The sequence below is a fragment of the Phalangium opilio genome, unplaced genomic scaffold (genome assembly GCF_054372755.1).
Source record: "Phalangium opilio isolate 3A_F unplaced genomic scaffold, DU_Popi_V2 ptg000009l_1, whole genome shotgun sequence".
NCBI classification, from domain to species: domain Eukaryota; kingdom Metazoa; phylum Arthropoda; class Arachnida; order Opiliones; family Phalangiidae; genus Phalangium; species Phalangium opilio.
The window spans coordinates 9473087-9545175 of NW_028324146.1; the positions used below are offsets into that span (position 1 = coordinate 9473087).

The window sequence follows — 72089 nt, forward strand, 5'->3', positions numbered from 1 at the left end:
GACATTTTGACATCTGTGCCGATTCCTGACTACCTAAATGACTTGATTATATTAAGCCTTGGAATTAAACTATAGCAGACGACATGAAGATAAGGAAATAAGTGAACTATGTTTTCGAGCCAACTTACGCATGTACCTTGTGTAAAACTACGCGAAAGTAACTCTCCGCCGCGGCATAAGACCAACTCTTCCCGTCGCTTTGTAAGGGGGACGGAAATCTTGAATCGACTATGGGGGAACTCATTTTTCACGTTGCGGTTCAGGCTTCTCGTTCTTCTTTTTCTGGTTATCTATGCGCTTTTGTTCTTAGTTCTCCGGTTTAGGTGCGACTCGTACCCCAAAATTTGCCCTATTGGTAGAGGAATAGATATTGGCTGAAAACAGAGTTGTTTGATTTAAATCACTGATTTAAATCATGACTTAAATCAAGCGATTTTTTTAAAAAAAATCATTTGATAAAAATGTTATCGGATGATCCGTTAAAGGACAAAAAAAAATTTAAAAAACAATTCATAACAAGTGGGTACCCAGAACACATTGTTAATCAAATTTTTCAAAACCATGATGTAAAGTACAATAACCCAAATGAAAAACCAGAACATATAATTTCATTACCATATATCAAAGGAATATCAGAGAAAACGAACAGACAATTCAAAAAATATAATTTAACTTTAGTTTGTAAGATAACGAATACAATAAAATCAGAACTAATTAGAAACAAACCAAAAATAGATAAAATGAAAAAAACTGGAGTGGTATACGAAATTGAATGTAATTGCAAAAAGAAATACGTAGGACAAACAAAACGTCAATTGAGGAAACGACAGACAGAACACAAATATTGTGTTAAAACGTTTAATGAAAATAATGGGTTAGCGGTACATGTAAAACAAAATAACGACCATCAAATTGATTGGGATTCAGCAGAAATTTTATGTCAGGAGACGAATTGGTATAAACGTTGTTTCAAGGAAGCTGTTTATATTAAGGATAGAGCCAATTTAAATTTAGACCAAGGATCAATAAATATAAATGGGTGGGGAGGTTTTCACTTTAAAAAGAATATATAAAAAAAATTAAGAGTAAGACGATATGGGGTAGTATTGCTAAAAAACATATGTGAAAAAACTGTTAGTTCTCCTTCGTATAATTTTATCACATTCATTGTCAAAGTTGCAGCTGAAGAGGGACCGCGGTCCGAAAGCTCCTGCTTATATTTTAAATTAATAAATAAATATTTAAAATCTCCATGAAGTATCAGACTCATTTTATTTAAATTCAAATAAAATCAAGTATTTATTTTTATTTTTAAAAAACGTTTTCTGAGATTCCAAGTAGTAGTTTAAGAAACTCGAGAAGAAACTTAACTAGGAAAGACCTAAAATTAAAAATAATCATGTTTTTGGTATATTTCAGTTTAAGGTTTTCCCAGAACTCCAGTTTGTCTTGCTGGAAAGGCTAGGAAATGAAATAGCGGTCAAGCTAGTCTTTCTATATAAGCATTTGAATAGTAACAATTTCCCATAGCTGCTTAAATGTCATGATTATTTTGCTTTTGATTAATTTTGACTCAAAAGTTTTCATGTTGGTAATTTACTATCTAGTAGTTCAATAAAAATCAAAAAAATCAAAAAAATCAATTAAAAGAAAAAAAATCAACAACCCTGGCTGAAAATGAACGCTGTATCTCTAAAGGGAGCGGAAAACGCCCTATTCAAGTGCAAAACCAAAACCGAACGCTCTCTAGCATAGCATCAGGGGAAGGGATGGGGGCTGTGAATTTGAGAACAGTCAAGACAATTCAGCTTTTTTATGATTCTTCATAAAGCTATTAAAAAACATTTAACCGTGGCCGTTCCTTTTTTATTATTTAAAAAGCAAACGTGCTATATTGAGGGGTCTTCCCCGTTTTCTGGTCCATTTAGAGATCCAGCGTTCATGGGCTGAAGAAGTCGCGCCCCGCTCTCGTGAATATAGACTTCCAAGAGAGGAGCTCGAGATTTCTAACAGGGCTGGGAAAAGGGGGAAAAACTAACCCCCCATCCATGGAGTTTAAAGAAGTTCTTACCCCAGCAGAGACGTACGCTATACCAGCTATTGTAATTGTTATTTCCTACGATAATTTAATGGACTTCCGCGATTAATTAATTTTAAGTCATGCCAACGCAAACTCGTAGATATTTTAGCAACTGTTTAAAGCTTTATATTGCCATCATTATATTTAGCAATGGGGTAAATACTTCTATTATATCCCTTTGGATATGAAGGGAAAGTATATAAATTCGAATTCCATTTAGTTCAGCTCACGCATCAGGAGTTACTTTGGAATGCTTTAAACGAAAAAAATCCCTAGGTCTGAGTTTGTATTTCTGTTTGTATGTTTCTTCCGGGCCTGTAGTTGGATTCATCTTCTTTACGTCACGTTCGACCAAGAGAGCAATCACACTCAACATGTACAGAACAATTAGACTGGCGAAAGCCGGAGCCAAAGTTTTCAGGTTAGAGGTCAAATTCTTCATGATGTGATCTTTGTTGCTTTCATTCTCAAGACAAAAATTGGTCAACCATACGAAATCGCTACGAATATCATGACCAGTTTCCAGAAAAGTTTGCAATCTGTCAGTAATTATTTAACTATTTTAAGAGCTAATGAGTTAATTAGATTTTCATCAATTAGGGTATGTCTTAGTTATATTTTATGTAACCATAAGGGTCTTGTTTTGGTACCTTTGAACGAATATTTCTCTTCCTTCAAAGGATGCGTTTTGCGAAAATAGATAGGAGAAGGGTTGTTCCATGAAAATCTCCCCGTAGTTGACTCCCTCTAGGTGTTTGTACCAGAAACAGTGACGTCGCATTACCGTAGAATAGGCTATAAACGCTATATTTTCGTTCGCTTTGAATACTTCCTTTTCATTAAACCCAGACTCTTTCAGTTTCATAACCCTTTCCAGATAATTGTCGTAAAAATCATGGAAATATTTCTGGAAATGCATAATATTTATGATTCGACCTTTTCAAAAGGAAAGTGTCAAAAGTGATCGGTGATCTGCATCGTAATTATTATTGTTATTTGCCTGTCTTAAGAATTTTTAGTGGGATTAAAACGTCTGAAAAGAAGAGATTATGTAGAAAGGGAAAACATAATAGTAGAGAGATGCTATAATATTGTGATTTAACAGCGGAATTAATATTTCTTCAAAGACATAGTGACATACTTTCATGTAGCGTTTAATGTGAAAATCATCTTGGACGAAGACCTTCATGTTGGGCTCCTTCATTAAGTCGTCGAGAGTATAGATTTTTGGGGATGATTGGTAAACGTGGTAAGAATACACATTGGCTTTTGTTATTGACACAAATAACACGATTGCGATCCCCAGAGAACCTACGTGTTTCAATGTGAAATCACTTTCGTATTAATAAGAATATACTCAAGCCTAACATTATTCAAAAACGTTTAGGTAAAATAAAAACTCTTGCCTATTTGCTTTTTTCCAAGGGTTGTTCCCAATTGTGCTAGTTTCCGATACAAAATTTTGACAAGCAGAGCCCACAAGAGTAAAATGAGCAAAGCCTGATAATTATTTTCGGATTTAATTTTAAGGGTCAGGTTCATTATCAAAATTTTATACCCCATAAGCGGTACTGTTAAACATTCTGGTGACTTTAACATCTTCCGGTCAAAGTATTTGACCAAAAACGTGAAATATGTGAATTGGATGGGTGGTCCCAGTTGATAACCAGTAATGTATGCTTTATTATTATGGATATCCCACCAATAGTTAGTTAAATCATATCTCAAGTCGGTATTCTGAAAAAAAGTAAACGCCTAGAGTTTAATCGGTCGGAAATGTGCCGAAGATTATTCAATATTGAAAAATAATATTTTTTGTCCATACTTCCTGAAAAACTCGTAAACTCTTTAAACTCTTTTCTTACAAAGATATGAAATTAAAATTCGAATTTTACTTACGAGATTTCCAGCGTCAGGAACTAATTGAAGCTTATTACTGTAATTAATCGAAATTAAAATCAGGAAGCTAATTTAATTACTGCATGCATTTACGTTTTGAAATTGGTTAAAAATTCCGCTACAACAGAATAATATTTAGAAACAGCTTTGAAATTGAATTCGCCCTTATTTTGCCTGACGTATGCCTGAAAACAGAAATTTTATCCTTGGAATATAAATGTCGTTATATAAATCACTTTCTCTAGTGTCTTGGAAGCGATCAATTTTTGCAAGTGATAATTTTGAAACCTTACGAAAATGTGCGAGTTGTCATTTTCCAGGGAGACGCGATCTGAAAATTTAATGTCATGGGAGTCTGTTTGTTTCGCGAAATGACGATGTCGATCGTTACTTGATTTTAAGGTGTGTCTACATTTGCCAACTTTTGGCCAAGTGTATACTCTACAGTATGCTGTAGCGTATTGAGGCACAACGTCAAAAAGCGTTAGAATTATAATGACCATTATCAAGCGCGCACGAATACGTGAGAATGTAGACTGCTATCTTAGAGGATATAAAGAAGAGGAATGGACAGTTTTTGTATTCAGTTATCGTAAACGTTTTTGGAGCAACTTAAGGTACTTGGTTTCTTGGTGGTTACCTTGCTTTGTCCAAATCTCACTCTCCGCCTCCACACATATGCAGTTAAGTAGGTGACATTTTCAACCACTAATGATATGTATTGTACAGAGAAGGTATTGTACCCAAATAGAAAAATCGGAATTGAATAGTAAATATTTGGCGAGATATTCCTATTTATATTGGTAAAGGCTAAAGTGACTACTCCTCTTCTTTATATCCTCTATGCGCTATAAAGGCTCTGATTTAGCAATCTAAGTAAAAGGATACTGGCACGCTATCTGACTCCATTTCCCGTCGAATGACACGCATAGTTCAACAAAATACAAGACAATTAGCGTTGATACATATTCGATCGACGCGACTAGAACAAGTTGGGAAACCAAAATAAACCTCTCCAAGTCGAGACGCAATTAAGGGGTTTTTCTTAAATAATTAAATGCATATAATTGATATTCGTTATTTTATATCTAGTTAAATCGTTTTGACAAATTTTATTCCCTAAATCATTTTAAACATAGCTAATGTTGACGTTTGAATTCAAGCGTATACCTCTATTACAATTTTTAAAAATTTAGAGTATATAAGGCGATTGATTCTCAATAAATTAGTAGAAAACCCGCAATTACGTGAAGCTTTATATTGCCATCATTATATTTAGCGATGGGGTAAATACTTCTATTATATCCCTTTGGATATCATGGGAAAGTATATAAATTCGAATTCAACGCATCAGGAGTTACTTTGGAATGCTTTAAACGAAAAAAATCCCTAGGTGTGTTTGCAGTGGAAGCACTGCCATTGGGAGGCTAGGCGTTTCTTGTAACCCTAGCCGATCGCCTCGTATTTCTTAATCCTAACGATGGTAATGGGAAGCGAAAAATTGCTTTCTGTGAACTTTTCTGGGAACTGCGAAAGCGGTGACAGACACACACACCCTGACACGTCCAGTGTAATACCTCTCCGTCACGATATCGTCATTTAAAGATGTAAAAACATTTGATCGGCCCAGGACAATTTATCCAAGTGTCGTGAGTTTACTGGGGTCACCACCCGCCTATTTAAAAAAGCGCCCCTCAGGTCTAAGAACTATGGGATTTTCACCGTTCTCTGCATGGATTGTTTGTCATCAATCTTGCGGATGGTTTGATATTCCATTTGGGTTGGGAGAATATGCGAAACTTTGTTAAATTCTATGTAAATTGAGGTGCTCTGTCTCTATTCCGCGAGGTACATGTTTCAAACATCCCACCGGGGAATATAAACCAGTCTGGTCACATTTACTAAAACTAGGGATCCGCTTAACAGCATCGTGAAAGGATTTTCAGCTTCAGTCACTTAAGAACCACTTCAATCACATTTAAGTTATTTACCATCGCTTTCAAGTACATTTTAGAGATATGATGTAACTGTTATTCGTTATGTTAGTCATTTCACAGTAATTTTTATTGATATTTATTCATTTGACAACGTTTTCAAAAAGCTTTGATTAGACTAACGACACTTTCACTTTTATCCGCATTCTTAGTCATATTAGTTTGCTTTCAATTGAATGTTTTCGTTTCACAGCGTTTTTCAAACGCATTTTAGTAAATTAACAACACTTTCGGCCACTTTTTGAACATTCAACTTCATTATCAGTTTTATTTCAGTAATATAATAACAATATCAAACACATTTAAGTCGAATAGTGGGACTTTTGTTAGACTTTAAACAGAACTTAAACCTATTTTTTTGTTTTGCCAATACTTACAATTGTACTTTAGTCATTTCATGAACGTACTGCTTTTAGTTCCTTTGAATGCGATTTAATACACATTTTAGTAATTTAACAACACTTTGATCTACTGTCTTAGTCATATTAGTTCGCTTTCAATCGAATGATTTCATTTCACGTCAGCTTGATCCGTATTTTAGTAGATTAACAACACTTCCGACCACTTTTTCATCATTTATTTTCATTATCTGTTTTATAATAGTTATATATTAACAATGTCAGATATATTTAAGTCGAATAACGTAAGTAATAATGTTAAGCTTAACATAGTGTATTCCAATAATATATTTTAAGCCTAACAGTGTATTCCAACACCTCTGTTTCGACTTACGTTAATGATACGGAATTTGAAGCAGGTGTTGCGGAACTATTTAAGAAAACGGTGCCGCCGTCATATTCAAGAAATTCAAGCCAATATACTTCAACTTAATGCTTCTAATTATATTTTAAACTTTAGATATTATTTCAACTAAATATTCACCAATTTCTCTTTATTGAAAATATAGACATATTTCGTAATTTCAAGGATAGTGAAATGCAAATAACGTGTCCGGTGAAGGGGGATAGAGACACTCTCATGGTTAATAAACGGCCTATGCCAATTTCAAAATATTTCCAATTTTAGGAGTTATTTATATTCAAATTTAATACCATTTAACTGAATATATAGGCATATTCCAAATTTTTGGAGTTATTTCAACTTAATATCCGAATTACATACTCCTAAATATAAACTTTAGAAATTTTTTCAACTTAATATTCGTCAATTTCTCTTTATTGATAGGCCTATTTCGCGTTTTCAAGGATAGGAAATGTAAATAACGAGGTCGGTGAACGGGAATAGAGAAATTCGAATGGTAAATAAACGGCCCATAAGAAACCTAACTTTTAATTACATGTTTTGCCCTTTCACATCACTTTAAATTCAAAATTAGTCTTTTAACAGCACTTTAAACGACTTTTTAGTCTTTTGACGGAACGTTTGATTGGGGTTTAGTTAATTAATTAAACTTTAAGCTACATTTAGCTGCTTAACATCAATATGGCTCACATTTTTATTCATTTTACATCGTTTTCAACTGCATTTAAGTAGAATAGCACGACTTTCATTCTAATTTTTCTCATTCAAATGTATTTTATGCGAAATGCGTAACTTGTATTTGCATTGTTAATCATTTCACGTCACTGTTTATTGAAACTTATTCATTTGTAAGAAGCATTTTAAAATTTTCCATATTGTTTTGAGTTCATGTGACCCGACGATAGTGGTGTATCAATTCTTGTTTAAGTTTCAGTATTGGTTGAATTATAGGCTCGTATTTGCATTCTAAACCAAAGTATGTAACATCAGCAAATTTGACCCGCCTGTGTTCCAATATTTTTAAATACACCATCATTTGACAGTCAAATTGTATTTCTCAACTAAGAAAAATCGTTTCATCCATTGTTCGCGATTGACATTTTCAAATTTCACTCCGTTACACTTTACACTTATCAAATTATTAAGTGACTCTGCAAGGATTCGAACTGATAAGGGCGTCTTGATTTGAACTGATAAGATAATCTACCGCGTTGTCTATTTCCTCACCGGCCTAGTTGCCAAAAGTCAACATGTCGATTAAAACCCCGAGCCGTGTGTATGACAAGGCTTGGCGATGCGTTCAATTTTCAACTTCAACATCGGAGTTATTAAGTGTTCGTATTTACACACAAAATAATTATTAAATCGTCCCATGTGTTATCAAAAAACCAAAATGCGATCTTAGAACTATGGTTAATTTCCCTACAGCTCGTAAAACATTAAATAAAGAAGACCTCATTACGGAAATTGAAACCGGACTTAATAAACTTAATACTACAGATAAACCCTGCTTAGCACAAAGTGCATTAAAATAATAAAAACTAATAACAAACCTAAACTCAACCTTCCAAGAGAACAATTCTCAGCCCTTAAAGAACTGAAGAACAACCGTGACCTAATTATAACACGCGCAGATAAAGGCGGATGCATTGTCCTATTAGACAAAGAAGAATACACACCAGGCTTAAACGAACTACTCAGTGACATCAAAACATATAAAGAAATGAAAAGGGACCCAACCAATTCTTTCCACACCAAAGTAAAAAATACGATAAAAGATTGCATTACATTAACACCGATAGACAAGAAACAACTTATCGCCACCCATTATGCAGCCCCTAGAATGTACATTTTGCCAAAAATGCACAAACTAACATGAAAGTTTAGACCGATTGTCGAAAATATTAACTCTTCAGCCCAACCCATCGCAAAATTAATTGTTAAAAAACTCGGTTTCCTAGCACATAAGCACGAACATTCGCTCAACAACTCTAGAGAGTTAATTCAAGAACTCAAAAAACTAGAAATAAATAAAGACGATTTTTTCGTGTCCTTCGACGTAGTTTCGCTCTTCACAAGCGTCCCGGTTAAAAACGCCATAGAAACATTACGACAGCGGCTGGTTAACATAAAGCTTAACCATTTAGAAAAAAATGAAATTATCATATTAGTAGAATTATGTGTTAAAAACCCATTTTTTAAAGCAAATGGCAAGGTATACATTAAAATAGAGGGCTTAGCTATGGGATCATCCTTTAGCCCATTAGTGTGTGATATATATATATATATGGACCAATTAGAAAGAATTGCTCTGTTAAATTCCCCATTTAAAGTTGATTGTTGGTGTAGATATGTAGATTATGTACTAGCATGGCCAGAATAACTTACAAAAATTTTAAGAATTTATCAACTCAATAGACCAAGCCATACAATTCACATTAGAAATAGAAAAAAAATAGATCAATGCCATTTTTCGACATTCTAATAAAAAAGAACTGAATAACAAGTTGAGCACCCAAGTATACCGAAAGCTGATGTGGTGGGAGGTGGTGGGAGGGGCCTTATTGGCTAAAGAAACCCAAAACCGAATGGCCAGAAGACAAATCTAGGGAGCTAAAAATGAACCCAGAGGAAATTGAAAAGGAGTTGAGAAAAACGTGTGTCTGACTCCAGTGGTGTCTGCGCCTTTGGCAGGACCCAACCCCCCAGGATTACTAAACGCACCGAGCGACGCCGTCTTAAACGACAGATTGCTAGGCGAAAAGCAAAATCGGGCTCTGAAGCGGTCACCACCCCAGTGACAACCCGACGAAGAGGCCGAGAGTGGAGGACTTGACTCCTTCGCCTGGCACTTTGTAGGCGGCGGCCAAAAGGACTTAAGTCCTACAGGGACGCCGTCAGCTCAGAAATGATGGCCATTGTCAAAAATGGATATCCGACTGCGGTAATCACGGAGGAAGATGTGTCCTATGAGCCGTCTCTGCCGGTTCATAGGAATATTGGCTTTACTGTCGCGACTACTTCTGTCCCGTTGGGGACGGAGATACGCAACCCAAAACCAGTGAGCACAAAAATAGAGGAGAGCCGGAGAGATTAAATTCTCCGTCAACCCCCTTTCAAAAACGTTACCAGTGCCAGTGACTCACTAAGAGCGTGGTGCAAATGCGCACTCGGCGCAAGCGAGAGAGAATAAATCAGAGAAGTTTCTTTACGTTATTACGGCCGAGGCTTAAGTTTTTCGCCGATACTCCGATACTCGTGCCGCTTCGTGAATTGCGCGTGCCGCGTCCGTGCTTACAGAGCCTAGGCGATGGTTATTATCAAATTTTTTTAATGTTTTTAATCTACTGACCCTTTCCAGTGTTTTTACCTCTCCGAGTGACGTATGTCACGGAGAGGTTCTAATTTCGACGTGTCTGTGTGTGTGTGTGTGTCTGTCTGTTGTTATTGACTTACACCCCAGGGGACCGCGTTCGCAGTTTGAAAATCGGAGCAAACGTGTTCTCAATTTCCGGAAATTTCGAAAATTGTATTACACTTACAGGCTATTACTCCATTGCCTGTCTAACACCAACAGCCTCTGGTCTATGCCCATCCCACCTGGACACCAGTCTGTACAAACTGGCTGCTAATCACCACCCTCTTATGGTCTATGCCCATCCCACCTGGACACCAGTCTGTACACACTGGCTGCTAATCACCACCCTCTTATGGTCTTTGTCCATCCTACATGGACACCAGTCTGTACACACTGGCTTCTAATCACCACCGTCATCTGCTCTATGTCCATCCCATATGGACACCTGTCTGTACTTACTGGCTTCTAACACCACCATCTTCTGGTCTTTGTTTTTGTCCATCCCACATGGACACCAGTCTGTACACCTGGCTTCTAATCACCACCATCTTCTGGTCTTTGTTTTTGTCCATCCCACATGGACACCAGTCTGTACACCTGGCTTCTACTCCATCATCATTCTTATGGTTAAGACATACGCGGCGATCGGCCAGGGTTACGAGAAACGTCTGGCCTCCCAATGGTGGGGCTTCCACCAAAGGTTCACGCAATTGCGCTGTTCTTATCTTAGCTGCGATTCGAAACCCTTATATACTACCTATTTGAATAAGGCGAAGCAACCGGCGTATGCTTCATTTCAAACGCCAATATTAGTCAAGTCTCTCAAGAATGTTTAATTGTTCTTTATCAAAACGATGTAACGCTCAATAAGGCGAACAACTAACGAAGAAAATAATTAATATTAATTATATTTATTTTAATATTTAAGATAATCTTGTTTCTCAACTCAAAATTAATACGGAAAGAGTTAAAAAGCAGTCCATGCTTTTGTCTGTGTGTGTCCGTCCATTGTTACACTAGTGCGTCGCGTTAGCAGTTAGCCTTGTGTTGATGTGTTAAGAAATCATCCAGAACCTTAATATTCCCTTTTTCCATAATATAAAGTGAATATGTGGAAGTATTTTTCGTAATTATGATGCATTTAGTACTTTTGTAGCTTTAAAGCTCTGTTTCATTTTGATTTTCCAAAGATTTCTTTTAATATTGTTATTTGAAATGGCTGTTTATATATTACTTAAGCTTTACTACATCTGTATATAGAATAATCCTTGGTTTAGTGATTTCATGAAAAAAATTAAGACTGAGACTCCGGCGGGTATATCAAGTATTATCCGCAATAGGCTTAGTGAAACAAAGAGTAAATAATTGAGGACTGAGGTGAAGTAAACTTTGGGCTTTGATTTTCGTGTCTGAAATGAAGAGACATCAACGGTTCAGAGTGAGCCGAAAGTTAAATACACACTTAAATAATCAGGTTAAGATTTTATAATAAAAGAAAAGATCATGGTGGCAATTAGAATAGTAAAAGGGCTAACGGTAAACGGGTAGTAGCTACAGACTTTATATTCTCTTTATGGTGCGCATTGACTTTTAGTGCGTCTAGCTACAATATAGCTTTGGTGTTATTTAACGTTGGCAAACTAAGAATATTGTTGAGGTGAGACGAGACGATAGTGTTTACACTGCAAACCAGTTGTGAATGTAGCTATCAGAATATACGGTAAAGAGCTGAAGCGTAGACTTCATTTCCTGTTCTTTCCCCATTGACTGCTTTCCATATGTCCAAGATTTATCCTTATTGGATGTAAAATTTCGTCTGCTTTACTGTATATTCGCTATGCTTGGAATACTGCTTCAATATTTCTTAAATATTTACTTCAAAAAAGAGAAATAATTCCATATCTAGGTAAATAAGATTATGTAGTAGACCTCTAGACTCGGAGAGGTAATATTTTGGTTTTCCCAACTTGTATTTTTAACCTCTTAATATTCACAGAAAAATAATAAATATGGTTATAATACAGGGTTGCCACGGAATTTTCAGAACCAAATTCCCTGACTTTTCCAGGTTTTCCCTGACCTTTTTCTAAGATTTTCCTTGACCTTTTTGGGCCGAAAGTGTAAATGTTTTCCGGTTTACCCTTTTTGAATTTCCCTCTCAAAGGATCACGTGACGTCTTACTCCTCGGCTGTGCGCGAGGTAGGTGCGCGTGAGAGTCATGGTGCCCGGCCGTTATAAAGTACCTTCCCCCTTCCATCTTTGACTCTCCTTTGGATTTGTGCTCCCTGCCAAAACGGACCAATTGGGCCGGCTATAGGCTATACGCTACAGGGGGTGGTCATACCCCTAAGGTAACTTCACCTAAGGATCTTGAGAGGGCGGTTGGTGTCCTTCAGTTCTCTATCATTAAGTCCTATCGCCGAAACTCTCCACTTTAGACCGTAAACCGCTCGAGGCTTGTTCCTTGGTGGAATGCGGATCTTAGTCGGTTTCGGAAATGTACTCGAAGGCTTTTTAATAAAGTCAAGCGTACGGGAGACTGGGCTAGCTATAGACATTATATTATATAATTAGAACACACGGTGTTGAAAACTTACCGAGGTCGTTTTTTATTATCATCTTGTTGCATAGTCGTCAAATAGTGGCGCTTTCATGGCAGTAAGAATGTATTGAAATCGCTAGCCCTTTTGAGGTCGCCTAATTCGACAAATAGCGTCGTTTGAATTGTAAATACAAAACCCGCGGTTGGGCTAAGTTCATAAGAAACTTGGCGCAATGGGAATATACCTATTTGAACAAATCTAGCCGACCAGTTGGAAATGTTGTTCTATTATTAATGCCAAGAAAGCTTATTTATTCTTCATGTCGAACAATCACTTTAAACATATATTTTGCTCAAAATTTGAGTAAAGGAAGTCCTTTTCTCAATATGAAATGAAAGTCATTGTAGCTTACATTATTTTAATCTAATTAGATTATTCACCTTGTGGTAAAATATACCTCCACTTTTTCATTGTTTTTCTAAAATATTATAATTCCTCATAAAATGAAGATTTAAAAAATTTAAACCATATACCAACGAATTTAAAACATGTTACATTAAATAACACCTGGCAAGCGTTGGTGTTTAGCTTAGTGTTAAGATTATTCTGTGTTTATCTCTAAAACGTGATAAAATAAGAAGCGTTTCTATTTGGAACACATATTAAGGATCCTTAGAGAAACAGAGATGTAATTAGACATCAACATCAAAGCAATAAACATTACCTCACACCAATGTTTAACTTCAAAACATGTTTAGATGTTGAAAACATAAACACCCTTTTTCTGTGAAGATCTTGCATAACGGAGAGACGATGTGATCTAAGCCGTCCTTCAAAAGCCGAGGGAAGACACCATCGGGTGCCGGGAACTTGTAGGACTCAAAATAGTTGACAGCCCACCAAAGCTTAGGAATTGTAACAACCTGCCTGGCTACAAGCCAGTCCTCTCTCATCGCCCTGTGCAGATTAGGGTAGAGATAGTCAGGTATTGTTGGATTGATTACAGTTTTATCAGGAAAGTGGACCTCCAGCATATGCTTGGGAGTCTCAGCCCCTGACTTTAGTGTGCACACCCTCTTGTAACTTAATGGTATTAAGTCGATGTGTATTATCATGCGCTAGGATCTTCATAACCCTAGCCGTAGCAGGGACACTGGAGACTTGCTCACAAAAGGTCCTCCAGGAGTCCTTAGCAGCTCTAATGGCCCTGTTGTAGGTATTAAGGGACTGCCTATAGCCAGTCCAGTCACCCGTACGCTTGGCCTTGTTAAAGAGCCTGGGCGTGCATTTCCGAAGCCGGCTGAGATCCGCCTTCCACCAAGGGACTTGCCTCGAGCGGATTACGGTCTTAAGTGGACAGTTTCGGTGAAACGACACAATGATAGAGCACTGCAAGCCACCAGCAGCCCTATTAAGATCGTTAGGTGAAGTGAGTTTAGGAGTGTGACCCCCTCCGTAGCGTACGATTAGGTCTTCCCTATAGCCGGCCCAATTGGTCCGTTTTGGATTGCGTATCTCCGTCCCCGCCGGGGCAGAGGTAGTCGCGACAGTAAAGCAAATGTGCCTATGATCCGACAGAGACGGCTCATTAGACACATGCCAATGAGACACGGAAGACACGAGGTTTTCTGTGGCTAGCGTAAGGTCAATTACCTCCCTTCTATTAGAAGTAACAAAAGTAGGTTCATTGTTTTGATTTAGAATATAGAGGTTACAACCAACTAAATATTCTAGTAAATCATCACCTGTCCTGTTGCAGTCAGAACGGCCCCACGTGATGATATGAGCATTGGCGTCGCAGCCAATGATTAATTTTTCCCCTCTCTTTTCACATTGATTGACGAAATTGATCACCTCAATTGTCGGGAGAGAGTCCGCGTCGTGGGCAAAATATGCAGAGGCAGTCGTGAGAGTCAACTTGGCACGCCCAGTGGCCAGGACTAGCCTCACGGCCGCCGTGTCCTGGGACGTGTACAGCGGTAGAGAGATACAGCAAAGATCCCTCCGAACCAGAATACACGCCCTAGGTCTAGCAGCAGTTTGGTAATAAAATAGTGACCCCGACGCGTCAAGACCGAGGATTTTGCCATGGCAAATCCACGGTTCTTGTATAAGGGCCAGATCAAGACCATCTATAGCAAACCACCTGCAGAGTACCGAAGAGGCCGCCTTACTATGGTGCAGATTGATTTGAATCGCACGTAGCGTCCCCATGGTCCTAAAGGGACCTAGCTACACCTCATCAGTCCCGAGAGGGCTAGTGGCACCTCCTCCCCCCGACAGGCAAGCTCCCAGTCCCAAGATCCTCCCACTCATCAGGACCACTAGAACGCACATCGGCTGGATCCCGAAGGGTCCCATCCGATTCTTCCAGTAGGGTGGACTCATCCATGGAAGAACAAGCTTCCGAATGAGTCACCGCCTCCCCCTGTGCCTAGAGCGACACCAGCGAGCTCCACAGCGAGATCCCCCATCTCGCTAGTCCCACCCCCTGCCGTAGATTCGGCTGCAGTGGTTTTGATGGTTTCCGTGTGCTGTGGGAGTTTGAAGGAACCCTTGTCCACTCCAGTTAAACCCACGAAACCAGCATTCTTAATGGCGTCCAGCGAGGAGCCATCGATGGACAGTACCCAGTACTGCACGGCCTTTTCCCGAGCAATCTGTAGTTTACGGCGACGTCGCACGGTACCTTTCGAAGCCTTACCAGTCACACGCACCGATAAATCGGCACGAGTATCGCTGGATACAGGCCCTAGCGTAATGGTATCAGTGTGGGTTCTGCCCTGAGCAGACCCCTGCACCGTAGGTGTTGTAGTTTTAGCGCTGTTTTTTGATGTGTTATCCATAAGAATCCCACGAGTAAGAGGGTAAGTAAACGGTGTCATAAAACGTTCAAGGTCTGTCTGACAATCGGGTGGAGTGAATCTAGCACTTAGGATCGCATCCCCTAAGGCTAACATCTCCTCCGCATTGGAGGCAAAATCATTCTCGTCAGGGGCGGGAACCTCCAGCGAGTGAAAAGGATCCCTTTTGGATGGCATGGATTCATCCTTGGCCGGTGTAGGATCGTTTTTGGACGGTGTTGATTGGCTTTCGGGAGACGTAGGTTCGCGTACGGAACAAGTAATGGGTAAATTTCCATGTATCCGAGAATGTCGTGTTAAACGTGGTTTACGGGCGACACTTTTCCCGCACGTATCACAAGTGTATTTGACACCCTCATGTTGTTCTCGAACATGTCTCGTTAACGTATCTTTTCTCCTAAATTCGAAGCCGCATACCTCACACGGAGACATATTTTATGAAGTACTAACTATTTAACTAGTTTATACTTCATAATTTAATTGTTGGTTTATTGCAAATTATTTTTTTTCGTAATCGTTTTTTTATTTTATTATTTTTTTAATCCACCTTGGGGTCGTCCATGTTCGCCTGACAGATCTGCTCTAGGGTGATTAAATGTTTTAAAGATCCGTCTCGATGACCGGTTTAGTGTTCCTACCCCTCTTTTTGGGTCCGACCTTGCCCGTCGCTTTAGACCTTTTTTAGGAGGTTAGATTGGGATGTTTCTGGTAGGGCGACCCTGGAAAACGTTTGAGGGTTGTTGTTACTCGTCTGTAGTTGTGCGTGGTCCAGAGTCGGTGACGTTGTCGGAATAGGTTTCTGGTGGGTGATTGGTATCGCCGTTGGGATAGACAACTGAGTGGAGCGAGGAATTGGAAAACCCTGCATGGAGGTATTGACTTCAATCCCCAGAGAGCTACGATGTCTACCACTTCTACTTCATCCTCGACTGTGATGTCGATTTTTTTGACCTGAAGGTATATTAACATATAAACTCAATTGTAATTTTAAAGTACCTTACGAGTCTAGTAATAACAGAAGCTGATGACTTGTATTGGACACTAAGGCATTATATAGTATTCATCCCTGCAAGTCAAAATTGCCTATGGCAATCATAAAAGAGGGTCGAAAGTTTCCTCCGCACTAGGAAAACGATCTAATCCACTGAAAAAAATCCCACGCCGAGAGGTTGTGGCACTCAAACTGTGGGACGTGTTCAAAACTTCTTCACCGCCAATCATTGAAAAGCCGTCTGGCTAGAACTCTATGAAAATCCATTACAATTGGTGGGCCTAGGACCCCACACTAGTTTGACAGGAATTTCTAGAAGTCTATTAAAACAGCTGTTTTTGTCACCGTTTCTAATTCCTTACCTCAAACCACAGGACACACCTTAAAGTTTCGTTTCTTGCCCGCTGCTGGCGCGGTGATCAGACCTAATAAGAAGTTGGCTAACAGAGATGGTTCCGGATATGGTTAGAGTCCAATACTTCCCACGATAAGAAGTCATATCCTTCTGGTAATAATAAAGAAAATCTTACCGAAATAAATTTTTGACTTCCTTTTAGTCCGTTAGTCCGAACGTTCACCAGGTTCGCATGATAGGGGAGATTCACTCTGATTTGACTGGTCCCCTCGTCAGGGAAGATACCGTTATGCCATCGCTGATGGTATTTGCGAATTACTATAGTAAAGACTCTGAATGTTAGTTCTAGTTCCGGGGTTATCAATCCTAAGGTGGCTGTATACAGCAGACTGCATATGGTTGGGATAGACATCGTAGAATCCATAGTTGCGATGAGAATGTGTTGATGAGAGAATGATATTTTCTATCTATTCCAACTCTTTTCTACAAAATAAAAATCCTCTTAAAACCATAAATAACTGAAGTACTATATGGAGAGCTTTCTAGAAATATGGAAAAACACTTGTATTAAATTTTTAAGCTTTTTATCCTAAAATTGAAAGATCGGTTATCAGCTTGGATTGAATTTTTATTATTTATATACAAACACTTTGATTTTTAAGCGAGTGGTTCTCGCGTGCATTTCGGGCAGCCTAGAGATTCAGCATTTCCCACTTCACAACCTGAATATCTCGATAGAAAGATTGACTTCTCGAGTCCCTTCGTCCAAAACGCATTTGCCTTTTGTACAAGACCACTTATAATATTTTCGAATTCTTTGTAATTATATTCGGCATCACACCAAACCAACCCTCCTATATTACGGGCGATAAATTCATTCAATCGCCGGTCTTTGAAGTTGAGCTCGCTGTACTGAAATGGTAGTTTGAATGTGAAGACCCCATTCTCACCCGTTTCCACAATGTAGTACGCCAATTCCATTATTATGTCCCTGCCATTAGTTCGCAGGAAGCTAGCTTCGAGAGCGCATGTCTTTCTCGTCGAAATCTCCATACTTTGCCTATTAATAACATCGTAATTAGGTGCTTTTCACGGTCTCTATGGTTTCTTCTCTCTGAAAAGTGGTTACTCACGCGGAGAATATGATCGCCTGAATACTTAAGCCTATATACTAGAATTACCGAAGCCCCAGCGTCTTATCATATGAAATACATGATGTCGCTGACGACGACCTGCGGTTAAACCACTCTTCAATTACCAGGGGACATATTCGGGGGATGTCCTTTGAATTAAAATTAGCATGGATGTCGCATAACACCCCTGACTAGAACTGCCTTATTATGGTTACAGATAATAAAATTCCCTTTCCCCCATTACCTCTATTTCAAAAGATAAACACCGAAATTGAACACCGATAAGCTCTGCCGGGCATTTGGAATGGACAATATTCTTGATTTCTAATCCGCCGTTGAAGCACTCCTAGGGTGCGATTCAGCAGGCATGCGTTATGGCTTTAACGCAAGAAAACTTGCGTTATGATAGCACTTTGCGTTAAATTTTAAAAAATGCGATTCACGTGTCGGCGTTACGATATCACGCGTTATCATAACGCCAAATGTCGGTGATATCGTATCGCCATCCGTTTGCTAGTGTTATAGCTTTATCACGAACGTTATAAACGGTTTTTCCGCTTTTTTCCCCGCCAAAATTCAAAATGGCTTCCTCGGTAATGATAGTACATTCGTTACGCGCGGCTGAAATTGAGGAAAAAGAAGTTTAATAGAGAAAGAGTTCTTAGGAATGACAGTCAAGCCTTTGAGCTTCCAGAAAACTCTTTCCGAATGTTATTTAGATTAACAAAACCCCTGGCTATTGACTTAATAGAAGCTCTGCGAGAGAATTTAACAGGACCAAGGCCTACCCCTATTTCAATAGATAGCAAAGTAAGGAATTTTTTTCCTACTTTTGTTGAACTTTGAGGTCAATAATAGTCAATTTAAAAATGTTGTTAACCTTGTAGGTGCTATTGCATTAAGATTTTTTGCGGTTGGCTCTTACCAGCGGGCGGTTGGTCAGGAGTTATTGCTCCGAGTGAGCCAGTCAACTGTTTCAAGGTGCGTGAAATCTGTAAGCAAATCCTTAACAAATACGCTCCTCAAAAAGACCATCAAATTCCACACAAGCGAGATGGAGCAAACTATGATTCAAGTTTGGTGCGTTATTATGATCTTTTAAGGCTAAGGACCCTTTTAATTTCTGATCTACTTCGATACGTTTTATTTTGTGTAGGTTCATGGATAAAAAAGTTTCCAGGGTGTTTAGGTGCAATTGACTGCACGCATGTGCCAATTATAGCTCCACCCAAGACCGATGAACGCTTCAGGGAGAATTTGTACCTGAACCGAAAGGGTTTTCGATCTATCAATGTGCAACTTGTAATGCGCTAATAATACACAATGATACTGTTATGCAACTCCGTAACAATAACTTGATTTGTAGATCTGTGACCACGACACCGTTATATTACATTGCAATGCTCAATATTCTGGGTCAACCCACGACTCTTTTATCTGGAATAACAGCCCAGTTTGCGATTACCTGCGTAGAGAAGAGAATAGTGGACGGGGTCGTGGCTGGTTAATCGGTACTTCTAATACGATGGTGACAGGATTAAGTAACTAATTTTCGTGGTTTGCTCAGGCGACATTGGCTATCCGCTACAACCGTGGTACCAATTTCTAACGCCCAACCAAATTCACCAGAAAGGAATTTTAACGAAAGATTTTCAAGTGCACGACAATGCGTAGAAAGATGCAACGGATTATTGATGATGCGATTTCGATGCTTATTTAGAAAACTACAATACCATCCAACACGGGTTGGATACATAATTTACGCTTGTGTAATTTTACACAACATTTGCGTAAGGGAAAAAGTCCCCGAGGAATTTGAGCCATTGGAATTAGAGGAAGAAGCATTAATTGTAGCACAAGGGGTTGGCGACGATGTTAATGGATTGAATCAGGGATTGGTGGAAGAATCAGTTCATGGACGAGGGTCACGCATCCGAAGAGATCTCGTGAGAAGATTGAACTAAAAATATCCTTCCAAAGAAAGGATTTTCTTTATTATCTTTGAATATTGTAATTTTAAACTGTACTATGGATATAAATATATATATATATATATATTTAAGGGTTAAATAAATGAAACTGGCTTCTATGCCCGAGGTTTTATAAAACGGTACTCTGGTCTGAATTATTGAATCGTCGGCAAAGCGCAACAGAGATATCGTTAATTGATGATGCGATGCTTGTCATGGCATCGGCAGATCTTTCATCAACTGTAGCTCGTCTTTCTTAGCATTCCCTGATGTCGCGCAACTCTAGCAAAATATCGGCGTGGTACTGGTTCTTGCTCTCTTGCACTTCGCCTAACAAATCGGTAACTCTATCATACGGATTGGCTCGTCTCCTAGTTTGAGGCTGATTTCTCACGCGTGCTAAATAGAAATTCACGTAAATTCGCCATGACCGGTTACCTCATTAGCATAAATGACAATCAGCTTTAAATAAGCTACAGATACTTCTGGGACTCACAAAGATTAGACTGGGTTTCTCGCAGAGTCGCAGAGGTATTTGAAAAGTATTTACAGATTTCCACTATGGAAATGAGTAACTTTGCTAGACTCATAGTTATATGCTTACCGCGGGCCTCAGCTTCTAAAGCTGCTTGCCTATTTGCAGCAGGGGCATCGTCAAGACCGGTCTCGGGTAGGTTATTATCGTGTGTTATTTCAGAGGGTTGAGGTTCCGCGTTGCTTCGAAACCGGGAACTGAAATATGAGGGAGGGTGCACCGAATTTAAGACCGATGAAGCCGTTACCGAGCTTTCCGAAGCGATTGAACGTGGAGGGCGAGGTCTAACAAAACGCGAATCGTCTAAAGTGGGTACGACCATTTCCTCGAATGTGCCGTCACGTTCATCGTATGATAAAAATTGTTGCTCGCAAGAAGTTGAGGCACGCGCCGTTGGTAATGGTCGTAACTATTTCAATGAACATAAAATATCAGCTAAATATTTTAATACTTTATTAAAATTCAGGATATATGGTTACATTTGTCTTTAGAATAGAATAAAACTATAAAAAATTAAGACAAAAAGTAATTGCAAAGCTACCTATTATTCCAACCACCACATCAACTACTACTATTCTGACACAATTTAAACATGCACCACGGCTAGCCCCTATTACTATGGCACAATTATACCATGCGCCACGACAAGGCCCCACTTTTATGACACATTAAAACCATGCACCACGACAAGGCCCCACTAATATGACACATTAAAACCATGCACCACGACAAGGCTTCACTATTATGACACAATTATACCACGCGCCACGACAAGGCCCCACTTTTATGACACATTAAAACCATGCACCACGACAAGGCCCCACTATTCTGACACAATTATACCATGCGCCACGGCTAGCCCCTATTATTATGACACAATTATACCATGCGCCACGACAAGGCCCCACTTTTATGACACATTAAAACCATGCATCACTTCAAGCACTCACTAATCTCTGTTTTAAACTTAAACCACCATGTATTTGTACAGTCAGCAATAAATATAGAAACACACTCATCATTACCATATTGCATGCAATGCGGTGTGCATGAAAAGACCCATGCCATACTTACATCATCTGCAGAATCAGCAATGTCTGTATTTCCTTCTGCTGCTATGTGGCCAATTACTGATAACAGTCGCTCCTCAATCTCTGCCAATTCTTCAATGAATTTTCCGCCGCCTCCAGTTCCTCGTGTGTAGTTCTTAATTCTAGCCCCTTTGGCTTTCACATTTCCTCTCCAACCTGACCATGTCTAAAATTTATGAGAAAAAAAATAGAAGCATAGATTTCTAACAAGGTAATGGGGACAATACTTAAATAATGCTATCATTATACCAATGATCAGTTGCTCTTTCGAGACTTTTTTGCCACGCTTTCTAGGTGTTGTTGACATATTTTTACCTCTAAATATATTCGCTTAAAAATCACGAGCGGAGGATAAAGTTCTTATTTATGGCGGCAAAAACTATTTTTTTATCAACGCTTTAAATTATCCCCGCTAGATAGCGCAAATGTCGTTAAATCGCATTTCAGAGTGATATTTAAAATTTGCGTTATGAGGTTTGCGTTACGAGCGTAACGCTGAAAAATCATAACGCGTGATATGAAAAATTTATCACTGTGCAGGTGAATCGCACCCCTAAACTCCGGCGTCTTATCACACCCCCTCGTGGGGTGTCACTGATATCGGTTGGCGGTTAAACCACTCTTCGATAGCTGAGGAGATATTCAGAGAAATCACCGTCGAAGGAAAATTAACATGCACTCCCTATAGCATATACGACCAAAAACCACCTCCCCATTATGGTAAACTCTCCTTTTCCCTTTACTGACTTTTGATGAAATTTGAAAGAGGAATCAAAATTAGCATATAAAATATCAGTTGTAGTTCCAGATCCAAATAGCAAACCAGCGATATGTTTAAAAAGAAAGCGAAGTACTAGCAAAAGGCTTGGGGGCAGTTAAGCTTACAGTACTCTAGGAAATAGATCAGATGATCTTTTAACAGTAAAAGAAAATTAAAATTAGTATTCTATGAAGTTTTGGATAAATTTAACCATGAATTAATGAGAAGGTTAACAATTAATGCTAGTCTATACAAGTTTCTATCGGCCTCTGAGCCAAAGAATGCCAATTTTCTAAGAGATGAAGACGTGAATAATTTTTGCAAGGTTTTTGAAAGATTTGAATTTGATTTGATTTCTTTAAAATCTGAACTACTTTTAGTTAAAAACATTGTAAAGAATCATCAACTATCTTTTCTTGACGAATGCTACAATTACTTAATTAAAACGAAGGACCAGTTTTTAAACTTATTGAGATACTTCGATCTAGTGTTGTGTATTCCGGTGTCGAGTGCCTCTTGTGAAAGAAGTTTCAGCGCACTAAACCGAATAAAAGTCTACTCGCGAACTGCAATGAAGGAAAGTAGGCTATCAAATCTAGCTCTGTTATCAGTCAACAGAGAAATCTGTAACGTTCTAAGGGACAATCCCACAACTGTTGTTGATGAATTTGAAAAATCTCAAAATAGAAGATTATCATTTATGTATTAAACCTATTTATCCACAAATAATACTTTAAATAAATAATAACGATTAAATATATGTGGTAGCAACGCCTTTTTATTATAGGATACGGGGCCCGTTCACAAAATACCGCTTACCCCGCAAAAGTTTCTAGCGGCGCCACTGCTTAGAAAGTCTGTTGAAAGCTAGAAATCCATATTGTGATATTAAGAAATGTTAAAACTAAAATAGTAATATTAATTATTTAACACTACTTATTACATTTTAAAAAAAATGTGTAAAGAATTTCCAATAGCAACATAATTATTCAGGAAACTTGAAATGTTCTTTTCCGTTTGAAGTCACTCTTATCCTGGGTTTTCCGTATCAAGAGACAAAAGAGAAAAAAAGCGGATAGCAGAAGAATACCTGCCTGTTTCAATTAAACTTGATGTAATTTAATACGACTCAATCAAAAAATACAAAATCTGCTAGAAAAACGCTGTGAAGAAAAACATCTCATGACGAATTCGAGTGTCCTCATGGAGTCAGTCCCCAAATATCAAAATTTTGTTACGAAAATTATACTTTTGGAAGACACTCAAAATAGCAAATCTAAACATAAGCTAACAAAAGAAGGGGATAAGTGAAGGATGACACCAAAAATGGACGAGTGGAAAAGTATGAAAATGGCCGAAAGTAGCGAGTCATCAGAGTTTCGCCGTAGTTGACCGTTTTATTGGCGTAGCTATACTGGGCCTGTTCACTCCCTTAAAATAGGTCTTGTGTTAATTCGCGGTTAAGCGGTTACCGTCGTCTGCTATTGTGTATGCTAGAACTTCCTCGATTTGTCTTTGTAGTCAGGACAGAGTAACTGGTATGTTTTAAAAGGTATTTGAAGGTATAATATGGATAAGTAAGGTTATCGAATCAATAGAAGAGGACTAAAACTAGATTCGTTTAAAACAATTCTCGGTAATTTAGCTATAGCGCGAGCAGCTTGCACGTGATGTGCGTGATCTAGTGGGCTATGGTTAAACCAAGGAGCATAAATATCTGAACTACTTTCAGTCGCGAGTTTGCAAGTCCATCAGTCACTAGTAAACTAAATAGTTATTGGCGAAACTTGTCCGCGTTTTTTAACGCAGGCTCTATGGCCATTGTCATACTTTTCCTCTTATCCACATTTGATGACACTGTATTTTTTCTAGTTATGTAAGTTCATTCTTCCCAGGCTGACCCTTTATGTTTGCTTTTCTGCTCATCAAACTTCAGGTGGGCATCACACCGTAAGATGAATTCTATAACTGTTTTTCACTAAATCCCCAGCAATCAAACCACAAACCTCGTCTTTGGGTGGGACAAAAATCCACAATCATGCCTTTGCCAAAAAATTAAACGCTAATAGGTTTATAATGAGGGTACTATTTAGCGCGTAAGTGATTTGGTTTAGTAACCTTGCTCCAAATGTATAACGATGTTGGAAAGAATGACTTTACACTTGCCCCGCTTTGTGGTATACTTCTCTCGAAGAGAAGTATTATATACTTCTGCTAACGAATAAATAGTTTTAATGATATTTCGTCCTTTTGATTTAATATTCCAATTGAAAGCTCTCAGTTGGGGATCTAAAAATTTATAATTTTTCTATAATAATCTATAATTTTATAGCCATACTCGACCACACGCATTACGACGCTAGCTGCTCGCGCTACTATAGCGCGAGTAGCGCAGCGTCCGTGAGCGTGGATCGAGTGGGCTATGCCTGGAGTGAATGTCATTTTCCTTTACCCCATCCAATTCCCACTTTTCTGCTGGTTCTTGGTTGGTGAGCGTGGATGTGCGACAACTGTGAATGACAGTTTTTAAAATATTTTCGTAAAAATTAAAAGTTTGAAGATTTATAAACGATATTCAAGTGTTAATTTCTTCCTTGAATGTAGAATAAGTTAGATTAAAATAGATGTTTGAACGTCCGATCCTTAAGATTGGATGGGGTAAAGGAAAATGACATTCACTCCAGGCATAGCCCACTCGATCCACGCTCACGGACGCTGCGCTACTCGCGCTATAGTAGCGCGAGCAGCTAGCGTCGTAATGCGTGTGGTCGAGTATGGCTATAAAATTATAGATTATTATAGAAAAATTATAAATTTTTAGATCCCCAACTGAGAGCTTTCAATTGGAATATTAAATCAAAAGGACGAAATATCATTAAAACTATTTATTCGTTAGCAGAAGTATATAATACTTCTCTTCGAGAGAAGTATACCACAAAGCGGGGCAAGTGTAAAGTCATTCTTTCCAACATCGTTATACATTTGGAGCAAGGTTACTAAACCAAATCACTTACGCGCTAAATAGTACCCTCATTATAAACCTATTAGCGTTTAATTTTTTGGCAAAGGCATGATTGTGGATTTTTGTCCCACCCAAAGACGAGGTTTGTGGTTTGATTGCTGGGGATTTAGTGAAAAACAGTTATAGAATTCATCTTACGGTGTGATGCCCACCTGAAGTTTGATGAGCAGAAAAGCAAACATAAAGGGTCAGCCTGGGAAGAATGAACTTACATAACTAGAAAAAATACAGTGTCATCAAATGTGGATAAGAGGAAAAGTATGACAATGGCCATAGAGCCTGCGTTAAAAAACGCGGACAAGTTTCGCCAATAACTATTTAGTTTACTAGTGACTGATGGACTTGCAAACTCGCGACTGAAAGTAGTTCAGATATTTATGCTCCTTGGTTTAACCATAGCCCACTAGATCACGCACATCACGTGCAAGCTGCTCGCGCTATAGCTAAATTACCGAGAATTGTTTTAAACGAATCTAGTTTTAGTCCTCTTCTATTGATTCGATAACCTTACTTATCCATATTATACCTTCAAATACCTTTTAAAACATACCAGTTACTCTGTCCTGACTACAAAGACAAATCGAGGAAGTTCTAGCATACACAATAGCAGACGACGGTAACCGCTTAACCGCGAATTAACACAAGACCTATTTTAAGGGAGTGAACAGGCCCAGTATAGCTACGCCAATAAAACGGTCAACTACGGCGAAACTCTGATGACTCGCTACTTTCGGCCATTTTCATACTTTTCCACTCGTCCATTTTTGGTGTCATCCTTCAATTATCCCCTTCTTTTGTTAGCTTATGTTTAGATTTGCTATTTTGAGTGTCTTCCAAAAGTATAATTTTCGTAACAAAATTTTGATATTTGGGGACTGACTCCATGAGGACACTCGAATTCGTCATGAGATGTTTTTCTTCACAGCGTTTTTCTAGCAGATTTTGTATTTTTTGATTGAGTCGTATTAAATTACATCAAGTTTAATTGAAACAGGCAGGTATTCTTCTGCTATCCGCTTTTTTTCTCTCTTGTCTCTTGATACGGAAAACCCAGGATAAGAGTGACTTCAAACGGAAAAGAACATTTCAAGTTTCCTGAATAATTATGTTGCTATTGGAAATTCTTTACACATTTTTTTTTAAAATGTAATAAGTAGTGTTAAATAATTAATATTACTATTTTAGTTTTAACATTTCTTAATATCACAATATGGATTTCTAGCTTTCAACAGACTTTCTAAGCAGTGGCGCCGCTAGAAACTTTTGCGGGGTAAGCGGTATTTTGTGAACGGGCCCCGTATCCTATAATAAAAAGGCGTTGCTACCACATATATTTAATCGTTATTATTTATTTAAAGTATTATTTGTGGATAAATAGGTTTAATACATAAATGATAATCTTCTATTTTGAGATTTTTCAAATTCATCAACAACAGTTGTGGGATTGTCCCTTAGAACGTTACAGATTTCTCTGTTGATTGATAACAGAGCTAGATTTGATAGCCTACTTTCCTTCATTGCAGTTCGCGAGTAGACTTTTATTCGGTTTAGTGCGCTGAAACTTCTTTCACAAGAGGCACTCGACACCGGAATACACAACACTAGATCGAAGTATCTCAATAAGTTTAAAAACTGGCCCTTCGTTTTAATTAAGTAATTGTAGCATTCGTCAAGAAAAGATAGTTGATGATTCTTTACAATGTTTTTAACTAAAAGTAGTTCAGATTTTAAAGAAATCAAATCAAATTCAAATCTTTCAAAAACCTTGCAAAAATTATTCACGTCTTCATCTCTTAGAAAATTGGCATTCTTTGGCTCAGAGGCCGATAGAAACTTGTATAGACTAGCATTAATTGTTAACCTTCTCATTAATTCATGGTTAAATTTATCCAAAACTTCATAGAATACTAATTTTAATTTTCTTTTACTGTTAAAAGATCATCTGATCTATTTCCTAGAGTACTGTAAGCTTAACTGCCCCCAAGCCTTTTGCTAGTACTTCGCTTTCTTTTTAAACATATCGCTGGTTTGCTATTTGGATCTGGAACTACAACTGATATTTTATATGCTAATTTTGATTCCTCTTTCAAATTTCATCAAAAGTCAGTAAAGGGAAAGGGAGAGTTTACCATAATGGGGAGGTGGTTTTTGGTCGTATATGCTATAGGGAGTGCATGTTAATTTTCCTTCGACGGTGATTTCTCTGAATATCTCCTCAGCTATCGAAGAGTGGTTTAACCGCCAACCGATATCAGTGACACCCCACGAGGGGGTGTGATAAGACGCCGGAGTTTAGGGGTGCGTTTCACCTGCACAGTGATAAATTTTTCATATCACGCGTTATGATTTTTCAGCGTTACGCTCGTAACGCAAACCTCATAACGCAAATTTTAAATATCACTCTGAAATGCGAATTAACGACATTTGCGCTATCTAGCGGGGATAATTTAAAGCGTTGATAAAAAAATAGTTTTTGCCGCCATAAATAAGAACTTTTTCCGGGAAATTGAGAACACATTTACTCTGGTTAGAAAACTGCGAACGCGGTCCCCTGTGGTGTAACAACAGAAAAACAGATGCGCAGATAAACACATTTAAATTAGAACCTCTCCGTGACATACGTCACTCGGAGAGGTAAAAACAAGTTGGGAAAACCAAAATATCACCTCTCCGTGTCGAGATGATTATATTAACTTAAGTATCCAATGAAAACGTCGACCTTTTTGCCCTCATCCTTTCTCGCGCTTTGCGCTTCCGCATTTCATCCTTACTCTCAACATTATCTTCCTCCATTTTACATATAGAAATCGAATACTCACTAAAGAAGCGGCAAAAACCTGCTGGCTCTTTACAACCACTTAATTTGACTTAATATCCAACTTCCAAACACAAATATTTTCTAAAGCAAAGAAAAATTCTCAAGAATGGCTCCCGCAAATTTAATAGGTCTATTTTCGACTAGGTGGGCGTATCTGATTAGATTTAAAATATATATTTTTGAAATTTTTGGTCTGGCTGTTATCTATACCTACATAGTTTTCAGTGAAACAAACAAGGAGAATAAACACAATAGTGGAAGATTCAGTCTTATTTAAAACATGTAAAACAATTATCATCTCTGCAAATAGCTTACACATGTCATTTTTACCAATGCCTAACCGTTTGGATTTTTCTAAAGCAATCTCAGCACCAAAAAATATTTTTTGATACAAAATAAATGTTTTATATTCTTATTGAGAATAAAACAAGAGGATAAAAAAGTCTGTCCTCTCGTAATTTTTTAAGCTTTAATCATGATTACTCTATACAACTGTAACAAGGAGTATAAACCCATTAGTGGAAGCAGTATGTTTTTTTCGAAACAATCTCGCTTATGTTTATCCTCTCTAGACTTCGCTAAAAACGTATTACTCCTACGTAAAATATTAATAGACAGGCAAGGATTCATACCATTAATAAGGAGCGCAATATTATTCATATTTTCATTTCATATACAGAGAAAAGAAATTATTATGTTTCTGAGAGGAGCTTCGTATTTTGGTTATTGTTTTGAAAAGTATATCGCAATGCACGGGCCTTGATAGATATAGGAGGCAATGAATGAAATATATCACAATGCACAGGCCTTGATAGATATAGGAGGCAATGAAGGAAATATATCGCATGCACTGGCCTTGGTAGATATAGGAGGCGATGATAATCTCTCTCTTTGCACGAGAGGTTTATCTTTAATATTTTAATAAATATAATTATTTTTAATTATTTTAATCTTCAATAATTAACATTAATAATAGTTAAATCGTTTAAAATAAAGTTATACCTATTACCAGGAGTTCATAATAACCCCCCTTCGGGGGGAAGTACGAAACTTGCCATAGAGCTAATGGTAAAAATCGCGAACAACAAGATTTTGTCGTTGCGCATATAAAGGACTAGCCTGTTGATGGACATACAACTTTACAGTAGATTGTAGTAGTATCTATACTCCTTGGTTTTCGTTCCAAAACTTGGCTGGGAGCCTGGGATCTCCGTCGCTAAGAAAAATGGCGAGTATGTGGACGTAGAAACACGATGGAATTCTTATATTAAAGATACAGGGAAACAATTTGTCCATACCGTTTTAATTTAACCACGGAATTCTCACACATATCACAAGAAAACATTAATGACTATCGTTTAAATGTTTTGTAGAAAACTAGAAACCATCGCAAAGCCAACTTCTTAGCCAAGGCTTAATGTACACCGCGGCTGACCGCGCCGACAGACGCGACTCGCCGCACTCGCGAGCCATTTTCGCTCCCAAAATCACAAGATAAAAATAGTGCTAACCCGGAATATGGGAAATTAATGCGCGTGGGCGCTAAACATTGGGGTAACTATTTCTTTGGGAGTTAAGCGGTGTATAAATCCGCTGAGCTTTACGGCGAAACTTTGTTGTTACGGGCTTTTTAACCAGTTTCGTACTTCCCCCCCCCCGAAGGGGGGTTATTATGAACTCCTGCTATTACCATCTCAAACCTTGCTAATATTGACGTTTAAAGTGAAGAGTACCCCTCTTGCCCGCTTTCTTCAAATTTTGGGGTATATATACGATTCGTTTCCATTATATTAGTAAGGAAAAAGCGCAATTGCGAAAACCTTTGGTGGCGATCCCACCTTAGTGATGCTAGACGTTTCTCGTAACCCTAGCTGATCGCCGCGTATATCCTAAAACCAAACGATGATAATGGAATAGACGGAAGACCAGAGGATGGTGGAATAATAACAGCGCAGGGGTGCTATTCTAAGGCGTTCGTTAAGCAGCGTAACGACAAAATTTTTCGTAAACCTTAGAAAGTTCGTTATGAGCACATCAATAGTGATTCTAAGGCGTTCGGAAGGGATTTTTTTCGGAAATATCCGACCAAAATTGTCGTTAACATAACGAAAGGGGGTTTGCTGTCCTTACGGCTCTTTACGAAGTGTATTTCCTTTATAATCATTTTTAAGATGGCGGGAGATGTTATTAGGCGCGAGATTTTGCGATTAGCAATAATTGCTGATGAATATCCTCGTGATTTAAGAAGACAAAGAGTTATAAGGGATAGAACTCAAGCTTTTGAACTCGATAATTTTAGATTTAAAAGACTATTTAGAATAAGTAAAACCTTAGCATTGACTATTTGTGATAGACTCCAAGATCAACTAATGGGTCAAAATGCTTTGGGAATTCCACCAAACGTTAAGGTAAAATTAATATTTGAATATAATTATTTGTATAATTATCGTACTTTTTATTTTAGATCTTAATAGCTTTGCGGTTTTATGCTGTAGGATCTTATCAATTAGCTATTGGTCAAGATTTATTCCTTGCCGTTAGCCAACCGACAGTGAGTCGATGCGTTGCAAGCGTTAGTAAAGCCATTGTTGACATTTACTCGCCCGAGGTAATTAAATTCCCTGTCACTGACGAGGAAATTTTTGCTAATAAGATCGGGTGAGAATGAAATGCTGTAACAATAGTTAAAAAAACGTAAACTAATTTAAAATTGTTTTTCAAAGCTTCAGCAAAGTAGCTGGATTCCCGGGAATAATTGGTGCAATTGATGGTACCCAAATTGCAATCGTGGCTCCATCAATTAATGACGAAGAGTACAGAGAGAACCTCTATGTTAACCGAAAAGGGTTCCATTCCTTAAATACTCAAATTGTAAGTAGTCATCTATTTGTAAACATATAGCATAGGTTTCAACCTTAGAACAAAAACTATTTTAAAGATTTGTGACCACAAGATACGCATTATTAATTGCAATGCAAGGTTCCCGGGGTCTGCCCATGATTCCCATGTATTTAGAATGTCACACGTATCCACACATTTAGAAAATTTATATAGAGATGGAAGGAAGGATTGCTGGCTTATTGGTAAATTTTCTATTTTGTTGTTTCTGGAAAACAAGCCACATTCTAAAATTTAGTTTATACATAGGTGACAGTGGATATCCTCTTAGGCCATGGCTATTAACGCCAATAACGCACACCGCGGAAGGATCACCGGAGTACAAATTTGACAAGGCCTTAACTCAAACGCGACAACTTGTTGAGTGTACAATTGGATTATTGAAGCAAGTTTTTCGCTGTTTACTCATGCATCGCACACTGCACTACCATCCAACCGCGGCTTCTCGAATTGTGTACGCATGTTGCACACTCCACAACATGCGGCGAGATTCAGAGCACCGACCCGAAGATGATGTTTTTACTGAAACTGAGCCATCAAGCGATAGTGACAGTGACAGTGAAGATGAGCAAGGAGGTGCGAGGAGAAGGATGCGAAGGCGATTAAGAGCAAGGCGAAGGCAAATACGGCGTGAACGAAGAGCATTGGTATTTGATGCTCCTGAATATGTCCCTGGTCCAAATGAAAATTGGCTAAGAGGAGGGCAAGCACTTAGAGAACACCTTGTTAGACGCTTCCTCTGAATATAATTTGAATAAATTTTCTTTTTTCAAAAAAGAATTTAAGAGAAAGAAATTTATTTCCACAAACAAAGTCAATTGTTTATAGATTAAAAAATTTAATGTTTCTTTAATATTTTTGGCTCATATTTCGCAAACTCCTGGCAATTTCTGTAAAAGCATTAGCCATTTTTTCTATAGAATTCGCCTTTTCTCTCTCTATTATGTTTCGTTCCTCAAGTGCAGTTTGAATGCCCTTGTAAATCATGTTTTAACTTTCTTCCATTTCCTTTAAAGTTTCAGTTGCTTTCTCGTAATTCAAGTTGTTTTCAGTTCGAGCGTGTCTTCCTACAATATTTAGAAGTAAATTAAAATATTTAACGTTACACTTAATAATAGACAGTTAACACATACTTTTTTTGCGAGGCCTATCTTCATCATCAACTTTCGGGTGCACCTGCTCTGCGTGGTTTCCTGTGAAAATTCTCCCCCATATTTATAACTTAACTACATTACTTTCCTTGACCATTGCTTTATTTACCACTTGTCGCATCTTTGCTGTTATAATCTACATTATTATCACCTACTACTGCGTGGTTTCCTGTGAAAATCCTCCCCCATATTTATAACTTAACGTACATTACTTTCCTTGACCTTTGCTTTATTTACCACTTGTCCCAGCTTTGCTGTTATTATCTACATTATTATCACCTACTAAGACTGGTCGGTCAGGGTCTTTGGAGCCTCCAACAACTGTGGTTGGAGGAATTAAATCAAAGCTAATATTCCCACAAGTCTCTTCTTCATATATAATTTCAATAACATTATTTTCTTTGGGAGACTTAGGCATATCTTTGTCATTAGAATTTGAGGCTCCTGCCACTTCCCCTACCTGCGACTTCAAACATTACATTAGTACTAATTTATTGAAAAATACTGGTGTGAAATATGCTTTAAAAAGTATGATATAATAATTTATGTTGTATTTTTCATTGAGAGCTTACATTTTGAGCTTGAAAACCAATTTCAGGAACTTCCGGGTCTCCATCAACACACAAAGGACCAATTATACCCAACAACCGTGTCTCTAAGTCGTTCAACTCCAAGGGACATTTTCTACAACCCCCGGTACCACCCTGAGATTTTTTAATCGCAGAAGCTTTCCCTTTCGTTTCCGACTTCCAGTCTGCCCACGTCTAAAATATTTAAAACACATTCTTATAAATGACCCATCCATCCTCCAGCAAGAATGTTAAACAACTATTAATGTGATAAATTTGCATACCTTTTTCCATTTTTTAAGATCTCGTGTAGGGCCCATTCCATTAGCATTCAACCTATCCACTAATACCATCCATAATCTTTCTTGTGCTCCTCTAGTAAAATCACCATCCAATCTTCCAGAAACTACTTCCGGGTGAGCTTCCATGAACTCAAGCATAATTAGACGTTGATTGCGAGTTACTTTTGGTCCATAATATTGCATTAGCAACTCTTACTCTTTCTTGTTTAGTAAACAAACCGCCAAGGTTTAGTAAAAATAACAAGATTTAATACTCCAATGTAACTATATAAAACGAAAATATTAAGAAAAGCACTTTCTATGGTAAAGAGATGGATTATTTTAAATTACCTCAATATGATGGTTTAAAAAAAACGATTTCCTTGCAAATAATTTAGCAAAACTGTGTCTACCACCCGCTCTACGGCACGCAAGAAAAAAACCGTCTGCTAATATGCTTCTATTCAACTATTGGCGGGCGTGACATTCACGTGACTCAAAAATATAGTGTGTGTAGAATGAGAAAAAAACTACTATCGCCCTATAACGAAGAGAGGGATTTTAACGAAAGCATAACGATGAGATGGAAAAGGCGCCTCAGAATTACACCTTAAACCGCTGGCGGAGATTTTCCCTTATCTACCTTTCGGTACGCCTTTCGTTATGTTTTGATCGGTAAGCATAACGATCGTCTCAGAATAGGACCCCAGTTAAGTGAACCTTTTGGTGGAAGCCCCACAATTGGGAGGCCAGACGTTTCTCGTAAGCCTGGCCGATCGCCGCGTATGTCTTAACCTTAACGATGATGATGGAGATAGAAACCAGTATGTACAGACTGGTGTTTATGTGGAATGGACAAAAAGACCAGATGATGGTGGTGTATAGAAGCCAGTAAAGGGAACATAACGTTATTAGCCTTTTGAGCCTTAGAAAAATTAGATTACCTCCCCTTATATGCCCCGATATGCTGAGTGTTGTCTACCCCCCTCCTTTTTACACCGCAAAAGTTGCAAAATAATGGGTTACAAAAACGTGTTCAGAATTAATTCGGTTTCATCTATATATATAAAAAAAAGAAATAAAGCAAAATAATTATTTCTGATAAAGGTATTTTAAAAACTTAACTATTCACCATTAACCTATTCAAATAGCCCGAAAACATAGTTCATAACCAATTACCAGTAATTATTTTGCCTTATGAAAACCTGGCAGTGAGAGCCCGGGCTGGGTGGGCGATGGCTGGGTGGCTGCTGGCTGGGTGGGCGCAGGTTGAGTGGTCGCTGACTGGGTGGACGCTGGCTGAGTGGGCGCTTGCTGTTGTATAGCTATTGAACATATATTAGTGATTAAAAATATTATTAGTTTTCCCATATTACACTAACCTATCGCTAATAAAATCTATAAAAACAATAGTCGTTACCTCTTAACAGCGGACAGTTGGCAGCCATATGGCCAAACTGCCTACAAGCATAGCACAGTCGTGTGCCATGCCTACCACCACGCCTTCCTCCTCGCCTTCCACCTCGCTTTCCCCCTCGACGGCCACGCGTAATTCCTTCAATGAAGTTGATGGAAACTTTAACCATTTTTAAATGTTCACTGCTGATAAGATATTTCCAGAATGATACCAAATATCCTTCGCATTCAGCTTTATACCCTTTATGGGTATGGCGTTAAAAAACAAAGCCCTTTCAAGAGCATTTTTTAGTAATACATTCATTGTTGTATAGATTAGAGTATATGTAGACCGAGTAGCGTCAATAGGCCAAAAATGCTTTCAAAGTTATTATTTTTTTGGGAAAGGAAATAAGGAACGCATTATTTTCTATGGTGCCTCCAGCTCAGATCCAGGACTCAATTATCTACTGGATATCGTTTATTGCACTTGCACACTAATATGTACAGCTTTTGTCAGATCTTCTGTCCCATTGATTCTTTTGACCTGATATTTTAAAGAGAGGTGTGTTACAATCTATTATTTCTAAAAATTGTTAAATATGTTCAAAATTAATTAGCTTTGTCAAAATGATAATTTTAGTACTTTCACCCCCTTTCCGATAACAAACATATTGCTTACACATGACACTAAATATCTTATAATTAAACAAAACTCTAGTCCCAAAAGCCTAAAACACACCTGTTCTGGGGATTAAGAAACTAACTGAAGAACGTTGGGGAAAAGTATCACAATAATAGTTGCTGTTGGTAAAAGCACAAAGATTTAGTCGGGATATTTTACTTAGTTGTCAAGGACAGCCAAGAATAAAAATGCTTCCTCGAAGCCGTCCTCGGCTTGTTCGATGACATTTAGAAGCTTCTTGACTGGTAGACTTTACATTAGCATTACTGTTTTATCAGTATCATTAGCAATTACTGATACCTATTTCGCTAGTGCTAAACGTTCTCAATGAAGGACTTCATTTTATGAGTAATTCAACTGCTCTGGTGTTGATGAAATAGTTTGATTATGGACAGAATGGCTTGCAATGTAGTCAGGGCATCACCAAAAAGACTTTCGAGACATCTGGCCCTCTGGACGTTTACAAGTCTTAGAAAATTGGTTCAAGAGGTCTAGGCTTTTTAATCTATTTCTCTCTAAAAGCCATGTTTTTGGACGAGGAAGATGGGGTTCGGTTTCTTTTACCTTGGAAAACGGTTGTAAGTACTGAATTTAAAATTTTGACAATGGAAATTAATGTTTATTAAAAAAAACCGTATCCACTTTAGGAAATTGATTCTTATTTATTTAATAGCCCAGATTGTTACACCCCTCATTCAAATTTCAAGACAATGGGATCAGTAGATCCGAAGATATTATTCAATTAGCACTGAAACCATCATTTGACTTTTGAAAATAATTTTCTTAAAAAAAAACTATCAACCCTACAAGCTTGAATCCTTTTTAAAATAATATAACCTTCTTATTATAATAATATTATTGTAACCCTCCGTAGAATAATTTAACTAAGGGAGAAAGCTCCCGAGGGCCATAAAAAAGAATGAAGACAACTTACTTTATCAATCCAAAATAAGAAGACAATTCTTCTTTAGTTTATTAACGAAAAACAACAAAGGGATAACGATCCCGTAACCCAACTTGGATTATACAAATTAACTCCGTCTTAAAAGACTTTAGTTCAGAAAAAGGAGAGAATTAGTCTCTTCAACCGTCAACAGTAAACTGATAACAAACTCTAAATTAGTCTATATTACAACTAATGAAGGGGGAGTGGCTTGTAACATGGAGGCTAGATATGCCCTGCCAGAACCAAGGAGTGGAAACTCCATAGATTCTGGCAGCCATGTTACATCCCCCCCTCTTTAGGAACTTGTTAATAATACAAAAATATAGAATAGAAAAAATTTTCAGTTTAGGGTTACCCCGAGGAACCCTTAAAATCATTAGCAGGGGTATAGGAAATTTTTAAGTTCGTTCACAAAATGTTTATCACAGAAAAAATGATTTTATGTTCATTGGTGATATATGAGCTTCTGTTCAATCTTTATACCCGAAGGGCTTCCCTTTCACCGTGATATTAGGCTCTCCTTACGGAGGATCAAAGTATATGGGTAGTGGACTTCCTCCTTTGGTCATCTAAAATTAGATATATAAGTAATTTCTCTTTGTTGCTTGGGAAATAAATTCCCAAGGGAAAACAGAGATGGGCTCTCGGGTAAAACAGAAATGTTCCCTTGTTAAGTTCGTGACGTTATTATTGTTAAGGTAAACTTGAACCTCATAAGGTGACCTTAACCTTTTATCATCAGGAGCTCGGTAGTAGATGTCTACTTCACTACCTCCGGGCTGAACCGTCGCCCTCTTACATACCTCTCGTCGCCATCCCCATTTAAAAGGTTCTAAATAAATATCGGGTAATGTGGCCCTATTTAGACCAGGAGTTCCCATTGATTCCGACAACGTGGTCGACGAACTGTCAGACACACGCAGCGATTGGGATTGCGATTGAGGTATCTGTTCAGGGGTTGATATGTCCTCTGAAAGAGTAGCAATCTATTCCGGAGGTACTATTTCCTCCGAAAAACCAGAAGAAGGAGAGTGGTGTAACGCCGGTTCCTGTACTGATTGTTCAGAAGATGTTGATTTATCTTCCGTCGTTAGAATTTCTTCTGTAAAACTGGATGTTGGTGTATGTAGCTTAGTTTCCACGACTGATTCATGATCAGACGGGGAAGCCTCCCCTGCCGCAGAAGGCGGACTATCGTTAGAGGGATGATCGAGCTGAAAAGCCCTCATATCATGATAGGTAAAAAGGAGTAGAGGAGGGTCTTCAAAAAGGGCCATGCCCGGTTCACTATCAGAATCTGTAGGTTGATGCGAATCATCTCGAACTGCAGGAGGGATCTGTGGATCCGCTGCTTGATCTTCTAGAGTAGTCGATGTCGAGGGTTGAAGGACATCTGGGATAGCAGGAATGATCGGGTGATCGACTTCCTGACCGTCCTGGGGTGACGGTGAGGTAGAAGATGATGATGATTCAGATGACGTGGTTGAGGAAGTCTCCGTAAGAGGGTGGGCCGCGGTACCACCGTTCGTTGAGGGACTAGACTCAGGATCATCTGCAACGTTTGATTGAGAAGTGGGGGCATTTTCGGCATTGTCGAAGACAGCTAAATTGGTCCAATAGAGTTTTAAGTGTTCTAAGTTAACTTTCCCTATATTCTGTCCTGAGTTAGCATCTTCTAACTCGTAGACAACGGGAGAATGTTTAGCTACTATTTTAAAGGGACCTGCCCATTTAGGACTAAGCTTTTTCATAAGCTGATCTGTCGTACTTGATAAAGGATGTGTTTCCATCCCTACTAATGTTCCTACCTCAAACTCAAGAGGGTCATGGCGGAGGTCATAGTATTTTTTCTGGTGTGCTTTACCTAATTTAGACAATTCATTACTGAATGCTAATTGTTCCTTAAGAACCTTCAAAGCCTTACTACGACTAGGGTCATCATTGTCCTGAATGGGTTCTTCAATGTCTAAATCCCAAGGGAGACGTGGCTCCCGCCCTAAATTCAAAAAGAAAGGGGATCTGCCCGTGGTGTCATGGGGTGCGGAATTTATAGCGAATTGAAGAAGGTCAAGGGATTCATCCCATCTATCATGGTGATTCCCTACATAAAATGATATTAACTCGCCTATTACTCTATTTACTCTTTCGGTGGGATTTCCCTTAGGTGTATAGGGGGTGGTAAACTTTGGGTTTATAATAAAAGCTTTACACGTCTGCAGCCAAAGTTTTAACGTAAACTGTACCCCTCTATCACTAAGGATAGCCTTAGGCGCTCCCCACCAAGTAATAATAGACTTGAAAGCCTGGACACATGTCTTAGCAGTAATAGTTTTAAGCGGAATCATTTCCACAAACTTAGTCATATAATCGACAAAGACTATCAAATATTTATAGTGGTGTCTACTGTAAGGGAAAGGTCCCATTATGTCGACACTAATCTGGTCCCAAGGACTTGTTATTTCTGAGGGTTGCATTAGCCCTGGCTTTTTCCTGTTTCTAGCCTTAAATTGTTGGCATAAGGAGCATCCCCTAACATAATCCTGGACGTCACTAATTATAGTGGGCCACCAATATCTATAAGTCACTTTACTAAGGGTCTTATCTTTGCCCCTGTGAGCCGATAAAGGGTGGTCGTGTAATAACCTCATGGCTTCTAGCCTTAAACGAGGAGGTAAGCAAATTTTTTCAGGATGGTTCCTGTACGGTCTTCTATAAAGAAGATCATTTTTCATTTCGAACATTTTATGCCTAACAGGGTTAGGTCCTTGCAAGGAATTAATAATAGGGGAAGCAAATGGGTCTTCCCTTTGAGACTTTCTTACGTCTTCTATTGTAAAGACTGAATATAAAGCTCTAGGACCTGGAGGACGTATCCGACCTTCATTAGAGTCACTAGAGGAAGTTGAATTACTACTACCACTAGTAGAATTTGTACTTGTGCTACTACTAGTTGGATCTTGGTTACTAGTAGAATTAGAAGAACTAAAGTTAATACTTAAAACGGTTATCGGGGTCTCGACAAAGCGTCTGCTACTACGTTTTCTACTCCTTTTTTATGCTTGATTGTAAAGTCAAATGTTTGAAGGTACATTGCCCATTTAACTAGACGAGAATTTGGTTCCCTGATATTAAACAACCACTGTAAAGCCTGATGGTCAGTGAAGACAGTGAATTTACGACCTTCTAAAAAGGGCCTAAACTTCTTAACCGCCCAACATATGGCTAAACACTCTTTCTCGCTAGTGGAGTACCTAGTTTCCGCGTCTTTAAGACCTGTGCTAGCGTAAGCTATGGGAACTTCGACATTATCTTGTATTTGGGACAGAAGGGCACCTAACCCTGCATCACTAGCATCAGTAATTAGAATGCACGGGGAATCCCTTCTAAAGGAAGCTAAAGGATGGGCTTTACATATTGCTTCCTTAATTTTTTCGAATGCCTGTTGCTGTTCGATGCCCCAAATAAATTTTTGATCCTTCCTTTTAAGTTTATTAATGGGAGCTACTATTTGTGAGTAGTGATTAATAAAACGGTTATGCCAACCTGCCATTCCTAAGAATCTCTGTACTTCCTTAACGTTTTTAGGAGGAGGGAATTTCTGAATGGCTTCTATTTTTGAAGGATCTATATGCAACCCTTTTTCATTAACAATGTGACCAAATATGGTAGCTTCTTTCTGGGCGAACCGACACTTCTTCAACTGAAGGGTGAGACCCGCTTCCTTTAATCTATTTAAGACGTACTCTAAACACGTTAAATGCTGATCCCAATCTTCGCTAAGCGAGATTAAATCATCTAAATAATCTATTAATTGGAAGTAATCGGCATCTCTAAAGATCTCGTCGATTAAGCGCTGAAAACAGCTAGGGGCGTTACACAGCCAAAAGGTAGTACATTAAACTCGTACTTTCCCATATGAGTCACGAAAGCAGTTTTTTCTGATTTTAGGTCAAGAGTTGTTATAAATTTATATCTTCCCACCCTAGCTAACATGTCCTCTATATTGGGCAAAGGATAAGGGTCTTTAATGGTAACGCTGTTTAGTTTTCTGTAATCAATACAAAACCTGTAGGGTTTACCCCGCTTTGTTTGATCAACTAAAACTACGGGCGAAGCCCAAGGAGATACTGAGGATCTGATTATCTCGTCATCTAACATTTCCCTAACGTGTTGTTCAATAATTTTCCTTTTCTGGTCATTAACACGATAAGGTTCAGATTTGATGGGCGGACTATTACCCGTATGAATCTCATGGAAGATTAGTCCTGTTCTTCCCACTTTATCAGAAAACAACTCAGGAAATTTTAATAAAAGGGTTTCTAGTTGAGTTGATGACGTTGTTTCTCAGAGATAGGGGCTGCGGAAACTGCGTCCCTAATATTCTCTACAACCTCCATATCTATTGGATCCTTTTCTGATGGTATTGAAAAAGGGATCCTTAAGTTACCCACTAAGCATTGAGATGATTCAAAATCTAATTTGACCCTATTTTCCTCAAGAGAATCTTGACCCAGTATAAAGTTACTATTGAGGGAAGGAACTATGTAGAATTTAAATTTGAATGGTTTCTCACTTTCATTTGATTTGAGAGTAAACTCTAGTTCGTGAGAACCTTTGGTAAATGTATATCGGCCATCGCCCTAAACTACACAATCTAGTTCTTCATCTTCAGGTAATTCTGAAGAATTTCTATATTTACAGATTTTCTGCCACTGATCTAGACTAACAAAAGAGGCATCTGCCCCACTATCTAATTTAGCGTGAACTGTCGCGTGTTCAAAAGTAACGGGGATAGTAACCCTTTTATAAACTGAACCCTTTCGGACAGATTCAATCTTCAAGGGAAACGCGACACGCTTCTTGTTAGGGGAATTTATTGGGCACCGGGAGAGGGACCACGAGGGACCTCTCCCGCTTTGGCTTCCCCCGACTTGCTTATCTTTTTATCTGGACAGTCGGGTGCAAGATGACCTGCGGCCGTATTCTGCAGAAAAGTTAAGTTCCTCCTTCTGCCCTTGGCTCGCTGGTTGGACCGTCAACCATTGCCCTTGGCCTTTTAATTGGCTACGTCTACCGATGACGTCCCTTGCCTTGGCTCAGTGATTGGAGGTTCAACCGGCAAAAATAAGCCTTTGAATTCAGTTCAGTTTGAGTTTCAAGTTGAACCAAATTTCGGTGTAAGGTCAGTGTACAGTCACAGTGTAAATTTGTCGCCAAAGGTCAGTGCTGCAACCCTTCACCCGAAACGTTTAAGCTATTAACGCCACCTATCATATGAACTGAATAGTAATTTCGTGCCGTCTGCTCTTTTTTAGTTTTAAATGACGTCAACGTATTTGAGACAGCCGCTTGTTAAGGTAACATCGATTAATGTTGAGTAAGTTATATATTTTTACGTAAATGATGTGCTTGACATATTTGTATAAAAAATAAAAAACCAATTGTAATTGCCGAATTAAGTATTAAACGTCAAATCTTTCCCTGTTTCCATGTTGGTACTTTGATAACATCGAACCACAACTACCTAAGCGTAATGAAGGCATAACGTGAAGGGCACACAGATTTTTGTGTCAGTAGTTTTATTGGTAATGGTGAAACAGTAATTTTTTCAGTCCTGTGTAATTTATCTTCGACTTTTGAAGTTATAATTACATGTTTATTTATATGTTCTAACATTGGTAAGATTTATTTGTAGTTATTTTATTGAATTATACATAGTAATGAATCATGTTTAAAAAACTAAAAAAAGGCGCAGCATTCCCTCTATGAGTTGAAAGTTGTACAATTGTTGGTCATCAGTGACTTAGGTAACACGCCCGAATAGAGGACAAAGATGTGATAACATATCACAAAACAGGTAAATGATGTCCACCGCCAAAAGAGAACCCTTTCCCGAGGTGACAACGAAACGCATTCCTCAACAATATTCCACTTGTTATAGAAGAACGTGAAGCTCTGCGTATTGCAACTTTGGTAAGTTCTCGTAATGTATTAACCATGTTATTAAAATTATTTTTTGTTGCAGGTGGGTGTGAGCTTCTTGAATATAGTAAAGGGAAATTAGCCGAAAATACGACCAAACCTAGAACAAATTTGTAACAAGCTAATTCCAACGGTATTTGGAAGTACTAGAGGTGCTTATTAAGGGAAAAAAATTCCCCGGATTTCCGGTTGGTGGAAGACCACCAAAAATGGCCGCCATCTTGGAAAATTTGGTTTTATTTTGCGATTTACGGCCGAACGGTAGGTCCAACATAAAAACGTTCAATTTATGAAAGAAAGTTCTTTCAATTATCTATCTATTGGTTTTTGAATCAACTCTTTGTGACTTACCGTTCAAAAGTTACGATTATTTTCTTGAGATACAAATTCGATTTTGATCACTTTGTATATAAAATCTACCATATATTTATGTGACAGAAGCCTTTTTCCTAATAAACGTTAGGCCTAAGTAATTTTGAAGGTTTATAATCGTATAAAATACGTCTCCCTGTATTTCGATTATTTTCAATGCTCAATTTGGCATGCACTTTCTTCATGACGGCATGAACTCTCTCTGATTATTGTATTCTCCTTTGTGATTTTATAGTACTCATTGTAGATATTCTATTAATTCATTTTCACCAAAGTTTCTTTAATATCCAATTTGACACGTACTTTTTTTCATTCTCTCATTATAAATAGTTATTTTTCCGCGTTTCATCCATTTAATTTATTACATGCGCTATTTGCGTGTACTTTATGATTTAATTCTCACATACGTGTTAGGTTACTTATTTATTTATTTATTTATTTATTGAATGAATGATTGCCCACAAAGTCATCAAAGTATATGTATAAAAAAAGAATAAAATAAAATAAGATAAAGATAATAATGACAATTAAATAAAATGGTACAATATAAGTTGGTCATTCAGAATAAAAAAAAGAAAAAAAACTAACAATACAGTGAGGAACTTAGGGTAATGAAAGCTTCAAAGTAGCGCGAAAAAAGTTTATCAAATGCCGACGGAATTGAGATTTGGTAGAGAGTATGATAATATCATTGGGCAAAGAGTTCCAATCATCAATGACAGAATTGGCAAAATGCTTTTGGCGGAAGGTAGTCGCGACCCGCGGTTTAGTTAATTTCTGTGAGTGACCACGAGTTCTTGTATTGGAATAGGGGGTGAAAAATAATGAGGGGTCCAAATCAAGGTTACGATGGACAATATCGAATACTAAACACAGGTTGTTGATTTTGTGACGTAAGGTGATAGGGTCAATGTTTAGTGAAGATAGACGTTGGGGGGCTGGGTAGTTGCTAAGTTTATGCGGGAGCTTGGAGTAAGCATTTTGGGCCTTTTGTAATGAGTGGATATCAGTTAATAAATGGGGGGACCAGACTGGTGAACAATAGTCAATTAGAGGAAGGACTAATGAATTGTAAAGCGTTTTAATAAGGGGTATGGACCTAAAATTTAAGTTACGACGGATTATGCCCGTCAGACTCCTAATACGCTTAGAAAGTTTAAGTGTGTGAACGGAATGTTTGAGAAGGGGTTCAATAAATACCCCTAGGTCTCTTTCACAAGAGGTGGTGGCTAAAGTTGTAGCATTTATAGAGTAGTCGAACAGGGGATTACGGCGACCTAAATGGAGAGTTTTGCATTTAGTGACATTAAATGAGAGTCCGTTTGCAATACCCCAGTGAACCAGTGCATCAAGATCAAGTTGGAGCAAGGTTTGATCAGTGGAGCTACGGATACGACGATAAAGCTTGGCGTCATCGGCAAAAAGGATAATAGAAGAGTGTTTCACAACTGACGGCATGGAGTTAATAAATATGTTGAAAAGGAGGGGACCCAAGATGGACCCCTGGGGCACCCCCTTCTCAACATACTGCCAGTCGGTTGTGACACCTTGGAGGACGACTCGCTGACGCCCATTTAGGAGATAGTGGGAGAGCCAAGCAAGGGCGTTACCCGTGACAACAGCAACCTCGAGGGCATAGATAAGGGCACAGTGAGGGATCGAATCAAAAGCTTTACTAAAATCGAGATATAATACGTCAACGGAGTGGCCATCATCCAACCACTGCGTCCATTCATTCGTGGCAAAAAGTAAGTTTGTGAGACAAGAACGACGGGGAAGGAAACCATGTTGATAAGGGGAGAAAAAGTTTTTCGATACGAGAAAGGAACGCAATTGTTCATGAACGAGACGTTCACATAATTTCGAGACTTGGGTTAAGGAACTAATAGGGCGGTAATTAGCGGAATCGGCCCTAGACCCTTTTTTATGTATAGGAGTGATATTGGCTTCTTTCCAGGCAGTGGGTACAAAACACGAAGAAAAGGAACGCGCTATGAGTAAGTAAAGTGGTAGAGCTAAGAGAGGTGCAAGGGCCTTTAAGAGGTTAGGGTGGATACCATCGGGACCTGGTGATTGTTTTATATCTAATAGAGTGAGGAGTCGAAGGATATCGCTAGGGTCACAAGTAAATTCACTTAAGGGGAGAACCGAGGAATTCGTGGGGATTGGAGGGAAGTTGAACGTTGGACGCGAGGATTGATATTGGACAGTAGTGGCAAGGTAATCGTTAAGGAGGGTAGCACACTCCTTGATAGTGTTGGTCAGGGAGCCATCTGGGCGTTTTAATTGCAGGACTGTGTATCTACACTGACGAAAGTTATTTATATGGGAATAAAATGATTTCGTGTTGGAACGGATAAGGGTGGTGAGGGAATTTTCATACCGACGCCGAGAATTCCGGTAATGTGTCGTGTGGGCATTACGAGCTTGACATTAAGCATTACGGAGACGAAGGAGTGTTGCAGACGCAGCACCACGGGAGCAGCGGAGATATCTTTACGGGGTTTGGTTAATGGGGCAAAAGCTCGCACGCCAGAATGGATCAATGTGAGGAGGGAAGAACAAGTAGTATCTAAATCACCTTGACACAAGATCAACGACCAATCAATGGTAGATAAAAACCAACTAAATGCAGTATAGTCAGCTTTAAAAAAAATTAGGCTTAGGGACATGTATCCGACAGGTGGGAGAGAGTACAATGTTGAATAAGACGGAACCGTGGTCACTCGAACCAATTGGAGGTAATAAAACTGGGGTATGTGCAAGGTTAGGATCAGAACTAAAGATGAGGTCTAATAAATTATCATAACAAAATGGACCACCGTCACGGGTAGCAAAACGAACAGTTTGAGTTAGGGAATGTTGTTGTAAAACATCACAGAAAAGTTTAGTGAACCGACACGCACCAGGTTTAGGGGAGGTCGTAGACCAATGAATTAAGGGGTAATTAAAATCACCTAGGAGGAGGAGTAGGAACTTATTGTTATCACAGTAGGTAATTAACATATTTAAGTACGAAATTAATGGGTCGTGGTTGCGGTAAGCCGCATTGTTCGAACGGTAAATTACAGATATAACAATCTGAAAGGTAGACTGATACACTAAAACAGTTAAAATATCAAGACCATGGATATTCGGGGTGAAATTGGGAAGACCAAAGTCTTGAAAACTTAAGACGGTAACCTGTAACGAAGAAAGTATATATAGCTATACACCGCCGTAGGAACTAGTAAGTCGATCTTGCCGATAGAGGGTTAATCCCGGTAGGGGATATTAACAGTCCTGAACTTCGGGTGACCACCAGGTTTCGGTAACGGCAATCAGGGAGAGATGATATGTGGCGACTAGAGTAGTAAGCTCATCCAGTTTATAACGATTGTTAAGGCTACGAACATTGGTCAGTAGCGCGCGAGAATCACAAGAAGATAAGAGGGAAACACGGTCAGTGGTACTCGGGGAGCCAGTGGGTAAAATTGACGAAGCGTAACATTGTAAATATGTAGACAAAGTAGGACGAAAAACAGCGGCACGAGAGTTTAAGGTTGATATTACAGTGGTATCACACGGCAAGAAATGCCGGGGGACGATGAGTGGTGAACGGTGGAGGACATATGTAAGGGGACCACGGTACTGGGGGAGGGTACGGAGGTTGTCCAACAGTACCAGGGAGAGATGGGACACCAACTGGAAGAGTATTGGGGAAGGATAGAGGTGGACCATTGGCGAATGGAGCTGGTGGGGGAGTTGGAGGTGCGTTAAAGGCAAACGTTTTCGGCACAGTACCAGAAGAGACACTATGGGAGGAAGTAGTAGACTTGCCCACAGAAGAACTGTTTGTAGAACGTGGGAGAGGTGTGGGGCGTTGAGGTCTCTTAACTATTTTACAGTTACGAATGTGAAGACCAGTTTCACCATTAGCGAGTCGACGGGAGAGTTCAGCTCTGGCAGCGGCCAGCTTGGTACGCTGGGACGGGGTGTAATCGGGTCGCGCTTCAAGCGAAAAGTTAGGATCTTCGGTTTTTCGCAAGCGAAAGTAATGATAAATCAGGCCCTTGTGACCAGGGGAAAGAAGAATCACCTCTACTGGGCGGGGAGTCGGGACCCGCACTATGAGGGGGGAACACGACCAAGTCTAAAGAAACGTACAAAAGACTTAATATTGCAATTTGACATGAGCGATGTGATTTGATCGGTTTCATCATTGTGTCCGGATTCAGGGAGACCGAAGATAAGGATATTGCATTGTCTATCGAACATGGAGGCAGTTTCATCGTGTACTTGACTCACGATATCAGATAAGGCAGGTTGAGAACTAACTATAGGAGAGTTAGTGAGACAGTCGTCAAGTTTGGTAGTGATGGATGAAATAGCTGCGTCATGAGTTTGTAGATCAGAATGTATAGTTTTAATAACAGGATGAGAGTCAAAGTCAGAATGGTTGACCAGGTTGCAAGTGATAGTAGACAGCGAGGCATCAACTGCCTTGATATTACTTGATAAGGTCAGTAGATCAATTCCATTTGTAGCAGTGTGGTCACTTATTTGCGACACAGTGTCTTGAAGTTTACGAACATCAGTTTTAAGAGAATCCAAGGTTTGGGCCAGTACACAAAGGGGGCAAGGCAATATGGCCGAAGTCACAGAGATGAGAAAACTATGGTTGCAAGTCGAGCAAGTAGACAATTTAAAGCGAGGCTGACCAGAGGACGGAGATGTCAGTGTAGGGGTTGAAGAAGTGTCAACAAGCCGCGAAGGAGTTAGATTATCAGGTTGACAGTTGTCCGAAAGATCGGTGATCACAGAGTGTACCGGCACCTTAGGAGGTGTACACGGTAGGGTAGGCATAGTGAATTGATCTTTGACGGCTAACGCGAAAAACCGCGTTAAAGTCTGCAATGGCCTTAGTAACAACGACACCCAAGTAACGTCATTATAACGAAAATTTCAATACCACCAAAACCATAGAAGTAGCACTCGAAAAATCGGTAGGACCGATAGGCTGGCGTTGAGTCGTTGACCAAACTTTGAAAACTAAAGTTAAGCCTTGGTTAAGAAGACCAAAACCATTATCCTTCACAAAATACTAAACTATGACAACAACTAATGCTTGAAAAGCATAAATAACACTCAAATTAAAACTAATTTAAGTAATAATTAGTTAACTAATTAAGTTAAATATTTCCAAAATACAAAAACTGTGGAGCAATTGTACAGACACGCTTACGAGCCGACGCGCGAATTTTCTTACTATTTTTACTATTAACTTCTATTGTAATTTAGTAGACGCTTCATTTAATAAGACAATTAAATTTATTGCATGGGTTATATGCATGCATTGAATAATTTATTAGATAGACTTCATAATAATATTTTTTAAATTATTTGGATTTTTGTTATCATTGACTGTTATTTAAAGGGGTTGTGAGCCTGTGTGGATAGTGCTTGTCATCCTCATAGAGCTAAGTGAAGCCAGGGAGGGGTTTAAAAAAGAAGAAAAAGTCCGTTACTGCCTTTAATGCTTTAAAACCGTTAATGGCATGTTTTTAATCTGTTCACATTAGAATTATGTTTATGATTTCTAGTCTTTACTCAAGATGACATTATTTATAACCAGCATGCTAGCACACAATCAATCCCGATACGCTCTCAAACCCAAAAATTTAGCAATTTATTTTCCACATGTATTAAACTTTACATATTTCTGACTGTCAAGAGTTCATTGCTCTTTCTGTTGCATGATTGCAATTTACATCTTCCGAAGTCTTCATGACCACATACCTATTTTAAATATAACTTAACTATTATATTGTCAGAGCCAATAGTGGCTTAGACTGATGAAGACCCTCGAGTCGAAAGCTTTCCGCTTGTTATATTTATTAGAAAATTTTTACTTCTAATAAAGTATTAAATCATTACCATGAGTTTTTCTTCGCAAAATTAGTCTTTCTCTATTCTATTGTCATTCTTTAGACCTATTTCAGATTTACCATATTCATATTAAGAGCAACAAAGGGGTGATTATACCAATTGCTGCAAATGGCTTGACACTCAGTGTCTGGATAAGCTTGTTCTTCAGCAGTTGGAAGATATACCTCGTCTGAAAGAGGAAAGGATAAATATTGATTAAAGGGTATGGGTGTATCTCGCTCATCAACACACCATTCCATGAGAATATGATAAGTGCGAAATTGTTAGTGCCACAAGAGCACGAACGAATCATGGAGTTGCTCTTGCTAAGTGCTCAAATAAGGCTTTAACCATTCAGTTACCACGGGCGATCAGCCCTCTCACTTTTTTTACTGCAGTGACTTCTATATTGCGATCGACAGTTGCCACACAATCTGAACAAGTAATAAATCATAAAAGAAATAAATTCAAGGTGTGTTTTTATTCAAATCGGATTTTAAAGGTGGAAATTAAAGAGTTTAGTTGAATACTTCATAAATTAATTAATCCTTCATAAATTACACTCACCACTTTACTCGACACGTTGATCAACGTCGGGAGGTTAATAAAAAGTGTTGAAGTGTCGTCTGCTGTAAGTGCGTTCAGCACATAGCGTTACCGAAGCAACCATTAAAACCGGTGTTTAACCGGTAACTCATTTTTCAGTTTATGAAAAAACATTTTGAATTTGGTGTATAAATGTGATAGTTTACATCTGAGTCTGCGCGGAATTTGCACCAATCACTGAGCCAAGGCATGGAACGTCATCAATAGACGTAGCCAATTAAAAGGCCAAGGGCAATGGTTGACGGTCCAACCAGCGAGCCAAGGGCAGAAGGAGGAGCTTAACGTTTCTGCAGAATACGGCCGCTGGTCCTCCAGAAAGGCATTTTGGCCTTCTTGATGCACCGATCAAGATGCAGCTTCCATGTGAGTCTGCAATCAAAAGTCACCCTCAGGTATTTCACCTCGGTGGACTTTGTCAGGACCTGGCCAAAGAAAGAGATATCATTGAACTGATCCTTAGTATTATTCCTCGTAAAAGGAACAAGGACAGTTCTATCAGGATTAACAGTGAAGTTGACCGCCTGACCCCATTGCTCCACGTTAGAGAGAGCAGATCTCACAAGTGCGGTGACAGTTAGGGCTCGGGGTTTTTTAGTCGATTTTTTCGAAAAATACGATTAACTACAAATAATCGAAAACTATTCAGAAGTTTATTCGTTTAAACAATACAACAGTTTTAGATGATATTTTTTGAGATTGAATAAACTTAGTAAAATTTTAACCGATAAATGTATGCAATCGACAAAATTTTTCCAAAAAAAAATTATGTAGAAAAAAGGGTCGTACTCTACGTTCGGTTAAATTAAAAATATTTTATGTTATAAAATCCACTTGCTTTGAAGTCTAACTTTTAGCGTAATATTTTGTAATTTAAGCTTTGTAAAAAATATCCATATCATTTTTTTGAAGTAGACTTTCATCTGTCACTAATATTTTTTATTAGAATTTAACATGTATACGCTTTTCTCCGTATCAGTTATTTATGATCAGATCGCCACACTCAATTATTGTTACAATCTTTTCGATAAAACCCAATTCCAAAAGCCAGAGTTATAACGTTAGTGGACTCTATCTGTGATATTTTCGCCATAGGGATCTCGTGATACCGCTTACCATAAAAGCAACAACAATTAGGCTGCGTTCAGTAACCGGCATCAAAAACATCGATGACTAAAAGATGACATCGATGTCTTACTGAACGGTTCTTCGCGTCCTTGGGCGTGACGTCATGATGCTCATCGGATGCCCATCAGAAAAATCAGCTGTGAGAGGAAGTTTTTTGATGAGCATCGGATTCATGACGTAAATTTAGTCATTTTGCGCCGGCAATTTTAAATAATGAAGAACTGACAAATATTATCCTTATGGATAATAATACTAAAAAGCAATATATTATTTAGGTAAAAAAGGATTATGACAGAATTTTAAGAGGCAGGCGTTTTGATTTTAATTGATAAAATGAAGTACAATATCTTTGTAAATAGTTCGGTTTTATTATTAAGCCTCTGCCATAACGTTATCATAATATCGTCGCCATTTTGAAAAAACATCGATTACACAAAATTGTGCCGTTCAACAACTGCAACGTCATCATGACGTCAAAAGAACACCGATTTCATTTTCCCAAACATCGATGTTTTTCCCGATGAGTGTTACTGAACGCAGCCTTAATGTGTAACATCAGAAAGGGATAATAGATAATGCTAGCTTTAATTCGAAAATGGATGTCTTCGATTCTTGGTGCGAAACCCATACATATTATCTCAACATAAACGCCCTAGACACGAACAAAGAGGGGTTAGTGTAATATAAAAGGGTTAAGGTAAAATGGGGAAGTGAAATAATGTTTGAGGATCACCAACATACCTATTTACCTAGATATGCAATCATTTCTCTTTATTGATAAACAATTGCAGAAGTTAAACAAACCACAGACACACACGTCAGGTACAAAGCCTGTCTCTCAGGAGAAGTAAAAATCCACTCGTCCCTACCGCCTACTATATTTCAGAAAGTCACACTCGAAACATATTTTGATCATTTAGTTGAAAACGACTTCTCTATTCCGTTTTTATTAACTAACGATATCAATACTCATCCTATATTAACATTGGAAAGAGTTTCATGATACAGTGGAGTAATAAGTAAATTTTTCGCTTTATACAAACTATTAACTGTATCCAGTCTATCGACTTTTTACCCAATCTTCGTTATTTGTCCTTTATTAACTTTGACTACAGATTTTTCAGTTAAGAGAGGTTATCTCAATTAATTTATTAAAATTATATGATATTAATTATTTTTATCTGAAGTTACTTATTATTCTTCTAGTTGTATCGTTTTAAGAGACGTTTTCCTAGAGTATGCCTCTTTCGCGAGTGTCTGAAAGACCTTAAAATGGTGTAGTTAGATTGTTGGTGACAGTTAATAGAATAGTGGTCTGTACAGTTTTTCAGATATCCGTCAACTGTGAATACGATCCGGAAATTGAGAACCCATTTGTTCGGATTAGGAAACTGCGAAGGCGATCCCCTGGGGTGTAACAACGGGCAGGCAGACAGACCAACAAATACACAGACAGATGAACACGTCGAGAACAGAACGTTTCCAAAACAATCATCACTCGGTGAAATAAAAAGTCTAGCCTCTATATTGGCTTCATATGAGTCCAATATTGTTCGACATTTGTCCAATGTCGGTTAGATATTACACCAATATGGGCTCGATATTAGTCCAATATCGGTTAGAAATTGTCCAATGAGGGTTTGATTTTAGTCCAATATTGATTAGAAATTTGTCCAATGTGGGCTTGATTGATGTGTGGATAATATCCTGACCATTTCTGGGTAATAATCGATCCCTTAATAGATGATTCTGGATCCAATTTTGGATGAGGCTTCAAATCTGGCTTATAATTCGACCCTCTCTTTTTTGACACTTGTTACGTTATCCAAAAATAGATAAAAAACTGTGCTGTCTCAGAGTCAGCCGTTTGGACCCATTTACATCCAATTTTGGACAACATTTTTTAACAGTCGACGTCGTGGAAAATAGTCAATCGCTAATTGAGTAAGGATGAGGGTACTATTTATCGCGTATGTAATTCGGTTTAGTAACATTGCTTTTAATGTTCTCAGGTTACCTCGCTTCGTGGTACACTTCTCTCGAAAAGAAGAATTATATACTTCTGAAAATATTGACAATCACAATGTTTTTATTGATAGTTCATATCATTATCAGGTTTTTTGATACAATTATTTGTCAATGATTAAAACTTTGCGTTTTTTCGTTAATATAAACCTAAAAAAATTTAAAAAAGATCAAAGTTTATCGTGAAAAAATAATAGTGCCGGTTACTCGTCCAAATTATAATCGATAAAAGAAACCAAAACCACATTTGTATCAAGAAACGTATGAATCCTAATTTTTTTACTCGAAATCGAATAAAACGTATTGCATAAAACTTTTTTGAGTAAAATTCTTCTGATTATGTTGAAAATTTTAGTTTTCTGGAAAATATTTTTACGATAAATAATTGCATCACGCTACCTTTTTCCAAAACAAATCGAGACGAAATACTTTTATACAGGGTGTTTCGGAGAAGTCTGGCACAAATTAACAGGCGTGTTCTTCGGGTCAAAAGAAGTCAAAAATGTTCTATGAACTTTTGGGTGAAAGCCCCCCGTTTCAGAGTTATGTACTCTCCAAAGTTGGCCTTAAAACAATGGAATTTTGCCGATATGTGGAACTGGTATTATGCCTTTGGACAAATTGTTTTCTAATTTACCATAAGCTTATGTACGAAGAAATTAACAGCTAGTGAAGTGGTTTAAAGGGCCGCTAACATTATTCGTTCTCGTATTAATAACGTTTTTACAAAAATAATAATCCCAAACAAATTTATTGCACCTTAAACGCCAGTTACTTGTTTAATTAGACTTTTTGTTTTATGTTCCTTCGGTTACAAAACATCAGCATTTACAAAAATTGTTCAAAATGACCTCCTTCAACGTTTAAGCAAACTTGCGCGCGTCTTTTAAACGACTCGCGAACACGTTCGAAGATTCCTGGCGTGTTGCGGATGTTATCACACCCATCAATTATTCTTTGTCTTAAGTCCTGGACATCTCGAACTTCACTACGGTACACCAAGTCTTTCAAATGGCCCCACAGGAAAAAATCACATGGGTTGAGATCCGGCGATCTTGCTGGCCAATCAATAGCTCCGCCTCGACCTATCCACCTCAAAGGGAATTCGACATCAAGATGCTGTCTTACTCGAAGGCTAAAGTGTGGCGGTGCCCCATCGTGCATGAACCACATTCTTTGTCGGAGGTCCAACGGTACGTCTTCGAGAAGGTCTGGTAAATTGTCCTGCAAAAATCTCAAGTATGCCTCCCCATTTAACCTTGGTTGCATAAAAAAGGGTCCAATTAACCAATCGCCTACAATTCCGCACCACACGTTCAAACTAAACTGCACCTGATGTGCCCTTACGCGTGTCGCGTGTGGGTTTCTTTGGCTCCACTCGTGCTGGTTGTGCAAATTAATTACACCGCCACGCGAAAAATTGGCTTCGTCAGAGACCAGCAAAATACGTGGAAAGTCCAAGTCTATTACTTGTGCCAAAAACCACTGGCAGAAAGCTACTCTTCTTGGACAGTCACCTTCGTTTAAAGCTTGTACTTTTTGTAAATGGTATGGGTGGAACTGGTGTCCACGAAGGATTTTCCAAACGAGTACATGATTTACACCTAATTGGCGGCCAATGATCCTGGTGCTGGTTGTAGGATCTTCCTCAAAAATAGTTAGTACATTGTCTTCAATGTCCTCGGGTACAATCTGCGGGCGAACTTCAGGGCCTGACGGTTGTAGCTTACCGGTTTCTCTCAAACGTCTGTCAACAGCACTAAACGTTTGCCGATTCGGAACTTGTCGTTCAGGAAAGTGCTCCTGGTACAAGCGCCGAGCTTCAACCCCATTGCCTTGAGCCAATCCGTACATCAGATGCATATCTGAATACTCTGCATTCGTGAAGTAGACCATTATTTGTTTTAGAGAAGCTACCAAATTCGCATTTAAAAAGTAAAGCACATTAAATTCGATTTTCCTTTACTCAAGCTTAAGTAGTTGTGATTCTTAAAAAAACATTCCGATTGTTTTATCCAACGCAGCGTAATTTGTTTTTTAATTTCACTACTTAAGCTTGAGTAAAGGTCAATCGAATTTAATGTGCTTTACTTTTTAAATGCGAATTTGGTAGCTTCTCTAAAACAAATAATGGTCTACTTCACGAATGCAGAGTATTCAGATATGCATCTGATGTACGGATTGGCTCAAGGCAATGGGGTTGAAGCTCGGCGCTTGTACCAGGAGCACTTTCCTGAACGACAAGTTCCGAATCGGCAAACGTTTAGTGCTGTTGACAGACGTTTGAGAGAAACCGGTAAGCTACAACCGTCAGGCCCTGAAGTTCGCCCGCAGATTGTACCCGAGGACATTGAAGACAATGTACTAACTATTTTTGAGGAAGATCCTACAACCAGCACCAGGATCATTGGCCGCCAATTAGGTGTAAATCATGTACTCGTTTGGAAAATCCTTCGTGGACACCAGTTCCACCCATACCATTTACAAAAAGTACAAGCTTTAAACGAAGGTGACTGTCCAAGAAGAGTAGCTTTCTGCCAGTGGTTTTTGGCACAAGTAATAGACTTGGACTTTCCACGTATTTTGCTGGTCTCTGACGAAGCCAATTTTTCGCGTGGCGGTGTAATTAATTTGCACAACCAGCACGAGTGGAGCCAAAGAAACCCACACGCGACACGCGTAAGGGCACATCAGGTGCAGTTTAGTTTGAACGTGTGGTGCGGAATTGTAGGCGATTGGTTAATTGGACCCTTTTTTATGCAACCAAGGTTAAATGGGGAGGCATACTTGAGATTTTTGCAGGACAATTTACCAGACCTTCTCGAAGACGTACCGTTGGACCTCCGACAAAGAATGTGGTTCATGCACGATGGGGCACCGCCACACTTTAGCCTTCGAGTAAGACAGCATCTTGATGTCGAATTCCCTTTGAGGTGGATAGGTCGAGGCGGAGCTATTGATTGGCCAGCAAGATCGCCGGATCTCAACCCATGTGATTTTTTCCTGTGGGGCCATTTGAAAGACTTGGTGTACCGTAGTGAAGTTCGAGATGTCCAGGACTTAAGACCAAGAATAATTGATGGGTGTGATAACATCCGCAACACGACAGGAATCTTCGAACGTGTTCGCGAGTCGTTTAAAAGACGCGCGCAAGTTTGCTTAAACGTTGAAGGAGGTCATTTTGAACAATTTTTGTAAATGCTGATGTTTTGTAACCGAAGGAACATAAAACAAAAAGTCTAATTAAACAAGTAACTGGCGTTTAAGGTGCAATAAATTTGTTTGGGATTAATATTTTTGTAAAAACGTTATTAATACGAGAACGAATAATGTTAGCGGCCCTTTAAACCACTTCACTAGCTGTTAATTTCTTCGTACATAAGCTTATGGTAAATTAGAAAACAATTTGTCCAAAGGCATAATACCAGTTCCACATATCGGCAAAATTCCATTGTTTTAAGGCCAACTTTGGAGAGTACATAACTCTGAAACGGGGGGCTTTCACCCAAAAGTTCATAGAACATTTTTGACTTCTTTTGACCCGAAGAACACGCCTGTTAATTTGTGCCAGACTTCTCCGAAACACCCTGTATAATCTTCGTTTAACAAATTTTGTTATGTTAATATGTTTGAATAATAGTTAACCGATCCCCGAGCCCTAGTGACAGTAGCCGGGAGCTTCCCGGTAAAGACTATCGCTACATCGTCCGCATACCCGAAGCAGCGACAGTCCCCAGCACCCCGAGCCTCCCCAATAGTTCGTCCACCACCAGGCACCACAACCGGGGGAGAGCACTCCATCATGAGGGCAGCCCCTGGTGGTGGTCACCCCAGAGAACCCCCAAGGAGGGACGCCGTCACCTCGCGGTCGGTAAACATGGACTTCATCCAACGGCCAAGAGTGTCGCTGATACCAAATCTCTTAACAGCTTCAGTAATAACCGAGCTAGAGACCTTATCAAAGGCCCCCTTAGTATCGAGGAAGATGGCCAGTGAAATTTCCTGAAACTCGAATGCCCTATCCAGGCAATTCGTAAGACCGTGAAGGGCCGTCTCAGTGGATTTTCCTTTTTGATTGGCAAATTGTGAAGAAGAGAGAGGAGTTACCGGAACTTACCCAGAGGACCTCGTCTGTAATGTACCTGTCCACTAGCTTCTCCAAAATTTTGAGGAAGAAGGAGGTCAGGCATATGGGCCTAAATGCGTTCGCCTCGAGATAGGAGACCTTCCCGGTCTTGGGAATAAAGATGACCCTAGAGCGCTTACAGTCACGAGGTATGTGACCGAGAGCAATGCAAAATCTATAGATCTTGCATAACGGAGAAAAGATTTGATCTTAGCCCTCCTGCAAATGCCGAGGGAAGACCCAATCAGGTCCCGAAGACTTGTAGGGCTCAAAACAGTTGACAGCCCACCGAAGCCTAGGAATCGTGACAACCTGCCTGGCTATAAGAAAGTCCTCTCTCTTCGCCCTGTGCAGAACAGGGTAGAGATAGTCAGGTCTCGTTGGATTGATTAAAGTAAAGTCAGCAAAATGGACCCCCTGGATATGCTTGAGAGTCTCAGCCCCCGACGTACACACCCTCTTGCAGCTTAATAGTATCAAGTCGATGCGTATCATCATGCGCGAGAATCTTCATGATCTTTGAAGTAGCCGGCACATTAGAGACTTGCTCACAGGGCGCCAACTCTTGCAGAGAAATTTTTAATAGGAAAAATAGGATTCGCTAGTCGAAATTATAGGATTTTATAGGACCAGATTCATGAAATTATAGGATAATATAGGACTCTTAAATGACTAGTATATAACCAGAACCGACCAATTTTAATGAAATACTGCTTTATTTTTCAATTAAAATAGTACACAATGCCTTTGCACTGCTAAAAAATATCACCAACTATATCACATACAGGGCTCCCACCAAAATCTCAAAAATAAATAGGGGAAAAAGGGACTTTTCACGATAAAAATAGGGTAAAATAGGGACCTAAATTTTAAAAGTAGGAACCAAAAAGGGACCACTGGTAAAACAAAATGATATCTATTCTGTGAAAATATCACAAACAGACAGTTAGGAACCTATTACTCTTTTCTATTTTTTCGACAAAATAGGATATTATTTCTGACTTTCTTTTGTTTATATTCTTATTCTAAGGGAGCGGTAGGTAAGACTTGATACTGGCTCAAATGTATAAGGAAGGTTTTCTGATTAGAAGTAACTATTTTCGTATCATGTTTACTGTTTTTTATAAAATCCACTGAACTAGAATTTGGGCCTTTACGGGGTTCGTAATTTTTGGAATGAAATTCCCTGACTTTTCCAGGTTTTCGCTGACTAAGTTCCACAATTTTCCCTGACCATTTGCAATAACGTACAAGGCGAACATATATGAAAACCAGTCTAAATTCAGTCGAATAATTTTTTCACGAGTTGTTATTGTTATAAAAATTAGCCAATTAATTTGTTTAAATTTAACATTAAGTAAATCATAAATAACCGGAGCGAGCGAACCGAGATCCGCAAATTTGGGGCTCTGCTAAAATCTCAGACAAGACATTTTCATGTCACCCTTATACTTTTTCTGAGGTTTTTCTTAAGGGATTATAATTAATTACTTCAAAATTCTCAAAATATAGGACTTTATAGGACGATTTGTGAAATTATAGGATAAAATAGGACACTTTTCAAAATATAGGATTTTATAGGAATTATAGGACCTCTGGGCGCCCTGTACTCACAGAAGGTCCTCCAAGAGTCCCTCTTGGCAGCCCTAATGGCCCTGTTGTAGGTATTAAGAGACTGCCTATAGCTAGCCCAGTCTCCCGTACGCCTGGCTTTATTAAAAAGCCTTCGAGTACATTTCCGAAACCGACTAAGATCCGCATTTCACCAAAGAACAAGCCTCGAGCGGTTTATGGTCTTAAGTGGACAGTTTCGGTGAAAGGACTCAGTGATAGAGCACTGTAGAACACAAGCCGCCCTCTCAAGATCCTTAGGTGAAGTTACCTTTGGGGTGTGACCACCCCCGTAGCGTAGAAGTAAGTCTTTTCTAGAGCGGGCCCAATTGATCCGTTTTGGATTGTGTATCTTCGTCCCCACCGGGACAGAAGTAGTCGCGACAGTAAAGCAAATTTGCCTATGATCCGACAGAGACGGATCATTAGATACATGCCAATTAGACGCAAGGTTTTCCGTGGCTAACGTAAGGTCAATAACCTCATTTCTGTTAGAAGTAACAAAAGTATGTTCATTGTTTTGATTAAGAATATAGAGTTTAGAACCAACTAAATATTCCAGTAGATGATCACCTCTCCTGTTGCAGTCAGAACTGCCCCACGTGATGTGATGACCAACAGTCTTACGCTGATGATCTTAATTCCACTGTTTCGGAGGCAATCGAGTTGCTTCAATCTTTGGGATTGAAAATATTGTCTGTTATTGGGGATGGTGCTGCTACAAACCGCAAGTTTTTTACAGTGAACACAACAGAAAATTTACCACATTTTTGCATATACCCATACAAGCTTGACGAACGAAGACCCCTGCAATTCGTTGTTGACTCCCACATCTTTTAAAAACTACGAGAAATGGCTTATATTCTAGTGAATAAACGTAAAAAGTGAGACAAATGAGTAAGAATGGTCGAAATATAGTTTGGAAAGATGTTAGGGATCTACATGAAACAGAGAGCGAGACCACGAACCTTAAAAGAGCAAACAAAATCACATATGATCACGAATATCCAAATTCGTATAATAAAATGAAACTACGGTTTGCTGCTCAAGTATTGAGTTAAACAACTTCAAACGCAATCCGTGCAGAAATTGGCGAAAAGTATTTGGAGACAGTGAAGTTTTTAGAACTTTTCCATATTTGGTTTGACATGTTGATCACTCCAAATTTCACAGAATGCTATTTTAAAAGGAAACCCAATAAAAGACCATTCAATAGTATTTAACGATAGGAGAATTGCTGTAAGTAACCACCAAAAAGAAAAGAACACACATTGCATAGTAATGTTTTCATTTCTCTATTTCAAGTGGTTACAAAAGGAATTCCTGGGGTATTTAATTGATTGAAAAATTGATTTCAAAAACCGCCATGGAAAATTTGAACTAGAAGTTAGAAAGAAAATGCTACTCTCGACAGAAATCTTCTATAGTTTAAGGCAAAGCAGCAGGTTCCAATAATGGATCATAATGGATCGTAAATTAACGCTGTTTTCCTTATTTGATAGCCCAAGCCATGATTGGTATTATTAATTTTCTGTTAAACAAGGGCGCAAAATGTGTACTCACAGTAAATAGCTCCTCGAGGTTTGATAGTTAAATGAAATCTAGGTGATTAGCTCCTTGTACTTCTAGTTGTAACTTCTAATACTAATCAAAGAAAACGGGTTTACCTGGAGAGTTTTATTTCGTCCTTTTATGATCCTCAACACGCCGAGCGACCCTCGGTGTTGAATTGTCTTAGCTGGTCCGGCGGCTCCCGCCAAGGGCGCCAGTTCTGTATTGTTACCCTAGTCAATCACGGCTAAGGATTGTAAATTCCAGTTGTTTCGCGCGTAGAATTCAAACAAAAATGTTTTCTGGCAACACCGTCAAAAGCCGAGTTTCAACTCCATCTAGTTTTTTTCCCGAAACACACAATCATTTACTTTAACCTTAATTTACTCTTTTTAGAATAAGGATAACATTTTAGATTCAAAAAAGAATATATAATTTTCTTAAGGCCAATTTATAAGAAATTCAATAATCAATCATTTGGGTATCCTTCAGTTCGACTGTTGGATAGAATTCCCATTCAATTAACACGCGTAAATGCATTTCAAGAACAGCGAAATGGCGGATTTCTAGTCACTGGGATTTTCCATTAATTCCACTAATCCGAATGCAGAATATTTGATTTCTAATCATTAGAATATATGTACTGATCTCATTGATATTAAACAACTAGTATAATGTTCTTTCTTTGGAGCATAATCAATGATTACTATCATTTGTGCAAATATAATATAAAATGTAATGCCACAATCTTTTTAGGAAATGGAACATGATTTGCGGTAAACTTTGGACAGTATTTGCTTAAAAAACTAACATTTTTTATTGTGACAATAACATATTCAATATAGTTGAATAAATCATATGGATTTAATCAACAGATTTGTCCAATTAAGCTTTTAAGGTTTTTACCCTAAAAATTGGGCATTCAATATCATGTAGGATTTTGAGTATAGCATGAATTATATTGTGCACATAAATAGAAAAAACTACAAATAGAGGGTTTCGAAGGTAACCCTCAAAATTATGTAACGCTTTTAACATGTTTTTCTAATATCTATGTATGACAAAACACTATAAAATATACATGATTGGCTAATTTAATATGGGTAAGATACATCAATGCATGAAAGAGGAAATCTTCATATATTCAAAGGTTTATCATGACTGCTTTTTCCATGCATTTTCCTAGACATTTAAAACTCTATTAGAATATCCGTGTTTTTACACAACACCCAGTTATTTCGTTTGTTTAGTATATTTCGAAAAATAAAATGTAATTCTATTTCATATTCTAACCTATTTAATTTTCAGCGTTTAATGGAGTTAGTTGAAGATTATTTCGGTAATAACAACAGCTACTGCTGCTGACAACAGCGTGAGAAGAAAGTAGAAAGGAACGCTGACGCTACTCAGGTCCAAGCCTACTGTGCTTTGCGATGGTCTCTTCCACATGAATGGTTCAATAGCGTAATGAACCTCTTGTTTCTGATACTTAAAAGCTTGCTTTTCGAAAATGGGTTCCACCAGAAGTTTAGGATGTTAATGTTTTTATAATAAAAATGATACTGACATCAGCTGGGCGTTCAATTGTTGTGTGCTTCTGATCCAAGAGGTGTTGAAAATTAAGTGTTTGTATTTCACTTTAAGAACTTGTTGCGAAAAGTAAAGTCCTCCGTTTCTCGAGAAAAACTCTTTTTTCTCGGGATCATACAGTAAATGTCTCATCACCTGTATCATCAAGTCTGCGTCTATGATCAGAGCCTTTTCACCCGAAAAAACGGGAATGAACGAATAAAACAATTTATTAGCACCTCGGTTAAAGCCGAGCAATTTCTTCTCGTCAAAAGCGTCTAGCCATTCTTTAACAACTGGGTCTTGGGCTGCCTAATACGAAGCAATTACATCAGAAAAGGAGAGGACTTAACACGAGGAAGAATATTCACCAAATCTTTAATGTATGTTAAATCATTTGGATCTATAAATGCAGGCTGAACTCCATATTTGATCAAGTCCGAGAGAGTGTCGAAGCAGTTGTAGCTTTCCGTCGAGAAGTCCGTACGCAAGAAACAACCCAAGAAGAATAGAATGAAAGTCAATTCGATAAGCCACGACGATGCGAGCAGACGACAAGTAATGTGAGGCAGAACAGCGGGAATCGCTTCAAAACAAAATTACGTTATTCGATTTAGTTCTAAATAAAGCGTCGACCATCTTTCAAAATTATGGGGGTTAATGGTATTTGTTATACGAAGGTGAATTCATTTTAAATATTGGCGCTGATGTAATTGCTTACGTTCGGCGAAGAAGAGCGAGGCGTTCTCCCAGACATTTTCCAGGGTTTCTTTGGTCAATTTCTTGGCAATTTTCTTTGTGGGCGCCGATTTGTATTTGTTGGTTACGATGGAGTGAGTGACGAGTAAAATTGACAGCAGGACCAAGGTAAACGCCAATAAAATCAGCACCTGAAAGTAACAAGAACGAAACTCAATGGGTTGGGTGTCCGGTAGATTGTTGTTGAGGAAAACTTACCTCAGTGTCCATATTTAAGAAGGACCAAGAATTGGACGAGACTGTAACTTTGGGACTGGACACGATAATCAGGTTGCATATTGCGACGGGCGGAGACGGATAAAAATGGTCCACTCGAGTATGGAAAAAAAGGCTTGACTCTGCCATAAGCAAGAAATGAGATTTCTAAAACCAGCGTAAGGGTTAAATGAGTTCTTATTTAGTGTTTTTCAATATTCGCCGTAAAATCACATACCTTGAAAAAGTTTGGATTATAGTATTTTGTATTAAAGTCATTATCGCTAATAATTTCCAAATCCAACCTGAATGTTAAAGACAATTTTTTTTACAGTGTAATGTTAACATTTTTTAGAACAGTCCGTAAGCTGAGATCGTTTCTGAGAGTCCTTTAACGTTACGTAGTGAACTCGGGAAAACGTCTTCATGTACTTTTGGTACAAAACAATTAATTTCGCGAAGGGAAGGTGGTGTGAATAGTTGGTTTGAAATTTTGTAATAATGCCCCGTTAGAGACAAAAAATCAATTACTCGCGTATATTAATGAATTCAAAATTAGGCTAATTTTTAAAGAACAATCTATCTGTATAGTTGAAATGCTAGCACTAGTAAATATATACCAAGGTCTTTTTTATTTCACACTACCCTTGTTGCTTTTTTCTTCTAGAATATTTTATAATTTCCGTGTTTTATTTCTAAAGTCAATAATGCCATTCAATTTAATAAACCGTTTAAAAATCTCGAATAGTCGTCGGTACGATTATAATCGACTAATATTTCTAGTTTTTTTAATTTCGCAGACCCATTTGCTCGATAGAGACAAATGGTATTATAGAATTAAGTAAAATTTGTCTCTTTCGATCCAAGGAAAATTCGAAAAAAATTCCATGCGTTAAATTTACTTGATGTTGAGGAATCGTTTTAAATATTCTACCATGAACTCCTGCTGTTTTTCAGAGTCCCTGTTCTGATAACATGTTAAGGTAAAATTGTCAACAAGAAAGCAATCTTAATTAAAAGACACGGGAGACTTGCTTGAACAACGCCACTGAATTTTAATAAACTCACCTGAAGAAACTCGAGTATCGAACAATTAATTGTGTTCGTTTGGGCGTACCTTTAGTTAAAAAATTAATTTTCAAATTCAGGAAACCAATTAGGATTTGAAAATTCAAGTGCTACCTGTATTTGAAATATCGTTCACTTCCGACAAATTCAATTTTGTTTAAGGCCATCCTAGAGCGTTAAGAATGGACAATCCGAAAACTTCAAATGCTGCAAAGAGTTTCTGAGAGTTATTTCATGGTTCTTCAATAATAGACTGAGACTATATATTTAATAGTGTTTATGTTGAAGTCAGAACAAATCTCTGAATTTAAATAAGATTTTCCAAACTGAAACATAATTATATAAGATTTTCCAAACTGAAACGTAATTAAAGCACAAGCGTAATTGTTTTGCATGTCTTTTATTTCCTGGTAATCTGTCAGGATTTTAAAGGCATGGGTTTAAGCTAGTTAACTATAATTGGCCACAATTGAAGCTTTTGATTTGATAGGTTACAAATGCTTTTATTGAAAATTTCAGTGTTTATTCAATAGCTAAAGTAAAAACCAGCCTCCTACTTGGCACTTTTCAAATCTATAAAATATAATGATGTCAAAAAATTTGAAACCGGTCTTTCATTTAATTTAATTGCGTCTCGACTCGGAGAGGTTAATTTTGGTTTCCCAACTTGTTTCAATAGTGAATTTCTTTAGTTGTGAAGCTCAATTACCATTATACGCACCCCGTAAACTCTGCTTCTGTTAACCACCCTGGATTTAGAAGTATAACCGTCTAATTGAAAGAAATTATGAGGTTTGGCGCAATTATTGAAGTTAAATGGGTTTCCATATTTTTATCAAATCCGAAAAAACTGTTCAATATTTTTACCTCTCCGATTGACGTATGTCACGTAGAGGTTTTAATTTCGACATGTCTGTCTGTGTCTCTGTCTGTTTGTTGTTACACCCCAGAGGACCGCGTTCGCAATTGGCAAATCGGAGCAAATGTGTTCTGAATTTCCGGACAGCATTTACAGTTCCCAGAAATTTGGAAATTTGTGTAATATTCTCCATTGTCCGTCTAGCACGACTATCGTCCGTTCTTTTGTCTATCCCACATTGAAACCAGTCTGTACATACAGGCTTCTATCTCCATCATCATCGTCAAGGTTAAGACGTACGCGGCGATCCGCTACGGTCTAGCCTCCCAATAATGGGGCTTCCACCAAAGGTTCACGCAATTGCTGTGTTCTTAAGCTAAGATTTGAAACCTTTATATACTACCGATGTAAGTAAGGCGAAACAACAGTCGTATGCTTCATTTCAAACGTCAACATTAGTCAAATCTCTCAAGAATGTCTAATTATTCTTTTTTAAAATGATGTAACGCTCAATAAGACGAATAACTAAGAAAGAAAATATATAATATTAATTATATTTATTTTAATATTTGAGACAAGTTGGAAAAACCATAATATTACCTCTCCGAGTCAAGAGGTCTACCACTACAAACTTATTTACCTAGTTATGGAATTATTTATTAATATTATTATAAGTAAAAATTTACGAATTATTGAAGCAGTATTCCAAGCCTTGCGAATATACAGTAAAGCAGACGACATTTTACATCAATGAAGGATAAACCATGGAAACATGGAAATCAGTCAATGGGGAAATGAACAGGGAATGAAGTGTATAAATTTTGGAGAGATATAACCTTTATGTGTTTGTATAGGCCCAATTGTCTACGCTTCAGCTCTTTACCCGATATACTCATAGCTACATTCACAACTGGTTTGCAGTGTAAACACTATCGTCTTGTCTCACCTCAACAATGTTCTTAATTTACCAACATGCGTGTTAAGGTTAAATAACACCAAAGCTGATTTGTGGCTAGACGCACTGAAAGTCCTGCTCTTCATAAAAATAATGAAAACTCCGTGACTAATACCCGTTTACCATTAGCCCTTTCACGGGTCTAATTGCCACCATGATCTTTTCTACTATTATAATATCTACACCTGATTATTTAAACGTGTATTTAACTTTTGGCTCACTCTGAACCGTTAATGTCTCTTCAATACAGAAACGAAAATAAACACCCATAGTTTACTACACCCTGGGCCTCAATTGTTTACTCTTCATTCACTAGGCCTATTACGGATATTACTTGATTTAACCGAAAGAGTGTAAGCCTTAGCGTTCTTCTTGATATAACTAAAGCAAGGATTATTCTATATACAGATAGCTTAAGTGATATATAAACAGCCATTTCAAATAATAATATTAAAAAACGTCCTTGGAATATCTAAATGAAACAGAGCTTTCAAATTAGAAAACTACTAAAGGCATCATAATTACGAAAAATATTTCCACTTATTCACTTTATATTATGGAAAAAGGAATATTATAGTTCTTTATGATTTCTTAACACATCAACACAAGGCGAACTGCTATCGTGGTGCACTAGTGTAACAACGGACGAACACAAACAGACAAACACTGTTTAATTCTTTCTGTATTACTTTTGAGTTCAGAAACAAGATTATCTTAAATACTAAAATAAATAAAATAATTATCATATATTTTCTTTGCCAGTTATTCACCTTAATAAGCGTTACATTTTTCTAAAAAAGAATAAGAGACATTCTTGAGAGACTTGACTAATATTGACGTTAGAAATGAAGGGTACGCCTGTTGTTTCGTCTTATTCACATCGGTAGAATATAAAGGTTTCAAATCTTATCTATGAAAAAGAGAGCGCAATTGCGTGAAACTTTGGTGGAAGCCCCACCCTTGGGAGGCTAGACGTTTCTTGTAACCCTAGCCGATGGCCGCGTATATCTTAACCTTAACGAAGATGATGTGATAGAAGTCAGTATGTACATGTGGGATGAAAACGACATAGAGATGGTGGTGTGTTGAAGCCAGGAAATAAAGATTGGTGTTCGTGTGGAATGGACAAAATACCAGAAGATGTTGGTGAATAGAAGCTAGTAAGTACAGTTTGGTGTCCATTTAAGCTGGACTAAAGAACGGATGGTGGTGGTGTTCAGAAGCCAGTAGGTGCAGACTGGTGTCCATGTGGGATTGACAAAATATCGGATGATGGTCGGTTTAGAAGCCAGTCGGCACAGACTGGTAACCAAGTGGGATGGACATACGTCACTCGGAGAGGTAAAAAATCTGATTTTTATAAGAATGCTTACCTTCCAAAGATTGAATTCTACTATAGTTAACCTCTCATTACACAGTAGTTAAAACCATTACGCCAGTTTTTATTAAACATTACTTGAACATATCTGCTCCTGCTTAAGGTAATATTTCCTGTAGTATATTTATGAGCAAAAAACTAAGTTCCTAATTTTTAATAAGCCTTGCTTACTAAGCCTTGTGAAGAAAATTCGATATCAGAAACCAACACTTCGTGTGTTTCAAGAGTAAAATATCATTTCATATTTTAATTTCCTCTCCGAGTTCAACCCATAAAACTGTCAATATTCATTAAGAGGCTAGGATTTTTCGTTAAAGATGTTCAGAATGGACAAATCTTTTCACCCTATACTTTCTTAGCTTGCGGAATTAATTAAAAGCCTTTTTCTAAGCTACATGGCTATAGTTTTTTGCGCAATCCACGCTCTTCATTTGACAATTGTCGAGTAATTGCACGCGAATATTCAGAAAGTTACAAGGCTTTTTTGATAAAGTGCACTCAAGATACGTGTCTCGTATTTTAAACTTACGAACCAGTTGTTTTAGAATGCAGAATTTGAATGATGCCTAACCCCGTGATCGCGTTCACTCTCGCTCACTAAAACTGTTTCGACTGTTCAAATCGATATGTTGAGCAACTTCGAGAACTCTTGGAGCTTAATAGGAATTATTGGATTTCCATGATTACTTTTTTTTGTGACAATTTGGTAAATATTATTAAAATAAAAATAAAACACAACAAAATTAGAATTGTAGGACGAGTAAAGTTCAATATGGTGAAAGGGGTTTCCAGCGGGAATATTAACAATTGTTAGATTGGATTAGCACAACAGACTATTCAACCATGAAGATGAAACATAACGCTTGACAGCTTTTTAGCCACTTCGTAGAATACGATAGACTCTTAGTTTGATCCGAGCCGTAATAGTAGTGGCCGGAGTTTTCGCTTCATTATTGTCAAATTTTAGCTAAGAAGGAACTATATAGTACTTTAACCCACTGATAGGGGAACCTTAGCTCGGTTAGAGATTTTATTTAGTTCAAGTTTTTTCACATCGCGGCCGGGAATCGGACCCGGGTTGCTCGAGCAGCAGTAAGACACTCTGCCACTGTACCATGCGGTCTTGACCGAAATAGCGAGTTTTCTTCCCTTATCTCTAAAGGGTCGGGAATGAGGGAGGACCCTATTTATTTTTGGGGTCGGATACTTCTGTATTTTTGGGGTCGGATACTTCTGTATTTTTGGGGTCGGATAATTCTGTATTTTTGGGGTCGGACACTTCTGTATTTTTGGGGTCGGACACTTCTGTATTTTTGGGGTCGGACACTTCTGTATTTTTGGGGTCGGACGCTTCTGAATTATTAGGGTCGGATACTAAGGAATTTTTGTCTTTTGGTCTTTTTAATTATTTTCTTTTTATTTATGTGCTACATAACTATATAACGATGTAGCTACTATTAAAGCCCAGCCCTTGGTCTATCTTGTTTCATTAAATTTTACTTGATATTAAAGGGAAAAAATATAGGTCAGATTTTATTGAATGATTTTAAGTAGGGCTGTGCGAGCTTTGACTTTTTGGGTTCGAGCCGAGCCTCGAGCCTTGCTTTTTTCGGTTATCGAGCTTCGAGCCGAGCCTCGAATTTCTTATCGAGCTTGGAGCCTTAAGCTGCATGTTAAAAATCTGGTTTCGAGCTTTTATCGAGCCTAAAATTTCAATGGCGAGAATTAACGACTTTCAATTTTAGTTCTTAATTTGGAATGATATTCCTTTACACTTTCAATTACTGGCATTAGTAAAGAAAAAACCCTATTCATTCATAAATATAATAGATAAACTTTTATTTGACTATAATTAAACTTAATCCTATTATTACTAATCGAAATTACTTACGTGCACTGACAATCGCATTGATAATACTTACCAAGCGTTTTTATCTATACATAAAAGTAAAACTAAAACTTCATGAATGATTTTTTAATTTTTTTCTTTGCCCAAAAGTGGAAGTAAAACTTACGCCAATCAAATGTGGGCTTACTAAAATGGCGCCATCCAAAATAATTTCCTATTTCGCGCGTCACTGCAGCGTCTAAACATTCAGTAGATTGTGTTAGATGGTAGTTCTTGACCTTTAACCTAATCTAGAATCTCACAGATCACTGACTGAATCTCGATAACCTTAAGCCTTGATCTCGAGCTTTTATCGAGCTTTTTTCAGAGGCTCGAAAACTTGTCGAGCCTTTCAAAAGTTGCTTATCGAGCTTTCGAGTCCTATCGAGTACTCGCGCAGGCCTACTTTTAAGCAATTATAACAATTTAATCTTTCAAATTAAATTTAAGATTAGTATTTGTCACACTTTGTGATTTATTTTTTTAAGTGTTTAGAGTATTGATCAGTCTTACCATGTCGATGGTTCCAAAAAATAAAACCATTTAGGCGTACTGGGTTTTTGAGTCGATTAATCGATTCAAAGTAGTAAAATCGAATATTTTTCCATATTTTTTCTAATATTTAATTAAAAAATATTCCATTTTTCGATTATTCGAATCGGCTTTTGTTGTGTATTAAGGGAAGAACTACTACAGAGTTCGAGATAGACTGCCCTGTGGCATACAAGTTAGATTTATTTTATACAGTTTGATTATCACCAGAATGGGCCAAAATGTTTTATACACAACAGGTTTCAAATAAAGGTTCACTTTTTTCCTATGGTACACAATAAACAATTACGTTCAATGTAAGGACAGTGTCTTTAATTACATGAAGCGTTGTGTTTTACAATCAAACAAATTGACACAAAGTTGATACAAAATTCACGATGCGGGTTAAATGTTGTAGAAATATTGTTGTAGGAAATGTATACATTGTAAAATTATAAGCTCATAGGAATAAGTTAAAATTAGGCGAGAAATGATTGATAGAAAACATAAACATAAAGATGAAAGTGTAAGTGAAAAAAAATAGGTTCAATTGAAAAAATAGATCTCGACCGGTCTTTGGAACTATTATTCTGTTTTGATAGGCATACTGAACTGTGAAGATGGCATCGGCGGGCGGCTAAATATTATTTGAAATGCGGCACTGGCACTTCGTGGCAACAAGATGGAAAGACTCCACACAGAGTGGGACTAGACACCTAGTGTTAGTTTTTCGCGAGATTCCAGCGCCAATTCCCGGAAGCGCTTGTATTCGAATTAAAACGAACTAAGCTTCTTTGAACCACGTTTTTCCTCTGTCACGTGACTCTGACGTATTTCAGATAATTATTACCCACCCGCCGATGCCTTCTTTACAGTCCCTTTAAGTAACATTTAGCCACAATAAGTATGAGACTAAATAAATTTTGTTTCCTTGAGAAACATGATTTTCGGTAGGCGGCAATTTGGTCTTGCCGTTATGGTCTCGCCGAAAAATTAAATATCATGATGAAGTTTTTATTCATTTGTTTAAGGTGTTGGTACGTTCTCTCCACATCGGATTCGTCATCTGATTTGCTCTAAGACGGGAGATTTCGTCTATCGACCTGTTCGTGTCGTACTACCCCAATATGGATCGGCTCCTAAGGAAAATAGGAGGGGAAAAGAGCATCATCCAGGTATGTTAGAGGGTATGGTCCCATTTCTCCCAATTCTGTGTTTCCCAAAATAAATTTTTATCCCAAACTTTCCGATTCCCAGTTCTCCCAATCTTATATTTCCCAATCGGAATTTTTATCCCAAACTATTCAATTCTCATTTCTCCCAATAGAATGGTTACGTCTAATATTTTATGCTGCAAAGGGTTGCTTTCAAAACGACTTTGATTATTTTTAATGCGAATAGGCAAATAGGTTAGGTTAGGTTAGTAATATTTTATAAATCATTAAACTATGGTACGCCTTTTCCAAAATATACGTTTAGCTTCATTGACTTCTCAAATAATATGCCTTTTCCAAAACATTACTGTTATGATAGGTTAGGTTAGATTAGGTTAGGTTTGGTTAGGTTAGGTTAGTAATATTTTATAAATCATTAAACTATGGTACGCCTTTTCCAAAATATTGACGTTTAGCTTCATTGACTTCTCAAATAATATGCCTTTTCCAAAACATTACTGTTATGATAGGTTAGGTTTGGTTTGGTTAGGTTAGGTTAGGTTAGGTTAGGTTAAGTTAGGTTAGGTTAGGTTAGGTTTGGTTAGGTTTGGTTAGTAATATTTTATAAATCATTAAACTATGGTACGCCTTTTCCAAAATATTGACGTTTAGCTTCATTGACTTCTCAAATAATATGCCTTTTCCAAAACATTACTGTTATGATAGGTTAGGTTTGGTTAGGTTAGGTTAGGTTAGGTTAGTAATATTTTATAAATCATTAAACTATGGTACGCCTTTTCCAAAATATTGACGTTTAGCTTCATTGACTTCTCAAATAATATGCCTTTTCCAAAACATTACTGTTATGATAGGTTAGGTTTGGTTAGGTTAGGTTAGTAATATTTTATAAATCATTAAACTATGGTACGCCTTTTCCAAAATATTGACGTTTAGCTTCATTGACTTCTCAAATATTATGCCTTTTCCAAAACATTACTGTTATGATAGGTTAGGTTTGGTTATGTTAGGTTAGGTTAGGTTAGGTTAGTAATATTTTATAAATCATTAAACTATGGTACACCTTTTCCAAAATATTGACGTTTAGCTTCATTGACTTCTCAAATAATATGCCTTTTCCAAAACATTACTGTTATGATAGGTTAGGTTTGGTTAGGTTAGGTTAGTAATATTTTATAAATCATTGAACTATAGTACGCCTTTTCCAAAATATTAATGTTTAGCTTCATTTACTTCTCAAATAATATGCCTTTTTCAAAACATTACTGTTATGTTAGGTTAGGTTAGGTTAAATAATTATCCTGCCAATGTAAAATATATCATTGTTAATAAAACAAAAAAATTCTCTTTGAACTTATTAACATTTGTTTTATGCTGAATTGGGACAAAAGAAATTGGGGGAAAAGACATAGTGTTGGGTCAAATGGGATTGGGAGATATGGGAATTGGGAGAAACGGTTTGGGTTAAACGGGAGTAAATCTGTTAGAGAGTAGGGGTGACGGTATAGAACCAAAAATTTTACCCCCCTTCTTTCTTTTTGGTTCTATACCTTCACCCTTTAAGGGGGGGATGGGGGGAATTGATGACGTCACGTGATGGTGTTGGGGGGGAGAAATGGGGGGAATTTATGACGTCACGTGATGGTGTTGGCGGGAAATTTGAATTGTTGAGCCACCTGGTGGTGGTTTTCTTGATGACGTCACTTGGATGATACCTGTAGGGATAGGCTTATGCTATTGTAGATCCTGGTAGGCTTTTGGTATGGTAGATCCTGAAAGATAGGCTTATGCTAGGTTATTCTAGGCTTATTATTATTACGAATCGAATTTTAGTCAAAAACTTTTAATGAACACAATCAATTCCAATTAATTCGCGAATGTACGCGTCCTTATTTAAGCAAATGTAGAATAAATTATATAATTGTAGCTTACGCGTCAAGTTTTTGTCACGAACCAAGTTACAAAAACTATACACGCTGCTAGGAAATTTTTTACGCGGTCGTAATCATTGTGAGACATAGTACCACGACTTACATAATATTTTTGATATATATCATTCATGCGTTTTACAATAGCTTCGTACATGCATTTAATAACTTCGGCTTGATCATTTAAAAGCTTGAAGTGAAATCTCATAAAACTAAATATCTCGTTCAGTTTCCCTGCTTCGGCCTTTGTTAGAGTGAATACGCTACCATCGTCGAATACTATACTCCCCTCCATAACGGTTATTTTTATTTTCAAGTTCAAGTAACGATAATTACCCAGGTCGCCAGTTTCCAAAGCTGAATAGATCCCCGTCCACTCCT

The 72089-nt window shown here is 38.0% G+C and overlaps 2 protein-coding genes and 2 long non-coding RNA genes across 4 annotated transcripts; 1 reads left to right on the top strand and 3 right to left on the bottom strand.

Annotated features, from left to right (window-relative positions):
* Nucleotides 1–13933: 13933 nt before the first annotated feature.
* On the bottom strand, nucleotides 13934–14851 carry LOC149713729 (uncharacterized). Its single transcript, XM_089843926.1, has 2 exons — nucleotides 14383–14851; nucleotides 13934–14297 (listed from the first exon to the last, which is right to left on the bottom strand). The coding sequence occupies exons 1-2, from the start codon at nucleotides 14849–14851 to the stop codon at nucleotides 14287–14289; spliced, it is 480 nt and encodes a 159-aa protein (XP_089700052.1). The 3' UTR covers nucleotides 13934–14286.
* Nucleotides 14852–30137: 15286 nt separating this feature from the next.
* On the top strand, nucleotides 30138–30948 carry LOC149713730 (uncharacterized). The gene is made up of 3 exons (XR_016371488.1): nucleotides 30138–30584; nucleotides 30672–30834; nucleotides 30900–30948. It is a non-coding gene; the product is annotated as an uncharacterized LOC149713730 (long non-coding RNA).
* Nucleotides 30949–32782: 1834 nt separating this feature from the next.
* Nucleotides 32783–33234, bottom strand: LOC149713731 (uncharacterized). Its single transcript, XM_089844492.1, has 2 exons — nucleotides 33079–33234; nucleotides 32783–32989 (listed from the first exon to the last, which is right to left on the bottom strand). Exons 1-2 carry the CDS (start codon nucleotides 33232–33234, stop codon nucleotides 32783–32785), a joined length of 363 nt encoding a protein of 120 aa, XP_089700618.1.
* A 15098-nt stretch (nucleotides 33235–48332) lies between these two features.
* Nucleotides 48333–48762, bottom strand: LOC149713732 (uncharacterized). The gene is made up of 2 exons (XR_016371489.1): nucleotides 48615–48762; nucleotides 48333–48552 (listed from the first exon to the last, which is right to left on the bottom strand). It is a non-coding gene; the product is annotated as an uncharacterized LOC149713732 (long non-coding RNA).
* Nucleotides 48763–72089: the final 23327 nt, after the last annotated feature.

Bases quoted from the DNA above. Each gene is read 5' to 3' on its own strand.
- LOC149713729 (XM_089843926.1), bottom strand. From the start codon at position 14,851: ATGGGGACGCTACGTGCGATTCAAATCAATCTGCACCATAGTAAGGCG.
- LOC149713731 (XM_089844492.1), bottom strand. From the start codon at position 33,234: ATGCTTGAGTTCATGGAAGCTCACCCGGAAGTAGTTTCTGGAAGATTG. The intron at 32,990-33,078 runs GTATGCAAATTT...TAAATATTTTAG, and splicing joins ATCTTAAAAAATGGAAAAAG to ACGTGGGCAGACTGGAAGTC.